Raw genomic sequence first — 72,089 nt, forward strand, 5'->3', positions numbered from 1 at the left:
ACTGGAATTTATTGCAAAGCATTTGGCAACAGAGCTTTGCTTTGCCACCTACCTTTGCTAAACATAGTGACTCAATGGGGTAGATTTTCAACATGTTCCTTGTGCTTTAACACACCCATGTTTTAGCATAGAGGGTGACTAAGAAAATAATACATCATAGCATCCAGCCTGCTTCCTTGCTGACTCTCATGGTCCCACCCTCCAATCCTACTATCACTATCCAGGTCATATTTCTGATTTGAATCTATTGCATACAATCCTTTCAGATGTTTAAACCTTACCCACAACATAAAATGACATAGAATTTTACAGCTCAGAAACAGGCCCTTTGACCCAACAGCTCTGTGCTGGTGTTTATGTGCCACATGAGCCTCCTCCTGCCCACATTTTCCTAGCTGAAGTTTCTCCACAGTGAATAACCCTCTAAGTCTTTCCCCATAACTAAGGAAATGAAATCAGGCAGTTTCTATAACAGGTAGCTGATCCACAGTTTTTATGCCTGGGTGGCAAGTTGAAAATCTGCCCCTATGTCTTTATGTTTGATACTTTGTCCTTCTTCAGTTTTCTCCTTGGTGCTTTGCGAGAAGGGAACGACGCTGAGGTGCTGATCCAAATGGCCAGCCACCGTCCCAAGCTGCCATGTTTGAGTCTTGAATGTCGATGGGCATTTCAATTCTGGTGGGATTTGGCCTGAGTCTGTCTTTATTGATGGGCAAAATTCCTAATTTTTGCAGCAAAAAGATCGCAATGTGAATCCAAAGCAGGAATGTGCTGTTTTATACTCGCAGAGACGTTTTCACTGAAATTATCAACAAGAGGAGATTTACCCCACCAATGTCCATATACTTTTCAGCAAGAATCACTGAGTGGCGATTGTCCTTCTTGGCTTGTAAGCTGAGCTTCACACTGGGCAGTGACACAGACTGAATGATTGAGAAGCTATCTCTTCACATTTATTGACCTTTTCCCATTCTTCCAAAGATATACTCCCTTTAAAAATACTATTTTTTTATAAAAGCCCCAGATGTGGTTTATAGAGCTACGTTTTTGTAAAAATTGGACTGGCTTCAACAAAGACAATACGTTAAATTAAGATGTTGCTTTCAAATTAATTTCTGCATTGGCAGATATATAAAAGATCTAAAGGCCTTTCCTCAAGCAATCACCAGAGGGCAATATAGTAATAACCACACAGGGTGGGTCTCAGAGCAAACTCCAGCCAATTATTTTAATGAAAGTCCCAGTTTAAACTGTCCTTTGATGCTGGAGATAAACACAAACTGTGTCAAATTCTGCAAGTTAATTTGAATTGATCTGGTCATGAAGAACCAAAATATAAGTATAATAAAAACAGAAAGTGCAGGAAATACTCAGCAGGTCATGCAGCATTTGTGGCGAGAGACGCAGAGTTAACATTTCACGTCTGTGACCTTTCATCAGAACTGGCAAAGGCTAGAAAAATATTAGGTTTTAAGTGAGTGAGGGGGTGATGGTAGGGAAGAGAACAAAGGGGAAGGTGTGTGATAGGGCAGAGGGCAGGAGAGATTAAATAACAAAGACGTCATGGGACAAAGGCAAAGACCATGTTAATGGTTGTGGTGAAAGACAAAGCACTAGTCCAGAGAGTGTGTTCATGGCCAAATAATGAGCAGCTCTGTCCAAAAACCCAACATGAAAAACAGGCACATGGTTAAAAAATAAAATACTTAAAAAAAAATAAAAAACAAAAATGTTTTAAAAAGGCCAGTCATGCTCTGAAATTGTTGAACTCAATGTTGAGTCTGCAAGGCTGTAGAGTGCCTAATCGAAAGATGAGGTGCTGCTCCTCAAGCTCACATTGATGTTCACTGGAACACTGCAGCAGGCCAAGGACAAAAATGTGGGCATGAGGGCAGGGGGTTGTGTTTAAATGGCCAGCAACCGGAAGCTTGGGATCATGCTTTTGGACTGAGCAGAGGTGTTCCACAAAGTGGTCACCCAATCTGCGTTTGGTCTCCCCAGTACAAAGGTGACTGCGTTGTGAGTAGCAAATACAGTATACTAAATTGAAGGATGTACAAGTAAATCGCTGTTTCACCTGGAAGGAGAGTTTGGGGCCTTGGATGGTGAGGAGAGAGGAGGTAAAAGGGTAAGTATTACACCTCCTGCAATTGCATGGGAAGGTGCTGTGGAAGGGGACGAGGTGTTGGGGGAGATGGAGGAGTGGACCAGGGTGTCACGGAGGGAACGATCCCTTTGGAATACTGACAGGGGAGGGGAGGGGAAGATGTGTTTGGTGGTGGCATCACGCTGGAGGTGGTGGAAATGGCGAAGGCTGGTGGGGTGGAAAGTGAGGACAAGGGGAATCCTGTCTCAGTTCTGGGAGGGAGGGGTAGTGTGAAGGCAGAAGTGTGGGATATGGGCCGGACACGGTTGAGGGCCTTGTCAACCACAGTGGAGGGAATCCTCAGTTGAGGAAACGGGAAGACATGTCGGAAGCACTGTTGTGGAAGGTTGTATCATCAGAACAGATACGTCGGAGATGGAGACGCTGGGAGAATGGCATAGAGTCCTTACAGGAAACAGGGTGTGAGGAAGTGTAATCAAGTTAGCTGTGGGAGTTGGTGGGCTTATAAGCCACAGACCTGAAACATTAACTCTGCTTCTCTCTCCACAGATGCCTGCTGAGTATTTCCAGCACTTCCTGTTTTTATTTCAGATTTCAAGCATCTGCAGTATTTTGCTTTTATACAAATAATTATGTGTCATAGCCTACCACTCAATTTCACTCCTACATTACTATTAATACTACTACGACTACCTGCATTTATATACTGTTATGACTGGGTGAGGAAGGGATCTCAGGCTCCCCTCTTGCCCCATTCCTGGTTTAACCATAATAGGGTTTAACTTTTAAAACAGTGTTTTTAGCTTAACACCTCAGTGACTCCTTGCTCACTGCTCTCTAATTGCAATTGCAAATGAACCAACCAGACAAATTTTCTTAGGTTTAAACAAGACAAATGTAAGTTTATTAGCCTTAACACTCTAACTCGGTTAAAATGACTAAAATATGTGTTGCAACCATGCTAGCATGCATACGATATAAACACACACACAAATAGATACAGAGAGGGAGAAAGAGTTAAGGGGGGGGGGTGGTTTGGAGTGGTAAATGGAATACAGTTACTGTCTTTTGTTTTGCTGTAAAGTCCTTGGTTGAAATTGCAGTCTTGCAGTTCTCACTGGGGCCCAATGCACACTTTCAATCTTGTTTCTCTGGTACCAGAGGTTGAAGAGGTCCTCTGTCTTGAAGCCTAAGCTGCTTCTGTGGGTCCCTGGGACTTTGCTTGAGAGAGAGAGACAGAGAGCTTCCTTCTCTTTGGTCTTCAAATTGCAGTCTGCTCAAAAAAACCTTTCTGTGAGGCACAGTTCAGACAGTTCCCAATCTACCCAGCAGGTAAGTCATGTTGGCCAGGGGCTGCAAGAAACACAGAATCAGTTACAAACTGCTGGAATTGTTTGACCTGTAGTAACCTGGAGCTCGGACACTGGCCTGTGCTGGTAAAAACCAGTTTGAACTAATTACTTTATGGGACAAGACAAAGAACAGGACACAGGAAAAGGGCCTTATTTGGACACGGTGTGATACCGGGGTCTTTGGGCCTGTGCCAATTAAGAGAAGCTGTGAACGAGGTGATCAAGCTTAAACCAACCGGAAAGACACAGCTCAGATTTGGAGAGATAAGCAACAGGATAAGAATAGAGCTTTTTGGGCATAGAGCCAGCGAAAACTCTGGAGATCAACCATCATGGAAGCGGAAGACCCTGCGTGAGCGACGTGGCGGCGACGTAGAAGAGAGAGAGAGAACAGAACGCCTGGCCAACGTTAACTCTCCCTTTTTCAGGTAATATCCTTTGTATTCTGTGACTAGGACAGGGAAAGGTCAGAAGAACCAAGTGGGTGTGCTTATGAATTCTAGCTAGTTTTGTTATTAACTGTATAACTCAGGGAAGTTGTAGGTTTTTGTCTAACTAAGTGTATAAGCCTTATTCTTACATTGTACAACAACATGAATAAAGTAAATTGATAGTTAAAAAAAGGACTGAGTTCCCCTCTTTGTACTAAGCCAGTAACTGTAGCTGTGGACAAGGGGGAGTTGACTCCGCTCCACGGTTAACAGTCATGTGACCAGCTGTTTGTTTGAAATAGCATCTTCTGCGAGGGTTGTTGATTCTCAAAGTTCTCCAGTCAGTGGGTAGGGTGCAGAGCTCTGGCTCTTACACAAACAAAGAAGGTTGATTATTATGATTGCCCAGACCAATCTTGTTAATTGAATCAGTGAGCACTGCCATTGTCTCGCTATTCAACTGTCTCTCAGAATGCAAACGTACCCCCATGTTTCAGCTGTCCAACTCTGTCGTCTTTTCAAAACAAGTTTTGTGCAATGTCCAGTCAAAAAAAAAGTTCAAGTAGTGTTCCATATGACAAAATTAATATGTTTCCATTTGGCAGGTATGGTTTCCATCACAATCCATTATCATCATTAATGTAAGAATTGTAACAAGGTGCTTCATAAACCCAATCTGAATGAGAGATTAGGAGAGGAGACCAAAAACATAACGTCAACTAAAGAGTGTAACAAAATGTGGCTGCTGCAGTCTTCTCCAGTGTTTTTTGTCCTCCTCTTCTCCAGGACATCAGTTGGCCTCTGCTTTCTCACCAAAGGGACCACCTCCTGTGATCACAGTGAGTGTCGGCAGCCTATTCCATCATATGAGAATCACAGATAGGGCGAATACTCCCCTCCCTCACTGCACACGCCTTCCAGCAGGGGCTGCTGGACAGTGCTCAGGAGCAGCAGCCTTGGCCAATCTTCCCTTCTTTAATCAACAACAATTTATGTTGTGCAGTGACGTGAATGTAGAAAAACATCTCATTGTGCTTCACAGAGTCTCTGTGGAAAAGTAAGAGAGTTGACACCTGGACTTGTCTATTTCAATGCAATCCTGGTCGGTCTCCCACATTCTACCTTATGTAAACTTGAGGTCATCCAAAACTCTGGTGCCTGCATCCTAACTCGCACCAAGTCCTGTTTACCTATCACGTAATAGCAGCAAAATGTCAGAAATATTGAACAACAACAAATTGCATTTATATAGCACCTATAACATCGCAAAACATCTCAAGGTGCTTTAAAGGAGCATTATCAAACAAAATTTAACACCAATCCACATAAGGAGATATTAGGACAGATGACCAAAAATGTCGTCGAAGAGTTACTTTTTAAGGAGAGTCTTAAAGGATGAATGAGAGGTAGTGAGGCTGAGAGGTTTAGGGAGGAAATACCAGAGCTTAAGCCCTTGGTAGCTGAAGGTGCCAATGGTGGAGCAATTAAAATGGGGAATGCGCAGAGATCTCAAAGGGTTGTAGGGCTAGAGGAGGTTACAGAGGCCCTGGAGGGATTTTAAAATAATGACGAGAATTTTAAAATCGAGACATTGCTTAATCGGGAGCCAATGTAGGTCAGCGAGCACAGGGGTGATGGGTGAATGGGATTTGGTGCGAGTTAGGAAATAGGCAGCAGAGTTTTGGATGACCTCAATTTTATGAAGTGTAGAAAATGGGAGGCCAGCCAGGGGTGCATTTTTTAAAAATTCATTCATGGGATCTGGGCGTCGCTGGCTAGGCCAGCATTTATTGCCCATCCCTAATATGGGCATTAAATGCCGGCCTAGCCAGTGATGCCCACATCCCATGAACAAATGAAAAAAAAATGATCGTCCAGAGGTAACAAAGGCATAGATGAAAGTTTTAGCAGCTGATCAGCTGAAGCAGAAGAGGATTCAAGTAATGATACAGAGGTAGAAGTAGACAGTCTTAGTGCTGGTGCAGATGTGCGATCGGAAATTCATCTCGGGATCAAATGTGACACCAATGTTGCGAAGAGTCTGTTTCAGCCTCAGACGGTTGCCAGGGAGACGGCTGGAATCAGTGGTGAGGGAACGGAGTTTGTGATGGAGATTGAAAATGTACATGTGGAATCTCATAGGAGGCGGCAAAGGATAAATCCTTGGGGGACTCTAGTGGGTGGGCAGGAAGTGAAACATTTGGAGGTGATTTTTTGACTGCAATTGGACAGTTAAGAATGGAAGGTTATCAATCCGAAATGCTAACTCTGTTTTTTCTCTCCACAGATGCTGCCAGACCTGCTGAGTATTTCCAGCACTTTCTGTTTTTATTTTAGATAAGAATGGAAGTAAAAATGAGTCAAGTACGACCCAGCAGGATGACAGAGGAAAGGTGAAGTCAACCATGTAAAAGGCTGCAGATAGATTGAGAAGGATGAGGAGGGATAGTTCCATCAGATAGGATGTCATTTGTGATTTTGATAAGAGCAGTTATGTGTCATGGCAGGGGTGGAAACATAATTAGAGAGATTCAAACATGTAATTGTGGGAAAGATGGGCAAAGATTTAGGAGGCAACAACACTTTCAAGGACTTTGGAGAGGAATGAGAGTTTAGAGATGGAGTGGTAGTTTGCAAACTCAGAAGATCAAGGGTGTTTTTGTTTGAGGAGAGGGGTGATGACAGCAGATTTGATGGGGAGGGGGGACAGTACCTGAGGAGAGAGAACCACTGACATCAGCTAATATGGGGGTCAATAAAAGAAGTCGGCTGGTCAGCAATTTGGTGGGAATAGGGTCAAGGGAGCAGGAGGTGGGTCCCATGGACAAGATTTATTTATTTATTTTTTTATTTATTTACAGATACAGCACTGAAACAGGCCCTTTGGCCCACCGAGTCTGTGCCGACCATCAACCACCCATTTATACTAATGCTACACTAATTCCATATTTCTACCACATCCCCACCTGTCCCTATATTTCCCTACCACCTACCTATACTAGGGGCAATTTATAATGGCCAATTTACCTATCAACCTGCAAGTCTTTGGCATGTGGGAGGAAACCGGAGTACCCGGAGGAAGCCCACGCAGACACAGGGAGAACTTGCAAACTCCGCACAGGCAGTACCCAGAATGAACCCAGGTCGCTGGAGCTGTGAGGCTGCGGTGCTAACCACTGCGCCACTGTGCACCCTATGTGCTCAGAGAGGGCATGAGGGGAGTTAGAAGAGAAACTAGAGCGAGATGAGATTTCAGGGCCAAGATACATGGGACTCTTAGAGGAAGTTTGACCCAATGACTAAGGGCGGAGAAAGATATGGCAGAGGCAGCTGATTGGATGGTCTCAGTCTTGGTGACAATGCAGTCCATGAGCTGTTCACACTTGTTGTTGGGAATGAGGGTGAATGAGACAGGGAGAGGGGTTTAAGAAGATGGTTTCTAATGGAAGAAAGAAGCCAGGCATTATCTTTGCATCCCAAGATGATCCTGGAATAGTGAGCAGTTTTGACAGATGAGAGCAAGACACAATAGTGCTTTATGTGGTTCAGCCAGATCTTTTAATGAATAACTAAATCAGCCATCTGCCATAGACATACAAGTCTGTGTCCCTTGGAGTTAAGGAAGCAGAAATGAGGATCTTATTGGGGTGTGATTGAGGAGATCGGTGGCTGCAGAAATGTCATTTAGAATGGAGGGCCAAAGGCTAGACAATTGGGACTTTGAAAGTGTAGTTGTAAGTCACTTGGGGGAGAGTTTTTTTCCCCCAGAGGGAAGTGGCATTGGGAGGGGAAAGGAGGATGTGGATGGAAAGCTGCACAAGGAAGTGATCAGAGATGGCCTTGAGTTTGATTGGTGCAATGGGAATAGAGAGGCCGTGTGAGATAGCAAAGTTGAGGGGGTAGATGTGAATATAGGTAGGGGAGTTTACACAGAGGGAAGATAGGAGGGGAATGAACTCAGGAGAGAAAACTTGATGAAATGCCTGAGGACAATAAGTTGCTCGGTGTAGAGGCTGAGGGAGGGAAGCAGTGAAGATATCTTGATGAGAAACTTGGTCTGGTACTTGGGTGGGTGGATTTTAAATGAGAGCTGAGAGGGATGGAAAAATGTAAGATGCTCAAGAGAGGAGAAGGTGCCAAAGGAGCAGAGGGACAGACCAAGGTGTGATTTAGTGATAAGAGCCACTTTGCCACCATAGCGGTTTGGGCAGGCAGGTGGTGGAAGGTACAGCCAGGGGTATGGTGGTGGTGGGAGAGGGAAGGTGTCACCACCTGTCATCCAAGTTACTGTCAAGGCCGTGACATCCACAATAAGCTCATTGTCGGCAAGGACCTTGTTCACAAGTGAATGGACATTCTGGAGGGTTACTGACGGCTGATCCACTGACAGAGTCCACGCAATTAGTACTGGGAAGGGGTGAGCTGGACAGGGAGGAGATTGTCAGGATTAGCCCTCCCAGCAGGCATGAATGGTGGCAAGGTCGGTGAGGGAGTAGGATGTGGCAGTTGGGGTTGCTGCTCTTAAGGAGGCGGCAACAAGTACCTCGGTGGGCCCTTCGGAGGATGCCAAGAGAGACACAGATGGGAGCTGCAGGCTTATCTTGGAGGGAGTCAACCCTAGTACGGCAGCAGGACAATAGGAAGGCCAAGGACTGTTGAACGGTTGGGGTAGGGATTTATAACAGCAGCATACCTGAAAGGAGAGAAATGAAAAGAGACTTGACATCAGGAGAGAGGGGCCTAGGAGAGATAGATAGATAGAAAAGAAGGGGAAAAAAAGGAGAGATTAAAAAGGTGATGGGCTCAAATCCAGAGCAGCAGCCAAAATGCCAAACTGAAAATGTACATGTGGGATTTTATAGGAGGCGGTTAAGGATAAATCCTTGAGGGACTCCAGAGGTAATGGTGAGGAAGCATGAAGAGAAACCATTGCAGGAGATTTTTTTTTATTTAGAGATCCAGCACTGAAACGGGCCCTTCAGCCCACTGAGTCTGTGCCGACCATCAACCACCCATTTATACTAATCCTACATTAATCCCATATTCCTACCACATCCCCACCTTCCCCTACCACCTACCTATACTATAATGGCCAATTTACCTATCAACCTGCAAGTCTTTAGCTGTGGGAGGAAACCGGAGCACCTGGCGAAAACCCACGCGGTCACAGGGAGAACTTGCAAACTCCACACAGGCAGTACCCAGAATTGAACCCAGGTCACTGGAGCTGTGAGGCTGCGGTGCTAACCACTGCGCCACTGTGCTGCCCAAAGGCTGCAGTGGAAAGATTCTGCTTCAGCGCGGGAGAAATGGATTCACCCACAGAAGAGCGGAGCTTAAAGACACCCAATGTGGAGCTTGAACCCACGACCCTGAGATTAAGAGTCTCATGCTCTGCCAACTGAGCTAGCTGGGCATCAATTCTCTGATTCATCATCAATCAGATTCTCTGGCTACAACTGGACAGGTAGGAATGGAAGGTCATCAGCCCGAAGCATTAACTTTGTTTTTCTCTCCACAGATGCTGCCAGATCTGCTGAGTATTTCCAGCATTTTCTATTTTTACTTTAGATAAGAATGGAACCAGATGAGTGATGTTCCACCCAGATGGATGACAGAAGAAGGCATTGGAGGAGGTTGGTGTGGTCAACCATGTTGAAGGCTGCAGAGAGATCGAGAAAGAGGAGGAGAGATAATTCCATCATATAGGATGTCCTTTGTGACTTTGATAAGGGAAGTTATGTGTTATAGCAGGGGTAGAAAGGATATAATGGTAAGATTAGATGAAGAGGCTTGGGAGGAGGCACATGAAGACCAGTTGGGCTGAATAGCCTGTTCCTGTGCTTTAGACCAGTGGTTCTTAAACTGGGGTCTTTGAACCACTTAGGGTCCACAGACACCTTTCAGGGGGTCCATGATGCAGGGCCAGCATGCAGGTGGGTGACCGTCCAGGCTACTTTGGTCCAGAGTAAGCAAGAGAGAGGTGGCTGGAGACATGCTCTGCTGCCCCCATGCTCCTGTTGTCTTTGAGCTCCTGCTGTGCCCCTGTCCCCCAAGTGCTTTCTCCATGCTCTTCTCTTTTGTGCTCTTGCTCTCTCCATGCTATGCTTTCCCAATGCTCTTGCTCTCCCTTTGCTCCCCTAATGCTTTTTCTGTTCTCTGCCTGTTTGGGCTCCTGCTCTCTCTGTGCTCCTGCCAAGGATAGTCAGACTCTGCAGTGAGAAGCAAGCACACCTATCTCACTGACATCTGTAGGTAAATACATGTTTTCTTAAAAACATTATTAAAACACTCTTGACCTGCAGCACATTCAGAATATGTGTATTAAATAGTATAATTTAGATGGGTGGACGTCTCCGTGATTACTAATCCATTTGAAAAGGGTCCTTCAACCAAAAAGAATTTGAGAGCCACTGCTGTAAACACTGTGTAATTCTACTCTGCTAAACTACACCCTAAAAAGATCCCATGGGCCTCTAAAGGCCTGCTCGGGTATGCAATTGAAACCCAACCAGAGCCCGACTGGACCACATCCAACCCGAACCCGACCCGGCCTGAGTCCTTTGATTTTTTTCCTGCGCCCGACCCGACCCGATGACCGGAATTAAGTTGACTATATCAAAGAGGTTGTGCTCTACCTTGGATGGAATCGCTCAGTGCAGACTAGTGCGGAGGCCAAATGCACGTTTCCCACCTTGACATCCTGACTGTTCAAATTTTGAAGCTTTTCCCTCCATGACCAAAAGGCAGCACAGTATCCGACCTGGCCCGAGCCCGAATGCTGGACCCGGAAGAGAGACCCGACTCGATCCGAACCAGACACATGTCATCGGGCCTGGTTGGGTTCAGGATGGAGAGCCATGCTCATCAGGTCCTCATCAGGTGAGTGTGCCTGAGCCTATACAAATAGGCAATTAGGCAATGCTGGCTCAGTGATAGCACTCTTGTCTCTGAGTCAAAAGGTTGCAGGTTCAAGTACCACTTCAGAGACTTGATCACATAATATAGGCTGGCACTTCAGTGCAGCACTGATGGACTGTCGCACTGTTGAAAGTGCTGCCTTTCAGGCGAGAGATTAAACTGAGGCCCTAGCTGCCTTTTCAGGTGAATGTAAAAGATCCCCTTGCACTATTTGAAGAAGGGAAGTATCATTCATAGCTAGAATATACAAAAATTTTGTGAAACACCTTTTGGTTTGTTCAAGCACATTTGCTGCCTTTTCACGAATAAGATGAATCTTGGTATATATGTTCCTATTTTTGATCGTATTTAGCCCGCATTTAAAAGCAGGGTTAATCTTGCTGTGGAACAAAGTAGGTGGAAGATCAAGCTTGATCTCAATTGTTCTGACAGAGTGTTTAGCTTGCTGAGGTTTTTTTTTCTTCTTTATGAACAACACTGATTAGTCATCTGGAGACAATTCCGGTGATGCATTCAATTACACATCCTGTTTAAATCAATTCAGATCGACTTGCAACGGAAAGATAGTCAATCAGAGAAGCTAAAGTAAATCATTGTAACTGTACTAAATCTTAATGTCTAACAGGTCAGAAATCTAGTAAATTTGTGAATATTAGTGTCTGCTGATCAAAGTGAAGGACAATTATTGTGGGAAATTGAAAACTTTAAAAAAAATTTGTTTCATGGGATGTGAGCGTTACTGGCAAGGCCAGCATTTGTTGCCCATCCCTAATTCCCCTTGAGAGGGTGATGATTGTTATATGTTGGTTTGTTACGCTAACAGCTTATTTAATCAATCCAGAGAGATTCTTAGTCTGTAGTAGTTAAACATTAATCTTTATTGCATTATAACTATTTTACACTTCACCTAGCCTGTGTGACTCCTCCGAAAGCCCTTCTCACGATTGACCATCACATGTGATCTATTACATCATCATGGTACGAGGTATTCTTTACACTCTCTCAAGATTAACCCTTTCACACCCTTATACTATAGTGATGAGCTGCCGCCTTGAACCACTGCAGTCCATATGGTGTATGTATAACTTCAATGCTGTTAGGGAGGGATTTTCAGGATTTTAACCCAGTGACACTGAAGGAATGGTGATATACCAGGATGGTGTGTGACTCGGAGGGGAATTTGCCACTGGTCGTGTTCCCATGTGTCTGTTGCCCTTGTCCTTCTAGCTGGTAGAAAGTCATGCGTTTGGAAGATGCTGTCGAAGGAGCCTTGGCGAGTTGCTGCAGTGCATCTTGTAGATGGTACACACTGCTGCCACTGTTCACCAGTGGTAGAGGGAGAGAATGTTTAAGGTGGTGGATCAGGAGCCGATCAAGCAGGTTGCTTTGTCCTGGATACTGTTGAGTTTTTTGAGTATTGTTGGAGTGGTTAGCACTGCAGCCTCACAGCTCCAGCGACCCAGGTTCGGTTCTGGGTACTGCCTGTGCGGAGTTTGCAAGTTCTTCCTGTGACCGCATGGGTTTCTGCTGGGTGTTCCGGTTTCTTTCCACAGCTAAAGACTTGCAGTTTGATAGGTAAATTGGCCATTGTAAATTGCCCCTAGTGTAGGTAGGTGGTAGGAGAATGTTGGAGATGTGGTAGGGGATATGGGGTTAATGTAGGATTAGTATAAATGGGTGGTTGATGTTTGGCACAGACTCGGTGGGCCAAAGGGCCTGTTTCAGTGCTGTATCCAGTGCTGATGTGGGCATCACTGGTTAGGCCAGCATTTATTGCCCATCCCTAATTGCCCTTGAGAAAGTGGTGGGGAGCTGCCTTCTTGAACCGCTGCAGTCCATGTGAGGTAGGTACACCCACAGTGCTGTTAGGAAGGGAGTTCCAGGATTTTGACCCAGCAACAGTGAAGGAACGGCAATTATAGTTCCAAGTCAGGATGGTGTGTGACTTGGAGGGGAACTTGTAGGTGGTGGTGTTCCCATGCATTTGCTGCCCTTGTCCTTCTAGATGGTAGAGGTCGCGAGTTTGGAAGGTGCTGTCTAAGGAACCTCGGTGCATTGCTGCAGGTCATTTTGTAGATGGTACCCACTGCTGCCACTCTGGAGGGAGTGAATGTTTGTGTTTGGGGTGCCAATCGAGTGGGCTGCTTTGCCCTGGATGGTGTCGAGCTTTTTGAGTATTGTTGGAGCTGCACCCATCCAGGCAAGTGGAGAGTATTACATCACACTCCTGACTTGTGCCTTGTAGATGGTGGATAGGCTTTGGGGAGTCAGGAGGTGAGTTACTCACTGCAGGATTCCTAGCCTCTGACCTGCTCTTGTAGCCACGGTATTTATATGGCTACTGTAGTTCAGTTTCTGGTCAATGGTAATCCCCAGGATGTTGATAGTGGGGGATTCAGCGATCGTAATGCCATTGAATGTCAAGAGAAGATGGTTTGATTCTCTCTTGTTGGAGATGGTCATCCCCTGTCACTTGTGTGGCGCGAATGTTACTTGCCACTTAGTAGCCCAAGCCTGGATATTGTCCAGGTCTTGCTGCAAATGGACACGGACTGCTTCAGTATCTGAGGAGTCACGAATGGTGCTGAACATTGTGCAATCATCAGCGAACATCCCAACTCCTGACCTTATGTCTGAAGGAAGGTCATTGATGAAGCAGCTGATGAATGTTGGGCCCAGGACACTACCTTGAGTAAGTCCTGCACTGATGTCCTGGAGCTGAGATGATTGACCTCCAGCAACCACAACCATTTTCCTTTGCACTAGGTATGACTCCAACCTCCATTGGTTGCTGTTTTGCTAGGGATCCTTGTTGCCATACTCTTATCAAATGCTGGGCAATCACTCTCACCTCATCTCTTGAGTTCAGCTCTTTTGTCCATGTTTGAACCAAGGCTGTAATGAGGTCAGGAATTGAGTGGCCCTGGCGAAACCCAAACTGAACATCACTGAGCAGGTTATTGCTAAGCAAGTGCCACTTGATAGCACTGTCGACGACATTTTCCATCACTTTACTGATGATCGAGAGTAGACTGATGGGGCGGTAATTGGCCGGCTTGGATTTGTCCTGCTTTTTGTGTACAGGACATACCCGGGCAATTTTCTACATTGCCAGGTAGATGCCAGTGTTGTAGCTATACTGCAACAGCTTGGCTAGGGGCACAGGTCTTCAGTACTATTGCCGGAATATTGTTAGGGCCCATTGCCTTGCAGTATCCAGTGCCTTCAGTCTTTTCTTGATATCACGCAGAGTGAATCGAATTGGCTGAAGTCTGACATCTGTGATGCTGGGGACTTCAGGAGGAGGCCGAGATGGATCATCAACTCGGCACTTCTGGCTGAAGATTGTTGCAAATGCTTCAGCCTTATCTTTTGCACTGATGTGCTGGGCTCCCCCATCATTGAGGATGGGGATATTTGTGGAGCCACCTCCTCCAGTTAGTTGTTTAATTGTCCACCACCATTCACAGCTGGATGTGGCAGGACTGCAGAGCTTAGATCTGATCCATTGGTTATGGGATCGCTTTGCTCTGTCTATCGCATGCTGCTTACGCAGTTTGGCACACAGATAGTCCTGTGTTGCAGCTTCACCAGGTTGACATCTCATTTTGAGGTATGCCTGGTGCTGCTCCTGGCATGCTCTCCTGCACTCTTCATTGAACCAGGGTTGGTTTCCTGGCTTGATGGTAATGGTAGAGTGGGGAATATGCCAGGCCATGAGGTTACAGATTGTGGTTGAGTACAATTCTGCTGCTGCTGATGGACCACAGCGCCTCATGGATGCCCAATTTTGCATTGCTAGATCTGTTTGAAATCTATCCCATTTAGCATGGTGGTAGTGCCACACAACATGATGGAGGGTATCCTCAATGTGAAGGTGGGACTTCGTCTCCACAAGGACTGTGCGGTGGTTACTCCTACCAATAGACAGATGCATCTGCGGCAGGCAGATTGGTGAGGATGAGGTCAAGTGTTTTTCCCCTCTTGTTGGTTCCTTCACCACCTACTGCATACCCAGTCTAGCAGATATGTCCTTTAGGACTCGGCCAGCTCGGTCAGTAGTGGTGCTAGAAAGCCACTCTTGGTGATGGAATTGAAGTCCCCCACCCAGAGTACATTCTGTACCCTCGCCACCCTCAGTGCTTCCTCCAAGTGCTGTTCAACCTGACTCATCAGCTGAGGGAGTGGGGTAGGTGGTAATCAGCAGGAGGTTTCCTTGTCCATGTTTGGTCTGATGCCATGAGACTTCATGGGGTCCAGAGTCGATGTTGAGGATGCTCATTAAAATCTACCTCTCTGACCAAGCTTCTAATTATCTACCCAAAGTCTCCTTATGTGGCACTGTGCCAAATTTTGTTTGATAATGCTCCTGTGAAGCACCTTGGGATGTTTTACTACATTAAAGGTGCTATATAAATGTAATTTGTTGCTTCATTTGTTTGTCTGACCTCTATCTGCTGTTTTAATAGAGGAGTTAATCCATATATAGAATTAACATTTGTCTGTTATTATCATCACCAGTAATTTCTTGTCTATTTTTCTCCTTGAATCCTTTCAAAAAGGTTTTTTTTTTACATTGGAACTAATCCTCACACATTGCAGCCATCAAATTGTAGATTTTGGTTTCCGTTTCTTGACTGGCCTTTGCAATCTGTTATATTCTTGTTGATTATTAATATCACTCTTCATACATCTCCATGCATGTTGTCCACTCTAATCTGGGCATTGTGGGCTTTCGCCCCAGTTACTGCATGGTAACAAAGGAACCTCCTCCATTCACAAACTGAAAACAGCTTTCAAAGTGACAGGACACCACTGGATGCTACAATTTACCCACAAACAAAGCAATCCTTCACATCAGAACACTGCACTGTAGTAAAATCCTAAACATAGAAATGTCATCTAAAACTTCAAAAGAACTCATCACTAGTTCAGTTCCGCTTGCTATTTTATTTCCAGGCTCTGGTAATTTCACATCTGCAGTAATGTGAATACTCAAATAAAAACAGTTGTGCATTCTCCTCAAGTAAGTGGCTGCAACTAAAGGAATAAAATCTTCACATAAGACAACAGCCATGCATATTCCAGAAAGTTCCTTTGAGGAAAATAAAGTGGGTTTAAAACCTGCATTTTAGCAACTTAATTCTTATAAGTAACTTCTTTGAGGTCACATATGGAATAATCACAATTTGGCTGTGACATGCAAGTCATTAGCTCATCTTAAAACTTTCTGCCCCAAGTTCAGATGCAACCAATAGTAGAAGATCGGTTCTCATAGGTTCCAATCCTGCTCTACAACCAATCTGATTCTTGCAGTCGTCAGCCCTGTTCTCTAACTGATTTCATTGGTTGATAATGACCAACTTATAAATTGAGCAAAATGTTAGCAAGCTGACATATGATTTAAAACATAGGCTGGAATTTTACCCCCACCACCGCCCCCCACCCCCGCACCCCCCACCCAAAGAGCGGGAAGATGATGGGGGCGGGGGGGAACGTAAAATGGAGCGGGAGGCTCGGGGACCCTTCCCAACCCGCTCCCACCTCCGCTGTCACTTTACACAGGACAGTGGCGGCAAAAACCAGCCCTCCCGCCCAAGTGGCCACTTAAGGGCCTCCGCCTGCCATCACGGGGATTTTACCCGTGGCTGGTCGGGTGGCCCAGGCCCAAGAGAAGCTTTCTGGTGGCTTGGGGGTCCTCATGATTAGGCACTCTGTGCCCGACGGAGGCTGCCCCAGCTGCCCCAACCCCCCAACCATCCCCAGCACGCCCCACCCCGTCCCCCCAAACGACCACCCTTGCCTCGCCGGGGCCCGACCGATCACCCCCGGCGAGGCACCAAAAATTTATATTTGTTCCAAGGCTCCCCCAACATCTTCTTTCCAATAGCTGGGTTGCAATCCCAGCAGTGGCCACCCCTCCCAGTGGCACTGCTGGGACTAAGAGCTGCTGACCTGATTGGCTGGCAGCTCCATTAGGCGGGACTTCCTGCCTCAATGAGGTGGAAGTCCCACCTCAGATAAATTAAAGGCCTGTGGACTGCCCCAGGCCAGGCAGAGGCGGGTTCGCCACCAACCTTTCAGTCGATAGACAGCTCCCGTCTGCTGAGGAAAAAATTTCGGCCATAGGCTGCATGTATGACCATTACTTGGAACAATGGACCTGAAGCTCTTCTGAGACAGTTAATAAAGTATATGCATTCCTGAGTTTTATAATGAAAGCTATGGAGTACAAAAGTCAGGAAGTTATGCTAAACCTATATGGAATGGGTCTGGCTGAAGTATTGTGTCCAATTTTGGCCACCACTTTCCAGGAAGGATGTGAAGGCTTTGAAGAAAGTACAGAAGAGATTTAGTGGAATGGTGAGGGGCTGAGGGATTACGTGGAGAGATTGGAGAAGCTGGGGTTGTTCTCCTTAGAACAGAGAAGGGTCAGAGCAGATTTGAGGAGTTTAAAATTATGAAGGGTTTAGATAGAGTAAATAACGAGAAACTCTTTCCAATGGCTGAAGGATTGATAATGACAGTGCACAGATTTAAGGTGGATTAGCAAAAGAACCAGAGGTGACATGAGGAAAAACATTTTAATACAATGAGTGGTTTGGATTTGGAATGCACTGCCTGATAGGGTGGTGAAAATAGATTCTAGAGTGGCCTTCAAATGGGAATTGGATAAATACTTGAAGGAGAAAAATTGTAGGGATTTGAGAAAGAGTGGATTTGATGGGTCAAAAGGCCTCCTTCCAGGCTGTATTTTTCTATTATTCTAAGGGGGATCGTTTTCAACTTGCCACCCAGGTGTAACACTGGTGCTCCAAATCAGCCACCCATTATAGAAAATGGCTGAGATTTAATCTCTTTGGAAATGAAAATCAGGAGGTTTCTATCATGGCTCAATGATCTGTAATGCCACTGTTACATTCAAGCCACAAGTTGACTACTACCCCCAAGGTTTCAAAGTAGCATCTTGGAAATGATTGCTCAAAATTTCCAATGATAATTTTGCTCCCATTATAAGTAATCTCTAGCCTGAACTAAGGACTGCTGGTGTTCCAAGAGCTATTATAAACTACACCATAGTTACAACAAAAGGTATCCGTTCTAGTACACATGCTTTACTAAAATAGACCTTGGTTCAAAGGGTACACAAGAGGCACAAATAAGGAGAGTTTCTAATGTTAAGTTGTTTCAATTGCAAACGTTAAACTTTAAATGTAACGTCATTTTTTATTCATTTGCGTATATGGGTGTACTGAATGTCCCAGCATCTAAATTTACTCTGTCAATAATGATATAGTTAAATAATTGATTTGTTTATTTAGTACACCTCCCCCTGTTCTGAAATGGTATCTTTGTTCAGCTTTTGAATTCCTGAGTCTTAGGAATATGAGAGGGGTGAGATCACTGCTTTAGCAGTTGCACAATGGCAGATGGGGTGAGCTAATGTCAACTTGATTGGCCACCAGTTCCTACGTGATTAACAATCTTCACTTAAAAGGAAAGGTTTGCGACATTCTTCAAACAACTCCTCAGCGGTTGCACCGTAGCCAAGGATTAGTGCAGCAACTACAATAACTTGTGTTAGTTCATCTGAGAGCTGAATACTGCAATTTGAGGAAAAGATGGCCACGTTTATTCAAGTAAGTACAAACCTTAGTAAGGAGACAGTGTTTCAATTTCAGTGTATCTTTGTTTTTCTTTTTAAGACCTATGCACCTAATGCTTTAGTCAGCAATTTATTGCGCTAATAAAAAAGGTGCTGTAAAATTTATTCCAGATGAGCTGCCAAAAACATGTTACCTGCATTTGTGCAATTTAAAAAGTTCATTCCAAACATGATGTCATCGAATTAACGAGACTCTTGTGTCCAATATTTTTCCTCTTTTCCCTACAAATTTTCTCCTCTTTGTCTTCTGAAAGCATTGACTTCTGGTTCTACAGCTCACAGCTTTCCTCTGGTACCTTGACCAAATGGCCATTCTTCATGTGTGAGTTGAGATGGTGAATGTTGATAGGCTGTTGATTGTGGTAGCACTGAGAGGGATCACAGCCAAGCCTGTGCCTGTTCTCACGCGATGTCCACACGTGCTGCTTCTTGCAGAGGTCAATGGAAATCCTGCCTCATTTACCTCTCCCGAACCCCAGGGACATTGCACCTAATTGTCGTGTACCCACCACTGCCCAGCACCATGAAACTAAGGAAACACAATCTGTGGATCGAGCCTGGGATCTTCTAGGCCAACTGCTCAATTGGTGAGTCACTGAGGAAGGAATCTGAATTTTGCTTAATTATATTTTTAAATTACTTAAAACAGCTAATTTTAGCTGAACCAAGCTTACCTTTTCTGATCCAATGCGTTGCAGAAATTAGACAGGAAGTTGGGTGAGTTAAAAACACAGTAACTTCCAAGAAGTTACCCGAGCCATCTTCCGCTTTATCTGGGGATCGAAAATGGACCGTGTCCACAGGGACACGATGTTCAAAGCTCTAGATAAAGGGGAAAAAAACGTACCCAATGTCGCCCTCATCCTGATGGCCACATTCGTGTGCGGCTGCATCAAGCTGTGTGTGGAAACCCAGTATGCAAACACCAAGTGTCACTATGTGATGAGGTTCTATCTGTCCCCGGTGTTTCGAAGGATGGGTCTCGTCACAATGGCGCAGAACACTCCATTCAGTTGGACTGTGCCTTACCACCTATCCTTCATGGAAAAGTTTGTGCAGAAAAACACCTTTGACCACAAATCCATCAGGCAGTGGTCTGCATGGAATGACCTCAAGGCCCTATGGGAAAAGGAGATGGTGGATCCTGTCGGATATTTCCCCGAGCAGACTGTCAAAGTCATTTGGTAGAATGCCTCATCACTAGAACTTTCAAACAAGCACCAAGACGTAGCTTGACTGGTGGTGAGAAGGGCCCTCCCTGTCAGATCCTTCCTATATGCCCGGAATCTCTCTGCCTCTGCGCGGTGCCCTCGAGGTGGCTGTGGTGGGGAAGAGACTGTTGCCCACCTCCTTCTGGAATGTGCCTTTGCAAAGCAGGTGTTCCTAGAGATGCAGTGGTTTTTGTCGAGTTTCATCCAGAGCAGTTCTGTAACACAGGACTCTGTGCTCTACGGCTTGTTCCTAGGGATGCACACTGAGATAAACATCAGCTGTTGCTGGAGGACATTCAACTCAGTGAAGGATGCACTTTGGTCTGCCCGAAACTAGCTGGTCTTCCAGAGCAAAGAGTTGTCCACAACCGAGTTTTACAGATTGGCACATTCCAAGGTCCAGGATTACGTGCTGAGGGGCGCACTAAAGCTTGGGGTAGCCACCGCAAAGGTTCAATGGGGAAAGGCCATTGTGTAAGGTCCTCCCGCCATGGTATACTGAAGGCATGGAACCCGTGTAAAACCCCTCGGGCTGTACGCACGAAGCTGTTTTTTGCTATGTCACGCCAATGTACATTGCATTTAAAATGGAATGGCAAGAATTGTGAGGCACTTCATGTTTTCTGTATAGAAGGAATCTGATCGCTATTGTACTTTCCAAAATGTGTAATTTGAACTGTTTTGAACTGTTTTGGAATGTATTTTTGCAAATTTTTATGAATAAAGTACATTTTTGGGAAAAGAAGTTTTGGGGCGAAGGGCAAATAGTTATTGTCATTGTTATTAGGGGAGTGGGAAAGGGGCGTTAGAAATTTATTTATTTAATTTTGGCAGGTATGTCTTTAAAAATTTAAATCAGGCAGCAGGGCTGGCTGCCCTCTAAAAATGGCACCAGCGCCTCGGCACAGGCAGCTGATGCCATTGCCGGGGACAAACAGCCTGCCCCCTCTACAAGATTTGGGGGGTGGCCACCCCAGCTATTTAAATTAGATTGCAGCGGCTCTTTGGCGTGCGGCTCACGTATATGGGAGACCATTTTTTGAGCTCAACGTCGAGATCAGTGGCGGACTCTTAAAATCCATCCCTAAGGGATTTTAAGAGACTGCCGCCGATCTTGATGGTGAGCTCAGAAAATGGTGTCCCGAATGCATGAGCCGCACGCCAAAGAGCCGCCTATTCCCAGGCCAAAGGCTGTGCCAGGAATGGGAAGTCTTGGCAATAAATTGGTGAGGATTCGCTTCCCAATTTTAATTTTACCCTTTGTGAGTAGCTTTTGCCTCCACTCAGCCTGTGTAGTGCACCTCAGATCAGCAACCGAACTACTGAGTGGGAGATACAAATGGCCAATTCCACTGTTCATATTTTACAAACTTGACTAGTGACGCCTAGGTTAGAACTTTTTACACTTTTGTTCAACTGTGTAGGATATTGAAATATATATTTGCCAGGAATTACAGGTCCCCCGGCTTCCTCAATAGTATTAAAACCTCGCAGCTATTATCTCACCAAACGTTTCTTCATTTTAGCTCTTCATGTGCTGTTAATAAATGGCTTGAGTATAGTATTGTTTAGTTAGTGAAACATCTCTCAGTAACTTTGCTGCAAGTGATGCCTGTGTTAATGTGCTTACTCTGCAGTATGCTTCATGCTACAGTAATAACAGAGCCCTCCAGCTGTTGGGAATAGGGAGGAACAGCTGCCTCTCCATCTTCTCCTACCCTCCATACATCACAGGCCCTCGTCAACCACTGACTTATAAAGGACCAGATTTAACGATGCGCCACATCAGTCAGGTGATTCGTTGCCTACGACAGTTGAGGGCTCGGGACGGGAGAGAGGTGCAGATCTCCAACGCTACTAGGTAATTGCTGTCCGACTTAGTAACAGTGAAAGCTCAACCTATGTATAGTGGCTGCTGGTAAAACAGAAATATGGGTGGATCTTATTGATGACATTGCAGTATGTGAATGACATCAAATACCAAGAATGACAGAATATGACAAGTGACTGAGCAACAACTGCAACTTTCATTTATATAGCACCTTTAATGAAGGAAAATGTCCCAAGGTGCTTCACAAGAGCATTATCAGACACTGAGGAGACATTAGGAAAGGTGAATAAAAGCGTGGTTGAAGGAGTAGGTTTTAACGAGTGTCTTAAAGGAGGAGAGAACGGTGCAGAGGCAGAGGAGATGAAGGACATAATTACAGAGCTTAGGGTCTAGACAGCTGAAAGGATGGTTACCATGGTGGAGCAAAGGAAATTAGGGATTCATAAGAGTCTAGAGTTGGAAGAATGCCGAGTTCTTGAAGAGTTGGTGGGCTGTAGGACATTACAGAGAGAGGGAGGGACAAGATCATGGAGGGATTTGAACACCGGGATGAGAATTTTAAATTTGAGGTGTTGGTGGATGGGGTTCCAGTGTATATTAAAAACATATATTTAAAACAGGAAGAGAAGAGAAGGGGAGAAGGCATAATATTGCAGAAGGTACTGGAATATTGTTACAATGGACTCATCTAGATATTGGAAAACCACAGATTGGAATAATAGTGCAGTACCAGTCCATGCCATAGTTCACTGGAGTGAAGAAGTGTGGAATTGATCTATGGCTCGTTCGGAATCATGTCCCTCTGTTTGCTATGGAGGTGCTCCAGGATTCAGTTTTGTATGGATTTTACCATTGGAGTTATATTAAAATTGACAGTAACCCTTACTGACAGTGTTAAAATAACAATCTGAAAATTCAACTTAGGCACAGCAGGCAGTAATAAAATTAGTATCTGTTAAAAAGGTCAGATTTCCTTTGATAAAAAGCAGAGGTGCGGGAAATATGTTGAACTACCTGTCCCCCCTTCTTTAAATACAAGTGGTATGGTTAGTTCTCCAATGGCTCAGTGAAATTATCGAATGAGCAGGAAGATGCCAGATTCAATCTCTGGCCTGTGCTGAGTTGGCAGTGGTGGTTGAGTGCTACAATTGGCCTCAGTGCTTAAATATCAATCAGGATTTCTGCTTCTGACCTCGGTCAGGAGATGTGGGACGTCTACGGTTCAGTTCTGAAGCTCCTGCCACCCCTTCGTTAAATAGCTTTGCAGTACTCTGGCAAAGCTCCCACACGTATAAGGATCAATTTGGTGATGTACTAGAATGTACCCAGTACCCCCAGAACTACCTTAATAATACTTTCAGAAGAGATAGGGGCAAAAAGTCAGAAGAGAAAATAAATTACCTTTGATGTAAGAGGATATTAATTAAAGTTGCTGTTGGAATGAAGCTGCTAAATTGATCTGCTGGCAGGTCATAAAGACTTTAACTTCAGTTCAATTTTTATTGAACATAGCTGAGTTTATTTTGAGCTATGCTCTCAGGGATGTACAGGAGCTTGCCCAGGTTCCCCTGAAAGGGTGCAGGAGTCTCAGAGAAAGCAAGGCACCGAATGGAACCATTCAAGGGAGCATTCAGGAGATCTCACGACCTCCCGTACAACCAAATTCACCTCTGAGTTTGCTCATTAACTATTGTTCGCCTAATGAGACATAGAAGAATTACAATGTATGGTGTGGGGTTTGTTCTTCCCATGTTTAATGGAAAATGAGGCAGCTAGCAGGATAAAACAGACCAAGTTGAGAGCACTGTACCACTTGTAGTTAGTGCATAGTTAACCTTGTCTCAGGGTGTTCTGTCTTCATTACAAAGTTAGAATGGCATAAAAAAGGCCTATTACATTTTTTTTTAAATGGAAGAAAGCTGTACATCTAATGTGATGCAATCAGCGATATGTTGTTCACTCGGGTTTGATGTGAAAGCCAGCGATGAATATTCACTTCCATAGTTATTACTGGGGAGTGTAGACCCCGACCCAGGAGAATCCTGATGTCAGTGTTAAAAAGATGGACTTCATAACTGAGGACTCCTTCACAAACCTATCCTCCCTTATTATCACCCACAACAGTATTCTGCTTATTAAATGTGAGAAATAAATGTCCAAGAATAAACAATCTTTTTCTAAAATTTCTTTCAGACCATCCATTGAGGTTTTGCCAGCTGCCCCTCGCCATTCTGTCCGAAATAAGGACAAAAGATGCATCTCTTGCTTCAGAAAACGTCGCAACATCAAACATGTTGGATGAAACATGGGGATAAGAATCCCTCCAGTTAGACTCCCAAGTAAGGAGGAACCATTGGGAGTTGTGCTGTGCTCTTCATGCTTGCTGCCAATACCCAGCAGCCGTATCGAGACAAGTAGTTTGCTTTCTTGGAAGAGGTAGCAGATGAACTTTTAGAGCTGATCTCCGTGTGACGGACTTTCTGGTGTGTTTCTGTGTTGATGTGCTGTGAATTCTCATTGTAGGTAGCGAAATATAAAACCTCATCCAAGACAGGCAGGCATTCCTGACTGTCACTGAAATGAGATGGATGACTGTGACATTGAAAACAAAACTTTAATTTGGAATAAAGAAGTCAATGCCAGACTGGAGTTATATTGTGCTCCTTGCAAACACAGGGGTTTCACATCTCAAGGCTTTAGTTAGCTTGGTAGTCTCCTTAATTGTATTGACACTTTTGTGTTCACCTCAAACCATCTTACATCAATATAAAAACAGCAGTACAACTGTGGCCTTAATAATCTTGCAGATTTCTACCTGACAATAGTTATATCGCACCATTCAGTGCTAAGTATGATGAAAAGCATCTGTCTCAGTTTTACATTCTCCCTGATGGAGACATACAGCAGCTCCATTCAGAAATGCTTTACTTTAACTGTAAATGCCTTTCCTGTCTTGATGGGCTTTAAGTAAATTTTACCTAGTGTGTTTGCTTCTTGTTAATCATATTACTACACTTGTGAATTGTTAGGAGACTGCTGGTTGAATGTTACAGATAATTTAAGGATATCATAAACTAATCTTCCACAGTTTAATGATAATTGATATGCAATTCTAGTGTTGTAACAGAGCATGTTTACTAGCTGTGAATGTGATAATAAAGGGCTGTCCTCAAAGTGGCTGAAATGTTATATATTTTTGTACCTTATATAGAGACATTTTACATTGCAGTAAAAAAATCATTGTATTTAAGGGACCATGCTTTTAATGACATACATTAGAAGCTGGGGAATGTTTTGATGACTCCTCATAATCTACTCATTAAAGATTTTTAGCTCCAATAAATTGGCTGTTGACATGATTTCTCACTGTGGTGTACTATCAGATTAAGTATAATTTCAGTTTATTTATTAATATTCATGGGAAAGGAGTCTTGATAGAGTACACTTTATCAAGAAAGAAGGGCTTGTTTTTATAAAGTGCCTTTCCTGACCTCAGAATGTTTCTAAGCACTTTCTAGCCAGCAATGTATTTTTTTAAGTAGTCACTGTTACAATAGGAACTGCAATGGCCAATTTGACACAAGGAAGAACTTCCCTGCTCTTTTTCAAGTACTGTTGTGGGATCTTTTACATCCATTTGAGAGAGCAGACAGGGCCTTGCTTTAACATCTCATTTGAAAGACATCACCTCTGAAGTGCATTAGAGGTACCCACAATACCACACTAGAGTGTCAGCCTGGATTATATGCTCATGTTTCTAGAATGGGATTTGAACCCACAGCCCATCTGGCTTAGAGGCAAGAGTGCTACTACTGAGCTATGGCTGACACCAGGTCTAAAATGCAGATACCTGAGTCATTGGCATCATTACTTGCATTTTCTGTTTATTCCCTTTTCCTTACTGCTGTTATAAAGACAGTGATTCATGGGGAGAATTTTGTGTTGGTGGCAGGGGTCTCGATGTCAAGGAAACCGAGGCCAAGATCCCCATGTTGCCTCTTTTCCTGAAGGCCCGCTGAATTTAGTGCCAATCAGGCATTTAACTGGACAGCAGTGGGCTTTCCATAGGATTTAGGACCCTGTCGCTGGAAGACCCAGCTTTGCTGAGCTGCTGGCCAATCAGAGGCCAGCAGCTTGCAGTGCCACCGTGGAGGCGGTGGCTGCTGCTGTAGTTGCAGCGACCAGACACTGAGGAGCGGTGCTTGAACCAGACTTAAGGTAGGTCAGGGTGGGAGAGGTCTCGCAGGGTGGGGGTCGCGGGTGGGGAGTGGGGTCAGCAACAAGGGCCCCCTCACTTCCCAATGCCAGGTCCCTTGTTTGGACAATAAGTGCCTTTGAGTGAGGGACCTGGCAACTGGAGCTGGGAAGCAGCCCACATGGTTTTTTTTGGGTAATTGCAGCTGCGGCAGGAAAAGGTCCTTAATTGGGGATTAATTACCGAGTAAGGGCCTCAATAGGAACCTTCCCGCTCTGGACTAAATTTCGTTGGAGGCAGGTTGGTGGTAGGGCCTCCCTCTCCCCTCCCCCCACCAACCCACTCGATTTTATGCTCTCCCTGCCTCCAAACCCATTGCAGGGAGAGCAAAGAGTCCACCCATGATGAAGAATGATATTAAAAGCAAAATACTGCGGATGCTGGAAATCTGAAATAAAAACAAGAAATGTTGGAAGCACTCAGCAGGTCTGGCAGCATCTGTGGAGAGAGAAGCAGAGTTTCTCTCTCCACAGATGCTGCCAGACCTGCTGAGTGTTTCCAGCATTTCTTGTTTTTATGAAGAATGAGATTATGGGCTGCTTCAGACACCATCTGTGAACTTGTATGAATAGACTATCAGAGCTGAGCCTCAGCTTACCGTTACCTACAAACACTACATTCACACTTCAGTGTTTACTGGACAATGATGAAAAGTGAAGGCAGTAACCCTTTAGTAAAACAGGGCCACCAAGATTAAGGAAATGTTAGAAACTATTATTAAAGACACTGTAGCAGGGTACTTAGAAAAGTTCAAGGTAATCAGGCAAAGTCAACATAGTCTTTGTGAAAGGGAAATCATGTTTAACCAACTTATTGGAGTTCTTTGAAGAAGGAACAGGTGCTGTGGATAAAGGAGAACCGGTGGATGTACTGTGCTTGGATATCCAGAAGGCATTTGATAAGGTTATTGCGGAAAATAAAAGCTCATGATGTAGGGGGTAACATATTGGCATTGATAGAAGATTGGCTAGCTAACAGGAAACAGAGAATAGGCATAAATGGGTCATTTTCTGGTTGGCAAGATGTAACAAGTGGTGTGCCACAGGGATCAGTGCTGGGGCCTCAACTTTTTTTACAATTTATATAAATGACTTGGATGAAGGGACCAAATGTATGGTCGCTAAATTTGCAGATAACACAAAGATAGGTAGGAAAGTAAGTTGTGAAGAGGACATAAGGAGGCTACAGAGGGATATAGATAGGTTAAGTGAGTGGGCAAAGATCTGGCAAATGCAGTATAATGTGGGAAAATGTGAAATTGTCCATTTTGGCAGGAAGAATAAAAAAGAAGCATATTATCTAAATGGTGAGAGATTGCAGAGCTCTAAGACACAGAGGGATCTGGGTGTCCTAGTGCATGAATCACAAAAGGTTAGTATGAAGGTTCAGCAAGTAATTAAGAAAGCTAATAGAATGTTATAATTTATTGCAAGGGGAATTGAATACAAAAGTAGAGAGGTTATGCTTCTGTTATACAGGGCATTGGTGAGACCACATCTGGAGTACAGTGTACAGTATTGGTCTCCTTATTTAAGGAAGGATGTAAATGCATTGGAAGCAGTTCCAAGAAGGTTTACTAGGCTAATACCAGGAATGGGTGGGTTGTCTTATGAGGAAAGGTTGGACAGGCTAGGCTTGACTCCACTGGAGTTTAGGAAAGTAAGAGGCAACTTGATTGAAACACATAAGATCCTGTGGGGTTTTGACAGGGGAGATGTGGAAAGAATGTTTCCCCTTGTGGGAGAATCTAGAACTAGGGATCACTATTTAAAAATAAGGGGTCGTCCATTTAAGACAGAGATGAGGAGACATTTTTTCTCTCAGAGAGTCGCAAGTCTTTAGAACTCTCTTCTTCAAAAGGCAGTGGAAGCAGAGTCTTTAAATATTTTTAATGCAGAGGTAGATAGATTCTTGCTAAGCAAAGGGGTGAAAGGTTATCGGGGGTAAGCGGGAGTGTGGAATCAAGGTTACAATCAGATCAGCCATGATCTTATTTAATGGCGGAGCAGGCAAGAGGGGCCAAGTGGCCTACTCCTGCTCCTAATTTGTATGTACCTCTATTAGTACCCTAACTGAGATTGGATAAGTTAGAATCATAGAATTACAGAATGACACAGCACAGAGGAGGCCATTCTACCACCATACCCATGCCATCTCTTTGGTACAGCTATCCAATTAATCCCACTGCTTGCTTTTTTTCCGTAACCCTGTAAATGATTTCCCTTAGAATGTTATTACTGAAACTGCTTCCACAACCCTTCAGGCTTATGATCTCAGATAAACAACTTGCTGTGTAAAAAAGAAAGTTTCCTCATGTTGGCTCTGGTTCTTTTACTAATCACCTTGAATCTGTGCCCTCTCATTACTGACCTTTCTGACACTGAAAACAGTTTCTCCTTATTTATCAAAACTCTTCATGATTTTGAACACCTCTATCAAATCTCCTCTTAGTCTTCTCTGCTCTGAGGAGAACAACCTCCACAGAAGTTGCCACAGCAAAGGATCAAACCTGGAACTTTCATGGTCTGTTTGACTCAGGACCACACTGTATGTTGCACAATCTCTTCCGTGTTTTTCAATGGAATAATTAAAACTTTGTTCTTTCAATTCTTTAAGATATAGGCTTTTTCATGACTCTCATAAGTTGAACCACCCGCTACCACTGTCCTTGATACTTCTCCTCCTGACACTCATCTTCACTGGCTCCTCTACTTCATGCCATTGCTTCAGTTGGGAGGGACTTGAGCTGGGAACTGTTCCTTAACTGATTGCCAATGCAGTCCACAAACTGGTTTCTCTTCTTTCCTTTTCCCCTACCCCAGGTTGGAGCACTGCACTGCCAGTGAGTCCTCCCCTTCAACACTAACCTGAATCTCACTTGCAGGAAGTGCTAAATGAATTCAAATGACAGCCCAGCTTGGAAGTTGAAACTGAGGCAGAAACGAGTGGGAATCCATAGCATCACACCTACAAAGAACTAAGCTGAGTTTCAAGTAGTTTCTAAACCTGTAATGTCAGGAGCAATGCTATGATTCTAGAAACCCTGGAGTGAATTCTCACCTTCACTGTCTGGGTAGTAATTTGATGGAGAGTTTGCCTGACCATTGACTTCAATGGAATGAAAATTGGGCAGGTTTTACAAAGGGTGGGCCTGCACTCCATTCCACAATATTACTGCCAGGTTGGTGAAAATGAAAATGTACCCCTCTCCCTCCTTAGCAAAAGCTCATCTCAGCCACCCTGGTGATTGGGAGATGTGCACTGGTGGATACTTCCTTACGGCTGACTGATTAGACAACAACCTCTCAAGAAGCCTCGATAGCCAGTCTCTTCGGTATTCTTTCACCAAGAAGTATCAAAAGACCTGGCAGTTCCTAATGAAATACAAAATGGCAATGGTTCAAGGAACATTCTCTCTCTAAGCAGTGTCCTTGTTGTCTGAGGGATGTTAATCATGCCTTATGCCATGATATCAGTAAGGGGCAAGGTGAGGAGGCAGGCCCCAAGAACTACCTCAGCTGGTATGGGGATTGAACTCACACTATTGGCATTCTTCTTCACCACATCCAGGTAACCGACCCCCTTTCAAAGAACATTATCGGAAATTTACTTTGGGGTTGCTAATCTTAATAGCAAATGATAGAAAGGGTACTTCAGTTTGTCTGAATGGATCTAGACTAGCTCAATTGGCTTTTTCCATCTCCTATTTGTCTATGATCATCAAGGTCAGAGGTCATCATTGCTAGTCAAGGATGATGGTGGAAAAGGCCTGAGATCTGTTCTCAGCAAGAAAATCAAACAGAAACAGAAACACACATTAATTTGTTACTTTCTGTATGTATCTCAGAGATTTCCCAACATGCCTCACATATTGATTAGTTTTGAAGTGTCACTCGTTATTTGGAAATCTTGCAAGGAAACCACAAAACAAAAAATAACAATTTTACACTTCAAATTAATTCTGAAAATGTAATAGCACCTGGTGGGTCCCACACCCTAACAACAATAAAAATGGATAAACTTCACAATGTATATTTTTGTGGCCTGCTACTGATGGAACAAAAAAACTCCACTAGCAGTCAGATAAAGAAGGTCACAGAGAAATGACTGGTCACAAATGAAAGAAATTATAATGCAAAACATTTAAGGCACACATAAATTACATTTTGTTTAAAGCAAGGTTAGCAAACTACTTGAACATTACTGATGTAAATGTAGATGCCTTTATGGGGAAGCTGGATAAGTACATGAGGCAGAAAGGAATACAATGCTCTCCTAGCTGGCCTACCATCTTCCACACTCCATAATCTTGAACTCATCCAAAACTAGGCAGTCCATATCCTAACTCGCACCAGATCCCGTTCACCCATCACCCTTGTGCTCGCTGATCTACATTGGTTTCCAGTCCAGTAATGTTAAAATTTTCATCCTTGTTTTTAAATCCCTCCATGGCCTCACCCCTCCCTATCTCTGTAATCTCCTTCAGCCCTAAAAACTCTGAGATCTCTGCACTCCTTCAGTTCTGGCCTTTTGTGCCTCCCTATTTTGGCAGCCATGCTTTCAGCTGCCTGGGCCCTAAAACTCTGGAATTTCCTCCCAAAATCTCTTCACCTCTCTCTCTCTCTCTTTCCTAAGATGCTCCTTAAAACCTACCTCTTTGGCCAAGCTTTTGGCCATTTGTCCCAATATCTCCTTATGTGGTTTGGTGTCAAATTTTGTTTAATAACACTCCTGTGAAGCACATTGGGACATTTTACTACATTAAAGGCAATTTATCAATGCAAGCTGTTGTTACTGTAGATATGCAAATAGGGATGGATGAAATAGGGTGGAAGGAGACTTGTGTGGAGCATTAATACTGGCACAGATTAGTTGGGCCAAATGGGCTGTTTTTGTGTTGTAAATTCTATGCAAAGGAATGGATATATTCATGACAGTAACAACAGTCTGAATAAATATATTGCTTAACGTTCTTGTTTGGCAAATTTGTCTATCTCAACCTTTTACCCTTTAACTGAATTGACAGGCCTGTTTTACACACAGTGATGCACTTTTTTAATGAAAAGCAAATTAGTTTTTTGAGGACAAGATGACAAGAGCTCGTCCCAAAGAGACAGGCAGGTAAAGAAATATATCCCTTTCAAAAATCAACTTTCTGAGAGGAAAACTTCCAACATGCAGTTTAACATGTGTAAACTGGATTGTGACTGATTCAAAATGGGTAGATTGTTCAGATGGATGACACGCTCACAGAGAACTTGCTCATTAGCTGCTCTAGTTGAAGATCGAATATCATGGAAATCATAGATAACTTTTACACTTGAAGTATAAGACATTTTCTTTGTGCAATGGATGGAGAAAACATTTAATATGTGCCTGTTGTACAATACTGCGCATTCTTGCCCTGCATACAGAGCAGTGATTCAATTCCATCTCCATTCATTACATGACAGTTAATGTACACTCAAATGCCTGTGAAAGATACAAACATAACTAAACATTCTACTTCATTCTAATTAAGCAATATAGACAACATTGAATGCAGACTAGAGTATATGCAGAATAAAGTAATCATCCAATTTGAGGCTGTAGTATACTGAATAGTCTAAGAGGAAACAAGGACAAATCTTCATGGCTAGCTGCCTCTTCAAATCCCTGTCTTCTGTCCATCTATTTTTGTCTCCACTTCCAAATGTGAGGGACTCAAGGTTTTCTTTGTCTCAAAGATTGAGACCACCATGCAGCTTTCCTTTCCCTCCCCCACACCCCAATTACACAACTACTCCTCAACCACCCCAGCGCTGAACCATCATTTTGCAGTTTCTCCCCTATCTGCCTCCTCTTTTCCAAACTCATTTTTTCCATGAGCTCCACATCTTGCTCCCTTGATCTCTTCACCACTCCCCTCCTGGTCACACAACTACCTCTCTGACTGCTAACAATCTAAATGGTACCATCTCTTCAGGCAGCAGCCCTCCCCTACTAAATAAAACCCACCTTCAATCCTTCTGGCCGATTACCCTAACTCTAACACCCCTTTCCTCGCCTGAAGTTCTTGAGTGTATGCCACTTCTCAGTCATGTGCCTATCTCTGCCTCAACACCCCATTCGGATTTCTTCAAACTAGTTATGCCCATCTCACAGTACTGAAATAGCCCGAGCCAAAGCGACAAATTACATTCTCTGTGTTGTCCCTTATTGCCTTCTATGGCATTGTATAAAGTTGATCATGCCATCATCCTCCCTTGGTTCTCTGCCACTGTCCAGCTCTTGGGACTGACTACTCCATTCCTACCTCTCCAGTAAGGTTAGCACATCTTCAGTAATGGCTTCTCCTCTCTCTGCAGCACTGCCACCTCTAGCCTTGACACTAACATCAATGGCTAGTCAGGCTCGGTTTCCATATTTATAGTAATAACACCCAGCTTCTCCACCACTTGTCTTGATGGCAGACTACATGTTTGACATCAAGGGCTGTATTTTACAAGCCCTCCGATGTTGAGGGTCGTGGTGGGGGACCTGGAAACTCCTTCCGGGAGAGGCTCGCCATGGGCCTCGACGCCGGGAAGGCTCCACTGCATTTTACTGGCGGCGGCAAGGCCTCGGGGCGGCCCCCCACCGCTCGGCAGTGGAGCCTTAATCTACATATGCTAATGAAATTAAAATGAATGAATAAACACTTACTTGGTAGTGATGGCTGTCCCACACCGATATTCCGGCTGGTTGCTGGAAATCCCGTGCCATTGGATCTCCGTTTGGAGATCCGAGGCGTGACACTGGTGGGGAGGGGGGCGAGGAGTGAAATTCTCAGGGTGGGAACGGGAAGCAGGGAGAACTACTCCTATTGGTTGTGGGGATGATGGGAAGAGGTTGAGAGTCAAAGGTGCTGAAGTTGCCGGGTGCAGTGGGGGGAGGGGGGGTGGGGTGGGGTGGGTGCGACTGTTCAGAATATCAAAAGGTGTTTTTGTGGGGGGGTTGTGTCAAATTATTAAATGAGGATTTAATGGGGGGGGGCAGTGGGAGAGGGGATTCAAAGTTAAATTATAATATTTCTGCAGTTTTAATTAAACTGGGACCTTTAAAAATGGAAATGAAACTGAAGGGCCTGAAGCCCTTTAAAAGTGGCACCAGCGCCTGTGCGGTGGTGCCGGATGCTGTTGCTGGGGACAGAACGCCCGCCCCCTTTATGTCACTGGGGGTGGGTGCTCCTCCCCCTCCATGCCAATGAGCCGCTGCGAGCGCTGGTTCTGCGAGGCACGCCTTGTGGGGCGCCATGCACTTTTTCAAGCTCAACACCAAGAATGGCAGTGAGCCATTAAAATTCAGCCCAGGTCTTGGATGAGTTAGAACTTTCTTCAGCTGTCATGGGAAAGATTGAAGTAATTGAATTAGATTCTCTGCTTGGTTGCGCTGTTTTCTTTGGCACAATTGGCCAGAAATCTGCATACCCCGCGCAGAAAGTTGTGGAATTTTAAATACAAATTGAATTCAATGGAGATTGAGTTTCACGATCTGTTGCAGTGGTTTAAAAATCATTTTGCTGGAAGCCAGCCTCACCCACAAAACGTGCCCAGGATTAATTAACCAGTTTGGTGAGTTTCCTCTAATTGTACACGTTTCAGGGCTTCAAGGAGGCTCCAAAAATTCAGCAAATACTTTTCCATGCAAGGACATTACTAAGCACATTTTAAACGCTTTTGAATGAATTTTTTTAATTTAAAAAACTTACTACTATACCCCAATATAACTAGAAAATGGTTCTGTATATTTATTAAAATGCATTTTAGTAATTTAAATTCGGATTGCTCACTGAAATTGATGTGATTAAAATGCTTATTTTTTGTGATTAATCCATTTTCACTCAAACTGTACTAAGATACCACTCTTAAATATTTCAAGGAATATTTTTTCAAGCAATACTTTGTAAGTAAAAATTTTAAAGAAGTTACATTTTAAATTGCTGCCCAATTATGTTGGCTCATGGCGGATTTTGCGTTCAGTGATATGCAGTTTGCATCTGGATCGCCAATTGTGCCGAAAGTGGAAACTCTTGGCCATTGTTTCAGTGCCCACCACAAACTTCTCTTGTGCACAGCTCCCTGCCCACCCCTGCCTCCAACCCATCTGCTCCACTACTGGCCAAAGAGCTTTCAGTTGCCTCAGCACTGCACTGGAACACCATTCCTAAATCTTATTGCAGACAAGTGTAGAGAGAAAAAACACTGAGGATGGGGACTAGAATAAGGTCTGGAATAGAGTGGGGTAAAATAAGCTGATCGCGCTGCCATGGGATGATCAAAATAATATTTTGTTTAGGAGGTGGGATAAGAACATAAGAAATGGGAGCAGGAGTAGGCCATGTGGCCCCTTGAGCCTGCTCCTCCATTCAATAAGAACATGGCTGATCTGATCTTGGCCTCAACTCCACTTTCCTGCCTTTTACCCACAATCTTTGACTCGCCTATAGTTCAAAAATCTGTCTATCTCAGCCTTGAATCTATTCAATGACCCAGCCTCCACAGCTCTCTGAGGTAGAGAATTCCAAAGAATCACAACCCTCAGAGAAGAAATTCCTCTTCATCTCCATCTTAAATGGGCGACCCCTTATTCTGAAATTGTGCTCCCTAGTTCTAGATTCCCCCATGAGGGAATCATCCTTTTAAGCATCTACCCTGTTGAGCCCCTCAGAATCTTACGTTTCAAAAAGATTATCTCTCATTCTTTTAAACTCCATTGAGTATAGGCCCAACCTTTCCTCATGAGACAACCCCTTCATCCCAGGAATCAACCTAATGAACCTTCTCTGAACTGTCTCCAATGCAAGAACATCCCTCCTTAAATAAGGAGACCAAAACTTATCGTAGTACCCTAGGTGCGGTCTCACCAACGCCCTGTACAATTGTAGCAAGACTTCCGTACTTTTATACTCCATCTCCCTTTCAATAAAGGCCAACATTTTATTTGCCTTCCTAATTACTTGCTGTACCTGCATGCTAACCTTTTGTATTTCATGTACGAGGACACCCAGATCCTTCTGTTTTCTGTAGTCTCTCTCCATTTAAATAGTAATCTGCTTTTCTATTCGTCCTACCAAAGTGGACAATCTCACACTTTCCCACATTATACTCAATCTGCCAAATTTTTATTCAGTCACTTAACCTATCAATATCCCTTTGCAGACTTTTTGGACTGAATATAATGAGATATAATGAGCCCCCGGGAGACGGGGGAGGGGGGGCCCATAGAATTGCGATGGAAGGCGGAGAGGGGGGGGGGGTGCAGTGGAGGGCCCGTCGCCTTGCTGCTGCACCACAATGAAGTTTGGCCTTCCCACCCAGAGGCCAACTGAAACCCTTAAGTGGCCAATTAATAGTCACTTAAGGGCCTCTTCCCACCACCGCTGGAATTAAACTAGCAGCCCCCGCCATGCGGGGAGGTCATCCAGTAAAACAAGGCAGCCTCCCTAAAGGCTTGCTGGCGGAGCCTCCTCCGTGGGCAATATGTAGCCCACGGAGGGCCCCTGGCGGCAAAGGCCGCTGCCACGTTAACATACCCCCTGCCCTCAATGCCCACCCTCCCCAACCGCACCCCCATCACCTGGGCCTGCTGGACTGGGCCTGGCGACCTTGCTTCACTCACCTTTGGTCTGGGGCTCCAGCACTGGCCTAGACCCAGGCTTCCTGTAGTACCAGCAGTTGCCACTGCTTCCAGTGGCACTGCTGAGATTACTGAGCTGCCAGTCCTCTGATCAGCCGGCAGCTCTTAGAGGCTTGGCACTGGGCCGTTGAATTGCACCGGGAGGGCTCCAAAGGGCCAAGGCGGAATTCCCCTCTCCTTTACAGTCTGGTGCCAGGAGCCCTGCCAGTTCGACTAAATTCAGCCCTTTGTGTCCTGCTCATAACTTGCTTTCCCACCTATCTATGTATTGTCAGCAAATATGGCTACAATATACTCCATCCCTTCATCCAAGTCATGAAAATAGATTGTAAATAGTTGAGGCCCCAGCACCGCTCCCTGTGGCACTCCACCTAGTTACAGTTTACTGACCTGAAAATGACCCATTTATCCTGGCTCTGTTTTTTGTTAGTTAGCCAATTCTATAGCCATGGTAATATATTAGCCCTAATACCTTTATAGCTCTTTATCTTGTGCAGCAACCGTTTATAATGGCACCTTATCAAACGCCTTTTGGAAATCCAAATACATTACATCTACTGGTTTCCCTTTATCCACTCTGCTTGTTACATCCTCAAAGGCAATCAGTTGTGTAGATGACCATAGTTATTGCAGTTATGGTGTAAGAACACAACAAACTTCTATTTCCTGGAAATTTGAAAACTGTTAAAATATATTTTTGAGGCAATTCTGAGGTCAGTATGTTCGGCTTTAAAAAAAAAGCCATTACTCATGAGCTAACAGAATGTGGGTGAGAAAAAAGGCTGCAAAAGTTAGTGGGTGTAAGACAGGGAGGCAGACATGAAGAATGACCATGGATAAGGTTTTGGAGGGCTGCCAGCAATTGGTTCTACTTCAGCAAAAGTCACCACCCTTAGGGAAAGAACCAGTAGAAATCATTTTGATTTGTTTGTAACCTATAACTTAAGCAACATTTGAAAATTGGTTAGGTTTTGAAAGATCTGCTACCCAAAATTTGCTTTCTATTGATCACATTTGGATACAACTGAGCATGCAAACAAATACCAGAGTCTGTTGAAAATAGTTTCCAATGGTTTTACATGTAGCTATAAATATCTGACATGGAAATAGAACAGGAACATTGTTTATTTTAGCACTGTCATATGATAGAATCAAATGCCAGTTCCATTTCTTGAACTGCAATAGGCAATAAATCACTTATTCCGAATCACATTTAGGCTTAGAAACATTTAATGAGAACACTAGGCCTAGTCCTTACTTAATACATTTAGTAATTGTGTGCAGTTTTGAAAAAGGATATCATGAGAGGACAAAGTGTTCCAAGCTATAAACTCATACACTTAGTGTCTAATTTTTTAGAGAGATCGGAATCTAAATTCGATTTCTTTAAGGTAAAGTGGATGGGGAGAGGAACATGAAGATAGGTGCCGTACTAAGGGAGATGCTATCTTTCGGATGAGGAATTAAATCAAGGCCTCATCTGGTGTCTCAAGTGGACATAAAAGATGCTGTTGAAGAGGAGCAGAGTCATAGAGTTTTACAGCACAGAAACAGGCCCTTTGGCCCAATGCGCCTGCGCCGACCATCAAGCACCCGTCCAAAACTAATCCCACTTCCCCACACTTGGCACGTAGCCTTGTATGTAATGGCGTTTCAAGTGCTCATCTAAATACCTTAAATGTTATGAGTGTTCCTGCCTCTACCACCCCTTCAGGCAGTGTGTTCCAGATTCCAACCACCCTCTGGGTGAAAAATCTTTTCCTCAAATCCCCTCTAACCTCCTGCCCCTTACCTTAAATCTATGCCCTCTAGTTATTGACCTCTCCGCTAAGGGAAAAAGTTTCTTCCTATCTAACCTATCTATGCCCCTCATAATTTTGTATACCTCAATCAGGACCCCCCCTCAGCCTTCTCCGCTCTAAGGAAAACAACCCTAGCTGATCTAGTCTGTCTTCATAACTGAAATGCTCCAGCCCAGGCAACATCCTGGTGAATCTGCTCTGCACCCTCTCCATTGTAATCACATCCTTTCTATAGTGTGGTGACCAGAACTGTGCACAGTACTCCAGCTGCAGGCTAACCAGCGTTTTATACAGCTCCATCATAACCTCCCTGCTCTTACATTCTATGCCTTGGCTAATAAAGGCAAGTATCCCATATACCTTCCTAACCACCTTTTCGACCTGTGCTGCTGCCTTCAGTGATCTATGGACAGGCACCCCAAGGTCCCTCTGACCCTCTGTACTCCCCAGTGTCCTACCATCCATTGTATATTCTCTTGCCTTGTTAGTCCTCCAAAAATGTATCACCTCACACTTCTCAGGATTAAATTCCATTTGCCACTGCTCCGCCCATTTTACCAACACATCTATATCATCCTGTAATCTAAGGTCTTCCTCCTTAGGGGAGTTATCTGACGTCCACACACTGTCCAGTTATCCCCAGTGTCGTGCCCTATATTTATCTTCAATCAACATCACTAAAACAGATTATCTGGTCATCAACACATTGCTGTATTGTGGGATCTTGCTGTGTGCAAATTAGCTGCTGTGTTTCCTACATTACAACAGTGACTTCACTTCAAAAATACTTCTTGGTTGCAAAGCGCTTTGACATCCTGAGGTCATGAAATACTCTATATAAATGCAAATCTTTCTTTTTTCTTTCTTTAAATAACTTCTGAAAATATATATAAAGTCGGCAGTTTTACTTGGATTCTGAACACAGTGCAAAGAGACAAAGGAACAAAATGAATAACCAGACTGGAGATCAGAAATTTTTCCTGAGTGGTGGGAAACAGACACCCTTAAAAGCTGCGAATGCTGCATCACCTTCAAAGCAGCCTAGTTGGCTAGATTGAGCTTTATAGGTATACTATTACATAAATGATTTTTCTTTTTGGTAATTTTATTCCTTCTTACCTGAAAGCGTTGATTCCTTTTGGGGCACAATTGCTTTGGCATCTTCTAGAACCTTGACCAAGTGGTCTTCCCTTTAAATGCAAGCCTGGGCAGGGAGTGTTGAAAGTGATATCACAGTCCTTATCTGACGTCCACACACTGTCCAGTAATGCATTACGACCAGGGACAGGTACGCTGACTGATTTTATCCTCGAGCTTAGTGCCGATGGCAGCTGTAGCATTTTCCCTACTGTCCAGACTCTGGTGGAACCTGGGCCATTCTGCGACTTGTTACCCTTACTAACTGAGCCATGAGGACAATTGTCAATGCATATTTGTGCAGATATTCCTTCAGTAGATGAAATAAGTTCGAAAGTCCAAGACCAATCAGTCTGTGAAAAAGCATGCTGGGTTGTCTGAATAGCCTTGTCCTAAACCAAGCTTTTTTATCCTATATGATAAAGTACAAGTACATCTCCTGCAGCACTAATCCCAGTAAGTTAGATGATGTGCTGTTTTGTAAGGTCAGATAATTTACACCACTTCAAAATAGAATGTAGCTGTGTCCCTTGAAGGCCAAAAGGTGCAATGGTTTGGCATTCTGGAAATGAATTCTGCCTCAACTCCTCTATAGACAGTGCTTTTAACTTAAACCAAGTTACTTCACCCTGGCTTGGAGAGCTACTAGTTCAGCTGCAGACATGTTAGTATTCAATCACACACAACCACAATAAAACCTGTATTGATCTTACTCTTTTTGATTGGGAACAATTTGGTTTCCCACTTCCAATTTCTCTCATTTGTCTGTGGGTCAATTCCAGACGCTAGCACCCAAATTTCTGTTATGACCAGGTGAGAAAAAGGTCTAAGGTTCCCTTTCAGCCTCCACCTAGTCTTACTGTAACAGGGTTTAAATTTTAAACACACCGTGTTTTTAGCTCCCCCCACTGCTTTCCAATTATAAGGCAAAGAAACCAGCACAAGTTTTCTCAGGTTTAAAGAAGAAAAGTGAACTTTTATGAAATTTAAACTTAAACTGTAATTCAGTTAACGCCCACGGATACATGATGCACCTATGCCAGCATGCATACGTGATACACCCATGCAAAGAGAGACAGAGGAGAAAAAATAAAGTGGAAAAGTTTGAGGCAATATGTGAAGAGTTTTTGTTACGGGTCTCCAAGCTCACTGTAGCGTCTTTGATTGTTGTTAGATCTTGCTGTTCATTGGGGCCCAGTATTCTTTCTAAACCTTGTTTGCTGTTGGAGACTTTTCTCTCTTGGGGGTCATGTGTCTTCAGTGGATTCAGAGGCTTGTGAGAAAGAGATGGGAGCAGACAGACGGACAGGAGGTCTTCTTCAGTCTGTGAAAAAGCATTCTGCTTTCTGCAGGTACTCAGTTCAAAACTCTGCAACAGCCAATTAGTCATGTGACTAACTGGTCTGACCACGTCTGTTTGGATTGAATTGGAGCAGGGAATAGCTCCTTTGTCTACAGGCATTGTCTGTTAATATGCAAAAATGTCTTTCTAGCCAGGGGCCTGGCAACCCCTTGTCACAGGCCTTCTCTTTTTCCCAGCAACAATTTGAAATTTAATGTCCATGTGGCGAAATTAATGTGCCTTCTTCTTGGCAGGTGAGGGCCTGCATGACACTGTTTATTGGCCAGGGATCAACACTGACATTGAAAGGTTAGTGAGGATGTGCGAGGCATGCCAGAGCCACCAGCCACAGCAACGCAAAGGACCTCTACACCCTTACGAGATTCCATCAATCACTTGGTCTAACATCGCCACTGATATATTTTCCATTAATGGAGATGACTTTATCTTAGTCACTGATTATTTCTCCAAATTTCCGATTGTCAGAAAGGTAAAAGACACTTCGAGCACAGTCGTCGCAGACACATTGAGCGCCATATTCAAATCTATTCGGTGCACCTGAAGAAATCATTTCTGACAATGGGCCACAGTTTACGGGGAAACCTTTCAAGGATATGTGTGCCAAATGCTGCATAAACCATGCGACATCCTTACCACATTACCCTAGATCTAATGGTCTTGCCGAGCGAATGGTTCGCACAGTCAAAGCATTTATCCTGTAGTGTAGGACAACAAAACAAGATTTTTGTGTTGCCATGCTCCACCTCAGATCTACAGCTATGGATATAGGCTTACCATCATCAGCAGAGATCATTTTGGCAGACAAATGCAAACAATTCTGAAAAGCCATCATCTGTCCAAATTCTCCGAGATGCAGGAGACACTGCTCAAAAAAAAAAGGGAGAATGCAGATGGTGCATGACCGACATGCAGGGGTGGAAATACCTCAGCTACATGTAGGACAAAAGGTCAAGGTCATAAAACCCACAATGAGAACATGGTTACCTGCAGAGGTATCCAAAGTATGCAGTGAGCCTAGGTCCTATCAGATTACAACATCTAATGGAGCAGTGTTGAGAAGGAACGGAAGACAACTAATGAACTCCAATTGCGCACAGGGTACTCGAAAGAACACACTCCGATGATGAGGGTGTGATAGAACAATAGGACAACAACCAACACACTGATAACATGCCTGCATACCAAAAACAGCCACGGGTGAAATCCACATCCCCAGAAGGTTATACCATAACCAGATCTGGAAGAGTTGTCAAACCACCAAAATAATATACGGACTTTTAAGCCTCTGCAATTGTAAATTTCACAATCCCTATCCTTCTCCCTGTAAATTTTATCATCTCTATCCCATATAACTGATTTTGATGTTATCTAATTTTATGTGTTTTTTACTTGTAGCATTTGAGACTTATCTTTGCAAAGAAAGGGGATGCCCTTTATGATCTCAGTATGCTAATGAGCTAAGTGCTAGGATGTAGTCATGTGACTCGAAGCTACAGTCACTCCGCAACTGTAACACCCAGATGAAGGTTCTGTAAATAGTTTGCTCTGCATCTAATAGTTTAGCTGTTAATAAACCTGTAAGAGATCTTCAGCATAAGTGGACTCCACACATCTCATTTATGTTGCATCAGACAACATAACGAACGCATGACAGAAACAATATCATTTGTTAATGAATAGCCCAAACAAAATCTTTAGTCATCAAACTGCATGAAAAATTAAACAAGCAAGAATGTAAATGTATTGTTCGGCATATTGCGAGTGAGTATATTGGTGGAGTAATGCAGTAAGCTGAGAAGAATGGGTAGAGTTTCAATACTCGAAAGGCAGTTTGGAGTCACCTGGTTCATTTGGAGAGTGCCAGGTTTCCAACCCGCACAGTGATACTTTGTAAAACACATCAGCTCAGTAATCATGGAACAGAAGGTCAACAGTCCTGGCTGCTTTCAATTCCACTCTGGTTTTCAAGTGTGAATAACTTCTCTGATAAAATGTAAAAGCAGCTCTAAAACTAATCTCACCCGATTCTTAGCTTTATCTTTCTATATACTGTAAAATTAATTCCCAATGTTTACTATTTTGATGGCTCTGATTTTTCAACTTCCTTTCCTCTCAACATTTTAAACAAGTTTCTCTGCATACTGAGGCTGATAAATGGAATTGTTTTCCATTGTTTGTTCACAGCAGATATTTTATGAAGTTTAATAATTTGTTACATGTGATTTTCTTTGGCCTCCTTATCTCGAGAGACAATGGGTAAGCGCCTGGAGGTGGTCAGTGGTTTGTGGAGCAGCGCCTGGAGTGGCTATAAAGGCCAATTCTAGAGTGACAGACTCTTCCACAGGTGCTGCAGAAAAATGTGTTTGTCGGGGCTGTTACACAGTTGGCTCTCCCCTTGCGCTTCTGTCTTTTTTCCTGCCAACTGCTAAGTCTCTTTGACTCGCCACACTTTAGCCCCGCCTTTATGGCTGCCCGCCATGAAGACACGTGATACATATACGGAAAACACATGTAAACAAATAGCAAAGTTGTTCAGTGCTAGTGTATTCAACACTCTTCAGGAAATTGGTCAACTTGGATCATGTAAATCCAGTACAGATGAATCCAGTCCACCATATCATATGAATTACTGACAGCCGATTTGGAAAATAACATCATCCTCAGATCAAGCTTTAGAAAATAAGGGGACTTTAGATAAATACATATGGAAGAAAGAGTGGAGGATACACCGATAAGACAGCTGCACAGGAGGGGCAAAAAAAGAGCAGGAGAGCTATAGTGAAAGGGATTCTATCGTAAGGGGTACAGATAGGCATTTCTGTGGCCGCAAATGTGACTCCAGGATGGAATGTTGTCTTCCCGGTGCTAGAGTCAAGGATGTCTGGAATGACTACAGGACATTCTGAAGGGGGAGGGTGAACAATCAGAGGTTGTGGTTCACACTGGTACCAATGACATAGGTAGAAAGAGGGATGAGGTCCTGCAATAAGAATTTAGGGAGCTAGGTAGCAGATTAAAAAGCAGGACCTCAAAGGCTGTAATCTCTGGATTACTCCTGGTGCCAGGTGCTGGTGAGTATAGGAATAGGAGGATAGAGCAGTTGAATGCGTGGCTGAAGAGATGGTGCAGGAAGGAGGGCTTTAGTTTCCTGGATCACTGAGTCTGTTTCTGGTGAAGGTGGGACCTGCACAAGTCGGACAGGTTTGCACCTGAAGCTGGGCAGGACCAATGTCCTTGCAGGGAGGTTTGCTAGTGCTGTTGGGGGTGGGGTTTAAACTAATTTGGCAAGGGGATAGGATACAGAATGGAGATACAGTAGGGGGTGATGCACAGCCAAATATAGAAGAAAAACTAAGTCAGTCTGGAAGGCAGAGCAAATATAGACCTGTTAAGGCACAAGCGAATAATGCAAGGCTGGATTGCATCTATTTTAATGCAAGGAGTCTTACAAGTAAGGTGGATGAATTGAGGGCATTAGATTAACACATGGGAATATGATATTATTGCTATCAGAGAGACATAGTTGAGGGAAGGGCAGGACTTGCAGCTCAATATTCCAGGGTATAGAATCTTCGGGTGTGACAAGGGGCGGGGGGTGGGGAGTGGAGGGGTGTAAAAGAGGAGGTGGCATTGCACAATTGATCAAGAAGTCAATTACTGCAGTAAGGAGGGATGATATCTTAGAAGGTTCCTCAAATGAGGCCATATGGGTAGAACTTAAAAACAAAAAGGGGGCAATCACTTTGCTGGGAGTGTACTACAGGCCTCCAAACAGTCAGGGAGAGATAGAGGAGCAGATACGTAGGCAAATCTCAGAGACGTGTAAAAATAATAGGGTAATAATAGTAGGGCATTTCAACTTCCCCAATATTAACTGGGATAGTCTTAGTGCAAAAGGCTTAAAGGGGGCAGAATTCTTCTAGTGCATCCAGGAGAGCTTTTTGAGCGAACATGTAGAAAGTCCTACCAGAGAAGGGGCAGTACTGGACCTAATCTTAGGGAATGAAGCCAGACAAGTGGTAGAAATGTCAGTGGGGGAGCATTTCGGGGATAGTGACCATAACTCTAAGATGATGTTAAAGGACAAAGATGGGCCGGAAATAAAGGTACTGAATTGGGGGAAGGCCGATGAAAGCCTGGATGTCAAGGGATATAGAGGACTGGATAAGGAAAAAAAGGAGGCTTATGGCAGATTCAGATGGCTGAAAACAGCAGAGGCCCTAGAGGAGTATTGAAAGTGTAGGGGGGGTACTTAAAAAAGTAATTAGGAGAGCGAAGAGGGGGGCATGAAAAAACACTGGCGGGCAAGGTAAAGAAAAGTCCCAAGGCGTTTTATAAGTATATTAAGGGCAAGCGGATAACCAGGGAAAGAGTAGGACCATTAGGGAACAAAGTGACAATCCAAAGTGTGGTGCCGGAGGACGGAGGTGAGGTTTTAAATGATTACTTTCCACTTGTGTTCACTATGGAGAAGGACGATGTCGGTGTAGAGATCAGGGAGGGGGATTGTGATATACTTGAACAAATTAGCATTGAAAGGGAGGAGGTATTGGTGTTTAGCAGGCTTAAAAGTGGATAAATCCCCAGGCCCGGATGAGACGTATCCAAGGGTGCTATGTGAGGCAAGGGAGGAGATTGCAGGGGCTCTGACACAAATTTTCAAATACTCCCTGGCCACAGGAGAGGTGCCAGAGGACTGGAGGACAACGAATGTGGTACCATTATTCAAGGAGGGTAGTAGGGATAAACCAGGTAATTACAGGCCAGTGAGTCTAACATCAGTGGTAGGGAAACTATTGGAAAAAATACTGAGAGACAGAATTAATCTCTACTTGGATAGGCAGGGATTAATCAGGGATAGTCAGCATGGGTTTGTCAGGGGGAGATCATGCAGACCAAATTTGATTGAATTTTTCGAGGAGGTGAGTAAGTGTGTAGATGAGGGTAAAGCAGTTGATGTAGTCTACATGGACTTCAGTAGGGCTTTTGAAAAGGTCCCGCCTTATTGGTCAAGAAGGTAAGAGCCCATGGGATCCAGGGCAATTTGGGAAATTGGATCCCAAATTGGCTTAGAGGCAGGAGGTTGAGGGTGATGGTCGAGGGTTGTTTTTGCGAGTGGAGGCACGTGACCAGTGGTGTACCGCAGGGATCGGTGCTGGGACACTTGCTATTTGTAGTGTACATTATTGATTTATACGTGAATATAGGAGGTATGATCAGTAAGTTCGCAGATGACACGAAAATTGGTGGTGTTGTAAATAGTGAGGAGGAAAGACTTAGATTACAGGACGATATAGTGCTGGAAAGATGGGCGGAGCAGTGGCAAATGGAATTTAATCCTGAGAAGTGTGAGGTGATGCATTTTGGGAGGACTAACAAGGCAAGGGAATATACAATAGATGGTAGGACCCTAGGAAATACAGAGGGTCAGAGGGACCTTGGTGTACTTGTCCATAGATCACTGAAGGCAGCAGCACAGGTAGATAAGGTTGTTAGGAAGGCATACGGGATACTTGCCTTTATTAGCCGAGGCACAGAATATAAGAGCAGGGATGGAGCAGTTTATGATGGAGCTGTGTTAAATGCTAGTTAGGCCACAGCTGGAGTACTGTGTGCAGTTCTGGTCGCCACACTATAGGAAGGATGTGATTGCACTGGGGAGGGTGCAGAGGAGATTCACCAGGATGTTGCCTGGGCTGGAGCATTTCAGCTATGAAGAGAGACTGGATAGGCTAGTGTTGTTTTCCTCAGAGGACAGAAGGCTGAGGGGGGACATAATTCAGGTATACAAAATTATGAGGGGCATTGATAGGATAGATAGGATGGAACTTTTTCCCTTAGCGGAGGAGAAGCGGCAGCGGCGAAAGTGGGAACAGGGGAGAGGAGCCGGGATATCAAGAGCGGAGACCCGAGGCCCGAGACCAGAAGTGGCGGTGGTGAGAACTGGAACAGTGGACCTGCTTGAAAAATAAAATCGAAGTGTGACGTCACAAGAGAGCTGGTGAGTGATTGGTGGGTATTTCTTCCATGTCTCTTTTTTGTTTGGCCAAGTTATTTAAATCAGGAGACGCCATTACAGGTTAACAGTGCACTTAAATAATTCATTTTTAAAAAAATACTGAGATCCAAATTAATTAATTAAATAGAATAGAGATGATTGGGCAGGCGATGTGTTGCAGCTGTAGTATGTGGGAGCTGGTGGACGCCTGTGTGATCCACGGTGACCACATCTGCAGCAAGTGTTGGTGTTCGAGGAACTTCGGCTCAGAGTTGATGAGCTGGAGTCCGAGCTGTGGACACTGTGACACATCAGGGAGGGGGAGAGTTACTGGACACTGTTTCAGGAGACAGTCACACCCCTTAGATTAATTACATCCAATCTGGACCGTGGTCAGGGACAGGAGGGTGTGACTGCAAGTGAGGCAGGTATGGGGATCCAGAATTTAGCTTTGGAGGAGCCTCAGCCAGTGCCCTTATCCGATTGGTACGAGGTTCTTGCTCCCGGTGTGGACGAGGTCACAGATTGCAGGGGGGATGAGCAAACTGACCACAGCACCATGGGTCAGAGTGCCATTCAAGTGGAGTGAGAAAAGAGAAATGTAGTAGTAATAGGGGATAGCATAGTTAGGGGAATAGATATTGTTCTCTGCAGCAAAGCTAGAGAGTCCCGAAGGCTGTGTTGCCTACCTTGAGCCAAGGTTAAGGGCATTGCCTCTGGGCTGGAGAGTAACTTGGAGTGGGAGGGGAAGGATCCAGTTGTCGTGGTCCATGTAGGTACCAACGACATAGGTAGGACTAGGAAAGAGGTTCTGCTGAGGGACTATGACCAGCTCAGGGCTAAATTAAAAAGCAGAATCCCAAGATAATAATCTTCGGATTACCACCTGAGCCACGTGCAAATTGGTATAGGGTAAATAAGACTAGAGAGGTAAATGCGTGGCTCAAAGATTGGTGTGGGACAAATGGGTTCTGATTCCTGGGACGCTAGCACCAATATTGGAGAAAGAGAGAGCTGTTCCATTGGGATGGGCTTCACTTGAACCATGCTGGGGCCAGTGTCCTGGTGAATCGTATAACTAGGGTTATAGATAATCTTTAAACTAAACAGTGGGGGGCGAGGGTTCAATTGAAGGGAAGTTTAAAAAGTCGAAAAGTAACAAGAGAGCAGAGGTGCAGGGTAGTGAAGGAGCATACATTAATCAGAGTGTGACAGGAAGGGACAGAGAATACAAGCACAAGAGTACAGCAGAAATTAGAACCAGAGTAGGTAAAAATGGTAAAAATTCAAAGCTTAAGGCCCTTTAATCTGAATGCACATAGCATTTGTAACAAGGTAGATGGGCTGACGGCACAGATAGAAATAAATGAATATGATTTGATAGCTATCACTGAGACGTGGTTGCAGGATGACCAGGGCTGGAAACTCAATGTTCAAGGATATTTGATGTTCCAGAAGAATAGGCAGAAAGGAAAAGGAGGTGGGGTAGCTTTGTTATTAAAGGAAGAGATCAGTGTAATTGTGAGTAATGATATAGGTGTAATAGATCGTGATGTAGAATCAGTTTGGGTGGAAATAAGGAATAGCCAGGGAAAGAAATCACGGGTGGGGGTGGTCTATAGGCCCCGAGGAGTTGCCTTTCTGTAGGACAAAATATTAATCAGGATATAACGGAGGCGTGTAAGAAGGGCACTGCAATTATCATGGGTGATTTTAATCTGCATATAGACTGGACAAATCAAATTGACAAGGGTAACATGGAGGGCGAATTTGTAGAGTGCCTCAGGGATTGTTTCTTAGAACAATATATTGCAGAACCTACCTGGGAACAGGCTATTCTAGATTTGGTAATGTGTAATGAGTAGGATTAATAAGAGATATCGTAGTTAAGGATCCTCTAGGGGCAAGCAATCATAACACGGTAAAATTTCAAATTCAGTTTGAGGGTGAGCAACTCAGGTCTCAAACCAGTGCGTTCAACTTAAACAAGAGCAATTACAGAGGTATGAAGAAAAAGTTGTCTAAAGCGGGCTGGGAAAATAGACTAAAGGGAAAGTCAGTAGATGAGCAGATATTTCATAACACTCAGCAAACATTTATTCCAGTCAGAAGGAAGGAAAGCGAGGAGAACGATGAACCACCCATGGATAACAAAGGAAGTTAAGGAGAGTATCAAATCAAAAACAAAGGTGTACAAAGCGGCGAAAGCCAGTGGTAGGCCAGAGGATTGGGAATCTTTTAGGAACCAGCAACGGATGACTAAAAAGCTAATAAAGAGGGAGAAAATTGATTATGAGAGTACATTGACAAGAAATATAAAAACAAACAGTAAGAGCTTCTACGGGTATATAAAAAAGGAAGAGAGTAACTAAAGTAAGTGTGTGACTTTCAGAGGATGAGACTGGAGAATTAATAACAGGGAACAGGGAAATGGCAGATAATTTAAACCAATATTTTGCATCGACTTCACGGTGGAGGACAGTATAAACATCCCAACAATAATAGATGAGCAAGGTGTAAATGGGAGGGAGGAACTTGTAACAATATCACCAGGGAATAGATGCTTGACAAACTGATGGGACTAAAGGCAAACAAGTTGCCAGGACCTAATGGCCTGAATCCAAGGGTTTTAAAAGAAGTGGCTGCAGAGATAGTAGAGGCTTTGGTCGTAATATACCAAAACTCACTGGATTCCGGTAGGGTACCAGCAGTTTGAAAAACCGCTAACGTGACACCTCTATTCAAGAAAGGAGAGAGACAGAAAGTAGGAAACTATAGACCAATTAGCTTAACATCAGTCATTGGGAAAATGCTAGAGTCCATTATTAAGGAAGAAATAGCAGGCCATTTAGAAAAACATAATGCAATCAAACAGAGTCAACATGGGTTTATGAAAGGGAAATCATGTTTGACAAATTTGATAGAGTTCTTTGAGGATATAACAAGCAGAGTGGATAAAGGGGAACCGGTAGATGTGTATTGGGATTTTCAGAAGGCGTTCGATAAGGTGCCATATAAAAGGTTATTGCACAAAATAAGAGCTCAGGGCATTGGGGATAATGTGTTGGCATGGATTGAGGATTGGCTAACACATAGAAGGCAGAGAGTCAGGATTAATGGGTCTTTTTCAGGTTGGAAAGTCGTAACTAGTGGGGTGCCACAAGGATCGGCCTCAACTATTTACTATCTATATTAATGACTTGGAGGAAGGGACAGAGTGTAGTGTATTCAGATTTGCTGATGATACAAAAATAGATGGGAAGGCATGTTGTGATGAGGAAACAAAGAATCTGCAAAGGGATATAGATAGGTTAAGTGAGTAGGCAAAAACTTAACAGATGGAGTTCAATGTGGGAAAATGTAAGGTTATCCACTTTGGTAGAAAGAATAAAAAGGCAGATTATTATTTAGATGGAAAAAGACTACAAAATACTGCAGTAAAGAGGGATCTGGGTGTTCTTGTACATGAAACGCAATAAGTTAGCATGCAGGTGCGGCAAGTAATTAGGAAGGCAAATGGAATTTTGGCCTTTATTACTAGGGAGTTAGAGTTTAAAAATAGGGAAGTCTTGTTACAACTGTACAGGGTGTTGGTGAGGCCACCCCTGGAGTACTGTGTACAGTTTTGGTCCCCATATTTAAGGAAGGATATATTAGCATTGGAGGCAGTTCAGAAAAGGTTCACTAGGCTGATTCCTGGGATGAAGGGGTTGTCTTATCAAGAACGGCGAAACAGGTTAGGCCTTTATTCTTGGAGTTTAGCAGAATGAGAGTTGATTTTATTGAAACATATAAGATTCTAATGGGGCTTGACAGGGTAGATGTTAAGAATATATTTTCACTGGTGGGGGAATCTCAAACTACGGGACATAGTCACAGAATAAGGGGTCACACATTTAAAACTGAGATGTGAAGGAATTTCTTCTCTCAAAGGGTGGTGAATCTCTGCAATTCTCTATCTCAGAGAATTGTGGAGGCTGGGTCACTAAATGTATTTAAGGAGGAGGTAGATAGATTTTTGAAGTCTTGGGGAGTCAAGGATTATGCGGAGCAGGCCTGAAAGAGGGGTTGAAGACTGGGACAGATCAGCCATGATCTTATTGAATGGCGGGGCAGGCTTGAGGGGCTGCATTGTCTATTCCTGCTCCTATTCCTTATGTTCTTATGAGGTGTCAATAACCAGGGGGCATAGATTTAAAGGGGATTTGAGGAAACATTTTTTCACCCAAAGGGTGGTTGGAATCTGGAACACACTGCCTGAAGAGGTGGTAGATGCAGGTACCCTCACAACATTTAAGAAGCATTTAGATGAGCACTTGAAACACCATGGCATACAAGGCTATGGGCCAAGTGCTGGAAAATGGGATTAGAATAGATAGGTGCTTGATGGCTGGCACGGACACGATGGGCCGAAGGGTCTGTTTCTGTGCTGTATAACTCTATCACTTGATAAAGAGGGGTGGCAGGAGACACACACTATCATAGAGCAGATGGGCTGAGTGACTTGTTTCTGTGCTATAGACTCCTTGAAGCATCCTAGTTGCAACAAAAATCCAACACATGGAATATGGTCCACTGTAAAATTATTTTCTTTTTGCAGTGTGTGCATTGCCAATCTGAAGTACTTGCTGCAGGCAAAGAAATGTATTCTTGCACCAGATTTCCACCTGTCCTCAACAGGTAGCTGTTTAACTTATGATCATCATTAACAGTATTTCTGGTACAATGAACACATGTTGCATTCATGCAAAGTCAAGGTTTCATTAAAAGGAATACTATAAGGATGAGCAGTGAAAAAACCTACACCATCATTCCTTCATGTAAAATTAAAACTTCTTACAAGTTTTAAATATTTTACCAACTGGTCCAGACATTATGAGGACAGGCCATTTTCAAAACATCATTATGCGAGTTTGCTGGATGCGTAGTTCATGACTCCTCAGTTTCACCGCTCACTTAATTTTGTTAGATTAGTGTCCTCCAGTCAGTGGTATTTCTAATCTCAACAAGTCTGTAAAAATACTGGCCCACATCAAGGGCAATGACACTGCTCAAATATATTATTGCTGAACTGTGTTTTATGTAGTTCCTCATTCAATATAGTATTGAGTGGGTGGGAGTAAGGTCATTTCTGTGTCAATCCCAATATGAGAGACGGTAAGGAGAATATTTAAAATTGAAATAGCCAATACAACTTTAAATACAGCAGGGCTACAAAAGCAGACTGTGGAGAAGAGATTGCTTGGAAGAGGATGATGTGAACCTTGAGGAAGAGACAAACTGGAACTCAATTACAACGGGGGTCACTTGTGACTCTTGCCAGCTAAAAGTAGAGAGTTTGAACAAGGTATTATCCACATCTACATATGTGGGGTAGTCCCTGGTGTTTTCAAAATTAACCTATGCAAAAGAAAAGTTTAAAAAAATCAAAATACAGGAAGGCCTTGAATAGGAAGGACTTTCTCAGGAATAATTGTTTCCTTTATAGTTTATGTACCTCGTTGGCTTTCTTGGGTGATGAACCCACTGTGGCTAGGAGAACAACCAGTTTCCAGCTGCCCGTGAAGTACCACTCTGAGCTGGCCCATGAGGTAAATGAAAGGGGTCAAAGGGTAAGTATCCGTCAGATTTCTCCCTCCACAAGAATTTAAAGTTCAATAGAGTGGTTTATTAAACATGCATCCCATTATTCATTGACATCATAAATTGGCTTTTTAACCAGAAGATATTGAATCAAGGCAAGAGTAAAGATATTTATGCAGCTCGTCCATCCAGAGTTCAATTTTCACTACAGAACTCAACTTTAACCTAATTGAGCATCAGCCTTGAATTTTGTTGTTCCAAACTAAGGAAAACTAAAAACTCAGGCATCAATGGCATTTTAACTATACTTACCAAGAATATTCAAAGCCAGGGTTTGAAACCTTTTTTATCTCTCAAGCAGTACAATAATTATCTTATCACACAACAAATTTCAAACCTGAAAACTAAACATGTATGGCAAAACTGCCACACATGCCCTATTAAGTGCACAGTAGTGGGCAGCCTTTGAATCCTAGGATTTTATTCAGTGGGGAAGGGGGGGAAATGAATGGACAACGTTACATTTTTAGCTCCAACTCCTGTCTGCTCCATGGTCTGAACTGCTCTACTTTCCTCAATTGAAAATGTTTGCAGATTTCTTTGTCCCAGCACTGGCCTCCAGGATATTTCCTCCTCATGTCTCTCTCCATAAATAGCCAAAGAGGTTTTAGCTGGTTCATGTCGTTTGGTTTCACTCAGCCCTTCATCCCCATCCAGTTGGCAGAACAAGCCTAGACTTTTATGCTCCTCCCATTGCTCATCCATTACCCAAATGGTTCATTTCTAGTGTGATGCCTATCCTTCCTCATGCTCAGTGTCAAATACCAGTCCTGTAAATGAGCCCTTGCTCTCTACCATCCAGTGTGTGCTATTATATCCAAACAACAGAGTAAACCCAGGATAGCATAGAGACCCTTGTAATTGCATTAGTGGATAAGTTACAAAGTTTTGTGTGATTATTTAGTCTTCAGACTTTGTCAGAACTATCAAATCATGGTTTAGGCTACAAACTACAGAAATGGTTTATAAATAGAATATGAGCTATAAAGATAATGTTGATTTACAATAGTATATTAAACCTCTTTATTCCTCCTCAAATATAGAAAATGACACACTATTCTATGCGAAGGAAAGTAAGGACCCACATAGGGGTAATAACTTCATGTTGGCTTAGTTAATTTTCTATAGAGTCTTCTGCCTTCCTCCCGATGTCCTAAGAACTGGTGATCTGCATGCAAACTCTGGAACTTTTTGAAGTTTGTTCAAAAGCAATAGAAAATCAAAGTATGTGCCTTATAATTGCATCAGACCACAAAGCTTCCCCTGGTAAGTAACAAATTCAAAATGAATAGCTTGGCTCTTTCTCGGGATTAATTTAAACCGTTTATAACACTTTGGATGGAGTTAGAGCTGTTCCCTTCTTTGCTAAAAAATTATGTTCATGACCATAAAATGCTGTGACCATTAAAAACACATTAACCCGTTGTTTGCTGGACGGCAATTCTAAGCGCGCACTAAGAAAGCATAATTTCCCTCACTTCTTGAGAAATCAAAATATAAAATGACTGCTAGGTTCCTATGCATGGATATTAAAATGTACTTTTAAATTATGGATGAGAAGTGCCTATTCATCATCAGAACTGCAACAACAGGGAATGAATTGTATGTGGCCTAGGCATTTGAATTTCTGCAGAAAATCTAAGAAACACTCAGAAGGTCAGGCAGCATCTGCGGAGAGAGAATCTCTTTCCACAGCCGCTGCCTTACCTGTTGAGTGTTTCCAGTATTTTCTATTTTTATTTCAGATCTCCAGTATCTGCAATATTTTGCTTTTGCTTTGTTTGAATTTTGGCGTTCTGGTTGGAAACAGGATATACAGCAAAACTATTTTAAATTCAGCCAGTTTAAGCTCTTCCACTGCTTAATCATAACACAGACATGGGTGCCAATGACGTCTATGTACCAATTTGTTAAATCATTTCTGTCCGTGCTGTCTAATGTACTAGCAACCCTACAGGTGCTTCAGGGAACCAGTAAATGATTAGAAGCAGACAAATTAAGTGTCAGTCACCATGGTACAAATGGAATACATCCTTGTAGCATATAAGTGAAATGAATCAGCCATTTAGAGGCTCCTTACTAATTTGTCAATTGCACTTTTATTTTTGGGAGGGTTTTTTTTTCTTTAATTTATGCCATTTTCTTTCCAGTCTTTGGCTTCATTGGGCCTTGTACTCAGTGATCACAATAGGGATGATATTCTCCCAGAATATAATTGCTAAGACCTATGCAAGCTCCTTCCTTTGCAATACTCTCATCCTGTGAAGTGGTGTCTAGCTTTTTCGTCAATGGATAAGTCCCTTAATACTCAACAACACCTCTCAATCTCATGGCCCCTAACTCTAGAAGGACAAGGGCAGCAGACGTATGGGCATATCACCACTTCCAAGTTCTCCTCCAAGTCATACACCATTCTGACTTGCTAATATCTTTCTCCATTGCCGCTGGGTCAAAATCCTGGAACTCCCTACCTGTCAGCACTGTCGGATTGCCTTCACCGCATGGATTGCTCACCACCACCTTCTTGAGGTCAGTAGGGATGGGCAACAAATGCTGGCCTTGCTAGCATCACCCATATCCTGAGAATGAATAAATCAAAACTCGAGCGCATCTGAGTTAGAAGTGTTTGTCCTGAAAGGCTGTCTACGAAATCACAGGATGATCTCAAATGTTAAAGATCCTGTCATGTGCTTTGAAATGAAAGATCCAATCAGGAGGCTACAAATTGTTCTGGTCAGCTCATGGACTAGTATTTCCGCAAGACTGGGAGATGTTGAGCTGCAAAAGGTGTGATGCTTTTTCCAACACCAGCAACAGTTTCTTCACACAGGAAGCAACAAGGAGTTTTTCTCCATTGGTTGAGAAAAAGGTCATGCTCCAGTACCTCAACATCCCTAAAAACAGAAAACAACCAACATCAGGCTTGCCAAAACTCAAGTAATTTTAAGGCCGGAAATCATAGAGTCTTACCAAACAAAAGGCTATTCAGCCCATCCGGCCTGTGCCAGCTGATTGAATGAGCTCTCCCATTAGTTGCAAGGCCCTGCAAATTTTTCCAAAGAAGGTATATGTCCAATATTGGAAAAAATGAGTCAATTATAACATTACAATAACTTCAGGGTCAGACAATAAACATTGTAAAGCCTTAATTCAAGAATATTTCTTTAAATTATGAATAGTGGGAATAAAAGAATGGTAATGAATGTAGAATAAATAAAAGGAATCATTGATAGGTAAAGTCATGCCAATCTCCTTCCGACCTCTTACTTTATTTTATGAAAGCTACTTAGCACCCAAACAAAAATGCATGTAACAGTACTCCTGAATACCTGATACCTTAAGAGATCCTAATACCTTCCAGCTTGCTAGAATTTCAGTATACTGGAGTCTTGCCTCATCTGCCTTTATTAAATTGTACAAACTGACTTGATCTATGGACGTGCCCTCCCTGTAAACATATATCAGTTTGCACTACAACCCTCATAAATTAGCTGCACAATGTGCTGGGTAGTCACAACTCCTAAAAACAATAAATTGACAACACTAGAATCACTCACCCAGCACAGCAAGTTTGCATCTGTAAAACAGCCCGTCACATAGCACATAGTGGGATGCAAGGTATGTAGCTTTTGGGGACAGAACTATTAAAAAATCTGTTAGAGCTTGCAGTGGTATAGTTTTAAATGGTTTTTTTCTGTTTGTTTTCTTCCCCTTTCCTCTCCCATGCCCCATTTCACCTTGCCTAAGCCACTGCTCATTGTAATGCGTTGAGGTTGCCATTCTTTGTATGCACATTTAGACATGGCACATGGCACGTTAGTAATAAAATTACGCTCACCTTATCAGACTATACTGAAAGAAGTTGCTAAAGTCCAAGTTATTGTAGACAACTGTAGCATCGAGTGCTGTTGTACTGCTACTGGCTAAAATATTTGTGTTCTGCTGCAGACACTTCTTTAAAGTGTTAGAAGTTAACACTTTAAGGTACACAGTAAAGAAATATGGTAGTGATTAGAAGGGATTTGCATTTTGGCACCAGAAGTAACAACTCAAAGTGAGTGACTCCACTCCAAAAAATAAAAATGCAAGCCTATTTATTTGACCGTGTGATTGTTTGTGTATCTTACGCAAATATAGCAGCAGAAAGCATCCTCAACAAATGTGGGTAATAGCCCCTTTCCCCTCTCCTAAATGCACAGAGGTAGTTTGATAAGCACCAACAGCCTTCCAGTATCTTGTCCAAGTGGCGACACTTCACGTTTGAGCCTAGACAGAAGGTCAGCAGACCGTGGGGGGCATCACTGTTGAACTGGAGTCCTCCTCTGAGCAGACCAGAAATCCATCCTAGAACGCACGTGCGTTTGGCTCCATTACCAAACCGTCCGAAGTCTCGCCCCCTCCACGCAATGCCCCCGCAGTGGCTGTGGTGGGGTAGAGACGGTTGCCCACCTCCTCCTGGAATGTGTCTTTGCAAAGCAGGTGTGGAAAGAGATGTAGTGGTTTTTGTCGAGGTTCATCCCAAGCAGCTCTGTAACACAGGAGTCTGTGCTCTACGGGCTGTTCCCAAGGACGCACACCAAGACAAACATCAACTGCTGCTGGAGGACTATCAATTCGGTGAAAGACGCCCTTTGGTCTGCCCGAAACTTGCTGGTCTTCCAGCGCAAAGAGTTGTCCATGACCGAATGTTGCAGACTGGCACATTCCAAGGTCCAGGACTACGTGCTGAGGGACGCACTAAAGCTTGGGGCAGCCGCAGCAAAGGCTCAATGGGGAAAGACCACAGTGTAAGGTCCCCCCACCAAGCTGAACTGAGGGGCTGGATCCATGGAAAACCCCTCGAACTGTAACGGGAAAATTTTCATTTGCTGTAAAATGTAAAAATGTAATTGGCATGACAAATGTGAAATGGAAGGGTTGTGAGGCAACTCATGATTGTAATGAAGCAAACGGACCTCCTTTGCACAGTTTGTATTTTTTGACTTGCTGTTGTTTGAAACTGGTAATGTAATTTTTACAGATTTTTATGAATAAAGTATATTTTGGAAAAAAAAACTCTACATTACATTGATGCACCAAGTCAGCAGGAGACCATTCTAAAGACAAACAGCAAAAATACTGGTCAACTTTACAGAAACGTTAAGGAATCGTGGTGAATTAATAACTCACTGTCCCAAGCGCCACTCAATTACATAATCATGGACTGTTACATTGACCTCATTACAACTGCCATTTGGGAATTACATGCTCAATCACTCCAAGTCAGGTGATCATGGTCATGGTCCTGTAGTTTTTTTCCGGGAATATGCAGTTTGCTTTTAAGGCTTGCAAGGGATCAGCATTGTTTTAAGAACCAGCAAGGCTCAGGAGTTATAGGAAGGTGCATTTTTGGTGCCTTAGAAACAGCCATTTGGAGACTGCGATTCAAAGGGTGCATTCTTGATACCATGGAAACAGCCACTGGGAGTGAGCCTGATGTGATACATTTGTTTCAATTCAGTTTGAACTGGCTTTTAGTGAGACAGTTTGTTCTAACAGTACACAGACACAGAGGACACAGCTGTGATGAGCACACCTGAAAAAGAGCTCTCAACCATTTAAACTGAAGGATGGTACAATTTGGCTGGGTCTTTCTTTAATTTGGAAAGTTTTAAATGATATGTTAGCCGATCTGTGGAGTGACAGGATTGAATTAACAGTGCGTTGGTCCCACCACAGTCAGAATTATATATTTTGATTGGGGGGCTTTGACAGGAGCGGTCGGTCATAACAAACCTCAAAACCCCACCAAAATAATGAAAGATTTTTCCAGGGAGTGTAACACTGATGTGCACCTGATTACTGAGTGCAGTCGACACAATGGGGTAGTTTCTCAACTTGCTGCCCAGCTATAAAGTGTTGTTAATTGGTCACCCATTATAGAAACCACCAAATTTTCATTGAAATCATCAGAGATGAAATGGGAAACTGATTTGCAGACCAGTTTTACACCGTGGCTGCAAGCTGAAAATCAGCTCCATGATGTCTTACATTACAACAGTGACGACACTTCAAAAGTACCTCATTGGCTGTACATGTGCTTTGAGATGTCCTGAGGTGGTGAAAGGTGCTACATAAATGCAACTATTAACTTTTTCTTTGGTTTACCTCTATATTTTACCTACAGCATTAACTTTCATGGATAAAGCCTAACCAGTATAAATAATGTTACTTGCCATTTATTATTTTCAAGATCAGGGACACACTGCTCATCAGAGGGTTGGCAAAAGTTCATCCAGGTGGAAAAACCAATATACAAGACAGTTACGGCCATGTGGTATCATGTGGGTAGTTCCCTACTGTTCAACTCCCCACATGACTGTATTTGTATTAAATGATTCACCCCTTGGTGTTTTATTTTTCAAATAAACAGACAGCGACAGGTTTTCTTGTGGGTTTTAAAAACAGAAAGTCAATTGTTTATTGATCAATACACCTTCTCCTGAAATTGCCGCAACCTCATTCACTCACGCATTCACTTGCACACACGCACGCACGCTCACACACACAAACACAAGAAGAAACAGACAGAGAAACGAAAAAGATAGGTGGGTTTTAGTGGGGGGAAAGGATTAGGACAAACCTGTGGAATTCTCTTGAGATTCAAGTTATAGATAGTTGCAGGCATGATATGATTGTAGATTTTTGTCTTGATTGAAGGTTCTGTTAAGGATGGTGAGTCACTTTCAGCTCTCTCTGTTGTATAATGTAGATGTCTGATTTTTTCAGCAGGGCAAGTGCTTTCTCTTTTGCTGGAATGCCAGCTGTTACAAGTAGCTTCACCTTCTGGTTCAATCTCTCTCTCTCTCTCTCTCTCTCTGTGGCTGTTTTTGTTTTCTGGTAAAACTATGTAATCTCTTGCCTCCTCTTAGGAGACACTCTGGTTTCTTGCCCATGGTGATCACACAATGGCCCAGGATGTGGTTTCTTCACACCTCCTTTGTTTTAGAAGAAGACATTCAATTCTGGAATGCTTTTAGGATAGGTGTGAGGTCGGTTTCATTGACACTTTTTGGCTTTGAAGATGTGTTCTTTGTCTTTCTCAGACTGTTTGGATACACAAAAGGCTAATCCCCTTTTCTCCGGTGGCCATTTTGGACCACAGTTCACTTTTTAAAATAAAGCTTCATTTTTTAAAGACAAAGTCCATTTTCTCATAACTCTTCAGAGTTAGTCCATGAATGTTATATCATCACACTTCCAATGTATGTGACATGACCAAAATAAAATGCACCGACTGATTAAAGCATGCTGCTTTGTGACTGAGATTATTGGAAGATAAAATGGTGCAATCTTAATTCAAGCACCATTTTCTAATTAATTTAATAAAAATAGATACGTATTTGAGAATTGAGCTTTGTGCAACATGAACTACCGTGCTACATAAAGATTATTTAAAGTATGCTATCTAGCAGGTCACGGTGCACACTGCACCCGACTTGAGGGGATTTGTTGTGGAAAATTTACATCAGAATTATTTTTTGAAAAGGCAGCATTGAATTGAATGAAAAAATACACTTCAATAGATCTTGCCCAGTAAAGGAATCCAATGGAGATTTGCATATTGAACTTTTAACATAAGCAATAAACTAAAAGACAGAACAAGCTTGACTAATCTGATTGAAATTTTTGATGAAGTAACAGCGAAGGCTGATGAAGGGAAAACAATGGATGTTGCCTGTATGGATTTTAAGGATGTGTTTGATAAAGTACCACATAAAAGACTGGTGAACAAAATTGAGGCTCATGGAATAGGAGGGTCAGTGTCTAATTGGATATATAAATTTGGCTTAAAGACAGAAAACAGCAAGCCATGGTAAATGGTTGTTTTTCAGACTGAGGATGGTAGACAGTGGTGTTCCCCAAGGGTTAGTGCAAGGACCACCATCCCTGGAACCATTCTGGTAAATCTCCTCTACACCTTCTCCAAGGCCCTCATGTCTTTCCTAAAGTGTGGTGAACATAACCGGTCGCAATCCTCTAGTTGGGGATTAACCAGAGTTTTATAAAGGTTCAGCATAACTTCCCTGCTTTTGTACTCTATGCTTCTATTTATGAAGCCCAAGATCACATATTGTTTGCTAACCGCTCTCTCAATACGGACTGCCGCCTTCAAAAATCGATGTACATGTACCCCAGGTCCCTTCAGAACTGTGTCATTAAGTCTACATTGCTTTATTCTATCTCTTCTGCCAAAAAGCATCAGCTCACACATGTCTGTAGCAATGTCCCAATGCCTCAGAAATCTGATGCCCTCCCTCCCACACCGATTCTCCAGCCATGTGTTCAATCGATCAATTCTCCTATTCCTATGCTCACTAGCATGTGGCACTGGGAGAATTCCTGAGATTACTGCGCTTGAGGTCCTGCTTTTTAATTTCCTTCCTAACTCCCTAAAATCTTCTTTCAGGACCTCATCCCTCTTCATACCTATGTAATTGATCCTAATGTGGACCACGACCTCTGGCTGTTCACCCTCCACAGAAGGATGTCCTTCAGCCACTCCATGACCTCCTTGACCCTGGCACCAGGGAGGCAACACACCATCCTAAATTCACGTTTACTGCTGCAGAAACACCTGTCTGATCCCCTGACTATCGAATTCCCTGTCATTATTGCTCTTCCACTCTTTTTGCTCCCCTCATGTGCAGCTGAGCCACCTGTGATGTCATGGACTTTGCTCTGACTGCACTTCCTTGAGGAACCATCGCCCTCACCAGTATCCAAAATGGAAAACCGATTAGCAAGTAAGATAGACTCAGGGGACTCCTGCACTACCTGTCTGGTTCTCTTAGATTGCCTGGTGGTCACCCATTCCTTCTCTGCCTGCAGTGTGACCACCTCCCTAAACGTGTTATTCACATAGTCCTCTGTCTCGTGGATGCACAACAGTGACTCCAGCCGCCACTCAAATTCCAAAACCTGGAACTCAAGCTTCTGCAGCCGGTGACACTTCCTGCACATTAACCTAAGGGGACTAGAGGGACCACAGGTCGAATGCAGTCCAAGTATTCTGGTTAGTAACTGTTTAGTAACCTAATACTCTTCCATATCTGAACTCTATGATACAATGATCACGCTTACCCAAGAATGGCCCACCTCATTCCCTAGCACCAGGTCCAGCAATGCCTCCTTCCAAGTTGGAACAAGAACATGCTAGTCAAGGAAATTCTCTTGAACACAGTTCAGAAATTCCACCCCCTGCTTACCCATTACTCTAACATTAACCCAATTGATATTTGGATAATTAAAGTCCCCCAACAACACCACTCTGTAGGTCTTGCACATATCTGTGATTTCGCTGCAGATTTTTTGCTTTATCTCTCTCTCATTATTGGTGGCCTATAAAATACCCACAGTAGCATGAACATCCCTTTTTGCTTCTCAACTGTCATCAAGGTGCTTTGGTTATTAATATTTTTTGAGGACTCATGTTGAAAAGATTGTGAAAATTGGTTCATTTGAAAGACTGAGGAGATGCCTGGATTTTTAAAGGGTTACTGGAAAGACCCTTTGTATTAAAAAAAAACACTTACTGGAAGAGATAATGAAGAGCTAAATAAACATAAGGAGCCTTGCTGGCTATTGGAGTTGTTTACAGAGAAGTCACATGTCTAGGTTCATGGTTGTCAAGAGTTTTTGGCTTTCTGATTTGGGAGTGGACTGTTTTGAATGCTCAGTTGGTGTGTATCCTAAGAGAGAAGCCAGCCAACTCATCCTTTGCCACTTGTTTTGAAAAATCTTCTGAGAAACCACTGATGCACAAATTCTCCCAAAAAGCCTACAAGAATACTCTTCGACATCTCCTGAACAGAACTGCTCCAGAAAGATCTCAGTGACAGCTGTCTACGTGTACCCAGATGCCAGACCAAAGGCCATCTGGAATATTCCATATCTTATGATTTTGTCTTCAAGAATTGACAATAACTTTGCCAAAGTATTTTTTTAATAAGTTGATCTCTGTAGAGCCAGTTTTTTTCATTTAAAAAAAAAGTCCTTTAACCGGTGTGTGTGTGTGTGTTAGGTTATTTTAGAAGGGTAGATATTTATACTTTCATATTTCAAACTGTGTGTTAATAGACTTTGCATCTTTATTGAATAAGTCTTGTTTTATAATAAATCAACAATTTTGTTGTTTATTAAAGAAAACCTGGTTGGCGGATTTTTATTTTGAAACTCCTATAAAGTGTATAATTGGCCGTATTGGGTAAAACATTTAAATATATATTGTGACCAATGGAGCAGTGGAACTAGAGAGACAGTGCATTCCTCCAACCTCAGTTGTAACAACTCTAACCAAATGGATTCTGCCTTTGCCCCCTCAAGGACATTCTCTCTTTCCAACACTACAATGTCTTCCCTAATTATGACTGCCACCCCACCTCCTTTTTTCCCTTCTCTATCTTTTCTGAATACTTTGTATCCTTGAATATTGACGCCTAGTCCTCACCATTTTAAAGCTGCGTTTCTGTTATTCGCACTACATGATATTCCCACGTGGCTATTTGCACTTGTAGCTCACCAACCTCATTCACCACACTTTGTGCATTTACATACATGCATTGTAAACCTATCTTTGTACTCTTCGCCATCCTTCTTCGTCTTCTCCTACCTAATAGAGTACTACTTCCTTCTCTAGTACTGTCCAACACACTCACTCCTTTATGCACCTTATTCCTCTTTTCTACTTCTATATGCTGGTGGCCACCCCCTTTCAATTTATTTTAAACCCTCCCCAAATGCACCAGTGAACCTTTCCTAGATAGCCTAAATCAATTCATCCCGAATCCCATTGGCAGGACACATTAACTGAAGGGGACTAGCAGGGACCACAGCTCGAATGCAATCTAAGTTGCAAGTCTTCCTTTTCTCCCAGCTGCAAGGTGCAACCAACAGAATGTTGTGCTGCTATGCTTGCACACATAGACTTTTTAAAAAACTGTTGTAGTTAGCTGTTACAATGGATCTTGTTCTCTGATTTTAAATGCAGCAGACTTAAAGCTGGTTGCTAGAGTTGAAAAATTTGCTTTGAAATGAGGAGGATTATTCAACATTAGATGCCTTAAACGAATTCAGAAGCCGACAGCTTCCCAAGACAGAATTATGGTTTGCAACAAAAACAGAAAATGCTGGAAATATAAAATGTCATTAAAGAGAAAAGGTGAGTAAATGGAGGAAGGCTGTCTCCCTACACCCATAGTATGAGCTTGCCTTTTCCTTTTACAGAAACTGACTGACCTAAGTATTTCTAGTATTTTCTGATCTGATATTTCATATTTCCAGCAGTCTCTTCCTCATTAAAATTCTGCTATACAGCTGTTGGGACATGTGAAATAGCTTACAAGACATAAACTGTTGCTTGAATGATTGATTGACATCAATATGATTACATTTTGGCTTATTACTGGTATATAATCAGGAACTTAATTAAAGCTGGCAGCTAAAACAATACACAAGAAAATATGATAGGTAAGCTGCAAATTTCTGAAAGCTGTTGCCCAGCTCCCTGTGGAAATAGGTCACTATAAAAGCACTGACAACAAATAGAAATTGGAGATGTGCTTTTCCATGCATTCTGAGCACTTCAAACAATAAAGATCCAATTTACACATTTTCAGTTAACACAGTCTTCCAAGGTACTTTTGAAAAAAATATACATTGGGAAGGATAATCCTTCATTGAACATCAGCCAGTCGTAGAACCAAAGAACCATAGAAAAAGTACAGCACAGAAGGGGACCATTCAGCCCATCATGTCTGCACCATCCGAATAAACTATTTGCCCAAACTAATCCCACCTTCCAGCTGGTCCATAGCCCCGCAGGTTACAGCACCTCAGGTACATGTCAGGTACCTTTTAAAAGAATTGAGGGTCTCTGCCTCCACCACCATTCCTGGCAGAGAATTCCAGACACCCACCACCCTCTAGGTGAAAACGTTTCCCCTCATGTCCTCTCTAATCCTTCTACCAATCACCCTAAATCTTTGCCCCCTGGTAACTGACCACCCCGCCAGCGGAAACAGGTCCTTCCTGTCTACTCTATCTAGGTCCCTTATAATTTTGTACACCTCAATCAAGTCACCCGTCAGCCTCCTCAGTTCCAGGGAAAACAACCCTAGCCTATCCAATCTTTCCTCATAGCTGCAGTCTTCAAGCCCTGGCAACATTCTTGTAAATATCCTCTGTACTCTCTCCAGAGCAATTATGTCCTTCCTGTAATGTGGTGACCAGAACTGGACGCAATACTCCAGCTGTGGTCTACCCAAAGCTGTATACAGTTCCAGCATCACCTCCCTGCTTTTGTATTCTATACATCGGCCAATAAAGGAAAGCATTCCATATGCCTTCTTCACCACTCTATCCACATGTCCTGCCACCTTCAGGGACCTGTGGACATGCACTCCAAGGTCTCTCACTTCTTCTACCCCTCTCAATATCCTCCTGTTTATTGTATATTCCCTTGCTTTATTTGCCCTCCCCAAATGCAATACTTCACACTTCTCTGGATTGAATTCCACTTGCCACTTTTCCACCCACTCAACCAAACCATTGATATAATTCTGGAGTCCATGGCTTTCCTCTTCACTATTAACTACATGGCTAATTTTTGTGTCATCAGCAAATTTCCCCATCATGCCTCCCACATTTAAGTCCAAATCATTAATATATACCACAAACAGCAAGGGACCTAACACTGAGCCCTGTGGAACGCCACTGGAAACCACTTTCCATTCACAAAAACATCCGTCCGACTATTACCCTTTGTTTTCTGTCACTGAGCCAATTCTGGATCCAGCCTGCCACCTTTGCCTGTATCCCATTGGCTTTAATTTTACTGACCAGTCTGCCATACAGGACCTTGTCAAGTGCCTTACTAAAATCCATGTAAACCACATCCACTGCACTACCCTCATCAATCCTCCTTGTCACTTCCTCAAAAAACTCAATTAAGTTAGTAAGACATGACCTTCCCCTAACAAATCCATGTTGACTATCCCTGATTAATCCATGCCGTTCTAAGTGATAGTCTTCTGTGTATGAATGACAATCTCTCATTCAGGTGGTTTACTCTGAACATTAGGCTCATTCTTCTTGATATTCCTGGACAACAACTTGTTATTTGCTGATTTAAATACAAGTAAACCTGATTACTAATTTAAACCTGTACACTCAGGGTTCTAAGTACAATATTTCCACATTCAACAACTTGTATTTTCTATAGCACCTCCAAAGTAGAAAAACACCCTAAGTCACAAGAGGGAAAAATAAAGAGAGAACAAGTGTCAACTCATGGTGAGGCTGTGCGGCCGAAGGCTTTGCTACCATGGTGAGCATACACAGCTGGAGTCAGCGGACCCAAGAAGACTGGAGGAGGTAGGGTGATGTTAGGCCACGAATAGATACGAAGAGTGTGAAGATTTTAAATTTGTTGTGTTGGGGCCGGAGGGATCAGGCAATCAGTGTACATCAGTGAGGATGAGAGTGATGAGCTGGGACAGGGTACAGCCACCTCAATTTTGAATGAGTTGCAGTGTAGCGAGAAGGGTGATAGGAAGCACATTGGTGACAGCTGAGTCTGGATGCAATGGAAACTTGATTAAGAGTTTTTTGTAGGTGAGATTGGGGCAGAGATGGAAACAAACAATCTTCTGGATCAAACAGAATGTTAAGGTTTTGCCCCACCTGATTCAGCCTCAGCAATTACCTGGAAAAAATAATGTAATCAGTGGTAAGGAGTGGGGTTTATGGCAGATGCTTCAGCCTTTCCAAAGTTAAACTAAAAGAAATGTTCTCTCACCCAGTCAACTGTCGGATAATAAAGGCCAGAGAACTGGAGGAGAGGCAGTCCTGAGTATCATCATTATACAATTGGAAGCTGAGACCATATCTACGAAGGATGTCACTGACACAGCACATAGATGCAGTTGGGGTAGGGGCAGGGGGAGGCAAAGATCAATCCTTTCTTAACTGCAGAAGTGACTGCAAGGACCTGGAGAGAAGCCAATGTCGAAAGAGTACTTGCTGCATGAATATAGGTAAGAGTGGGACCATTTAAGGGTAGTCTCACAGAGCTGGGCAAGTGGAGGAGAGTAGAGCAGGATGGCACAGTAGGACTGTGTCAAAGGAGAACAAGGGGGAATAATACATGGCAGTTGCAGTCACAAAGGATGTCATTTATAACTTTGAGTTCTCTGTGCTTTGGGCAGGACAGAAGCTTGACTGAAGGGATTGAAACTTTATTTTGGGTGAGAGGTGAGGAGTTAAAAGGAAAGGGATATCATAGCTGGTGTGGTGGGTGGATGGATTAACGAGCTTTTTGAAGAGGAGAATGAGAACAATAAGTCTGAAAAGAGAGGGACAGTGCCCGAAATTGTCAGTCTAACATGCTTGGTAAGAACAGAGGTCAGTAAATTGTGGTAGCTGTTAGGAATTGGCTGGGGACTTGATCAAAGTAAGTAGGTCTCATAGGATAGGTGGATTTGAAAAGCATGATGGAGTGTGTAGGGAGGGGGCGATGGTGGGGGAGAAGAGTGAAGGGAGAATTGGAGGTAGGGTGGGTGAAGAAAGAGAAAGGGTATGTGGAAGTGGCAAGTGGCAGCTGCAGATGGTTTCAGTTTATGAAGACACCATGAGCTTTAATACTTGAGGATGAAGGGATGTAAAGAGAGACCTATATAAATAAATAATGGTAACTCTGCACTATGCAACCCAAGATCGAAACTCTTAGATCATGAGGGGTGAGGCTTGCTTGTACGGAGGTTGGTACAATCATCTATTGAAAGGGAAACCATTTCTACACACCCAAACACAAGCTCCTACACGATGTAAGTCTGGGCAGTCTCAGTTTAGAACCCAGTGGGTATTCGTCCAGGCAAGTGGAGAGTATTCCATCACACTCCTGACTTTTGCCTTATAGATAGTGGACAGGCGTTGGGGAGTCAGGAGGTGAGTTACTCGCTGCAGAATTCCCAGCCTCTGATCTGCTCCTGTAGCCACAGTAATATGTGGCTGGTCCAGTTCAGTTTCTGGTCAATGGTGACTCCCCGGGATGTTGATAGTGGGGGATTCAGCGATGGTAATTTTTTTTTTATAGATACAGCACTGAAACAGGCCCTTCGGCCCACCGAGTCTGTGCCGACCATCAACCACCCATTTATACTAATGCTACACTAATTCCATATTCCTACCACATCCCCACCCGTCCCTATATTCCCCTACCACCTACCTATACTAGGGGAAATTTATAATGACCAATTAGCCTATCAACCTGCAAGTCTTTTGGCATGTGGGAGGAAACCGGAGCACCCGGAGGAAACCCACGCAGACACAGGGAGAACTTGCAAACTCCACACAGGCAGTACCCAGAATTGAATCCGGGTCGCTGGAGCTGTGAGGCTGCGGTGCTAACCACTGCGCCACTGTGCCGCCCATAATGCCATTGAACGGGAGATGGTTAGATTCTCTCTTGTTTGAGATGGTAGTTGCCTGGCACATGTGTGGCATGAATGTTACTTGCCACTTATCAGCCCAAGCCTGGATGTTGTCCAGGTCTGGCTGAATATGAACATGGGCTGCTTCAGTATCTGAGGAGTTGCGAATGGTGCTGAACATTGTGCAATCATCAGCGAACATCCCCACTTTTGACCTTATGACTGAAGGAAGGTCATTGATGAAGCAGCTGAAGATGGTTGGGCCTAGGACACTACCCTGAGGAATTCCTGCAGTAATGTCCTGGGACTAAGATGATTGACCTCCAACAACCACAACCATCTTCCTTTGTGCTAGGTATGACTCCAACCAGTGGAGAGATTTCCCCCTGATTCCCATTGACTCCAGTTTTGCTAGGGCTCCCTTGATGCCACACTCGGTCAAATGCTGCCTTGCTGTCAAGGGCAGTCACTCTCACCTCACCTCTGGAGATCAGCTCTTTTGTCCATGTTTGGACCAAGGCTGTAATGAGGTCAGGCGCTGAGTGGCCCTGGGGGAAATCTAAACTGAGTTTCAGTGAGAAAGTGTACAGGACATACCTGGGCAATTTTCCACATTACCGGATAGATGCCAGTGTTGTTGCTGTACTGGAACAACTTGGCTAGGGGCGTGGCTAGTTCTGGAGCACAAGTCTTCAGTACTGTTGCCACATTGTTGTCAGGGCCCATAGCCTTTGCAGTATCCAGTGCCTTCAGCCATTTCTTGATATCACGCGGAGTGAATCGTATTGGCTGAAGGCTGGCATCTATGTTGCTGGGACCTCAGGAGGAGGCCGAGGTGGATCATCCACTCAGCACTTCTGGCTGAAGATGGATGCAAATGCTTCCCCCTTTTCTTTTGCACTGATGTGCTGGGCTCCTCTATCATTGAGGTTGGGGATATTTGTGGAGCTCCTCCTCCACTGAATTGTTTAATTGTCCACCACCATTCACGTCTGGATGTGGCAGGACTGCAGAGCTTAGATTTAATCTGTTGGTTATGGGATTGCTTAGCTCTGTCTATTGCATGCTGCTTCTGCTGTTTGGCATGCAAGTAGTCCTGGGTTGTAGCTTCACCAGGTTGACACCTCATTTTGAGGTATGCTTGGTGCTGCTCCTGGCATACCCTCCTGCACTCTTCACTGAACCAGGGTTGGTCCATTGGCTTTATGGTAATGGTAGAATGGGGGATATGTGGGCCATGAGGTTACAGACTGTGGTTGAATACAGTTCTGCTGCTGCTTATGGCCCACAGCGCCTCATGGATGCCCAGTTTTGAGTTGCTAGATCTGTTCAAAATCTATCCCATTTAGCATGGTGGTAGTGCCACACAACACAAAGGAGGGCATCCTCAATGTGAGGACAGGATTTCCTCTTCACAAGGTCTGTGCTGTGGTCACTTCTACCAATACTGTCATGGACAGATGCATCTGTGACAGGTAGATTGGTGAGGATGAGATCAAGTAGGTTTTTCCCTCTTGTTGGTTCCCTCACCACCTGCCGCAGACCCAGTCTAGCAGTTCTGCCCTTTAAGACTCGGACAGCTCGGTCAGTAGTGGTGCTACTGAGCCACTCTTGGTGATGAACATTGAAGTCCCCCACCCAGAGTACATTTTGTGCCCTTTCTACCCTCAGTGCTTCTTCCAATTGGTGTTCAACATGGCTGATTCATCAGCTGAGGCGGGGCGGTAGGTGGTAATCAGCAGGAGGTTTCCTTGCCCATGTTTGACCTGATGCCATGAGACTTCATGGGGTCTGGAGTCAATGTTGAAGACTCCCAGGGCAACTTCCTCCCAACTATATACAACTATGCTGCTACCTCTGGTAGGTCTGTCCTGCCGATAGGAACCCAGGGATGGTGGTGGTGGTATCTGGGACATTGTCTATAAGGTATGATTCCGTGAGTATGACTATGTCAGGCTGTTGCTTGACTAGTCTGTGGGACAGCTCTCCCAATTTTGGCACAAGCCCCCAGATGTTAGTCAGGAGGACTTTGCAGGGTTAACAGGACTGGGTTTGCTGTTGTTCCCAGTGCCTCTGTCGATGCTGGGTGGTCTGTCCGGGTTCATTCCTTTTCTTAGTCTTTGTAGCAGTTTGATATGACTGAATGGCTTGCTAGGCCATTTCAGAGGGCATTTAAGAGTCATCCACATTGCTGTGGGTCTGGAGTCACATGTAGGCCGGGTCTGGAGTCACATGTAGGCCAGATCAGGTAAGGACAGCAGATTTCCTTCCCTAAAGGACATCCGTGAACCAGATGGATTTTTACAACAATCAACAATGGTTTCATGATCACCACTAAACTAACTTCTTAATTCTAGATTTATTAATTGAGTTCAAATTCCACCATCTGCCGTGGTGGGATTTGAATCCATGTCCCCAGAGTATTAGCCTGGGGCTCTGGTTTACTAGTGTAGTGACATTATCACTACGCCACTGCCTTGCCATGATAAGCCACAAGGATGCCTTGTGATGTTGCAAAGAGATGTCGCACTCTTACAGCTAGGGGGTTAGAGCGGCTGTTAGATTCAGGCACATATTTTGTACAAGCACAAAACAATCTACATCTGACACAGGCAATAGCTGGCCATATTTGATCCTAATATTGGGTGCCAAAGTTGCAAATCTTCAATTCTCCAGCATGGTCATGCATGGCACAGAATCTTTGTCTGCAAGTTTTGGTGGGAAGTAAAATCTGGCAAGATTGCTGCACTGTGAGGAAAGGCAGAATTGGCAATAGATCAGAATTCCAATTGAACTCAACATGGTCTTCCAACCCAATGTAGTTAGTGAACGGTGCATTCGCAGAACACTAGGGCCAGTGTGAATTGATTTGGGGCCACACTGACTCTGCAGTCATTGTAAGTGCTGCTGAAGTCTAACATCAGGATGACACCAGAACCAAGCTAAGCGAGACTCAATAGATGGAGCTGTCTCTCTCCGCCTTCACTTCACAGAGTCTGTTCAGGCTTCATCACAGGATTTAAGCTTCACATTTAGTCTTGGTGTAAACTGCTTTCAGTTTTGCACCAATGCTGAACTGGAGGAGTGTGGACACACACCAAGAGGCTAAAATTTACCAGATTTTCTGAAGGAAGAAAAACACAGCATCTTAAATAAAACATTTCAAATTACATTTGCACGTGGTTGTATTCCTGAACTTAGCAAAGAATCTGTCGCATAATTATCTTTCACTGAATATAATTAGCTTTAAACAAGACCCAATCTCATAAGACACCCAGCAGTGAAACTATAACCCAGCACATGGAACTCCCAGGTAAAAAATTAAATCAACTGTGTCAGAGGGCACAGCTGAAAGCAACCAAATGGTTTGTTTTGGCCAAACAGCACAAGAACATTTGGGATATGCAACAGACTGCTGCTTGTTAAGTAGAACCGAAATTTTTAAGGAATCAGTCATTTTTAATTCCCTTGTCCAACACAAACATACTTTTGCTTCTTCTCTTTTCATAGTTACCCTCGCCCATCTATTAGCTGGGTGGTCAGGTCAATATATTATACCCTCGGCACCTCTGTAAATTATATCTCAGCTGGGCCTGGGAGCTGCATTTGTGATACCCTGTTAAATGGTGTATCCAGCAGCCAGTATTTAGAGTCAAATATAAAATGGGGGGGATGGGACTGGGGGCAGAGGGAAGAAAATAGAAGGGGAAAGGATATCGTTTCAGTGAAGGTGCAAAGCAACAATGGCCAACTGACTGCCAGGTTCTGGTGATATCATGAGAACATTCAGAAACCAGTCTGAATGTGTCAACATTGTTCACACTACTGTGTTTGTTAACAGCCCGTTTCTGATCACCACCTGTGGATTTATTTCCCATAATTTTGATCGTTGCTCGTGTTTTTCTCAATTTGCATTTAAAATATTAAAACCCAGAATTATTACATATTTGTCACCACCGTTGAGAAGGGTTTGTCATCAATGGCAGTGCTGTACTTTTAAATGTTTCCATTTCTCATTGGGACCAACTCCAGTTGCTGGAATTCTACTTTGACCAACCCTATCATTTTCAGGTATAATTTCAGAATGTCTGCAGACTGATTATCAAAAGGAGACTCCTGGGATGTCAAATGCTTGTGTTTTCTCTAGCACTTTTCCCCCTTCCCTCAACCTTCCATTCATAGTGAACAAACATGTCATATTAAACTGAACTATGTAAGTGAATAAAACAGAGGACATTGACCCACTAGGCAGATGTTTTCACTAACTGTCAAATATCTGGTTCACAATATCAAATGTGACATAGACATAATCAACGACTCAAGAAGCACTGTTTTTGTAGCCCTAGTTATTTCTAAGGCACTGTATACATAAAGACCTATTGACACAGAATAATTGGCTTTTCCAGATACATGAAATTCATGAATGGGCTCCAAATTTTGAAAGGTACAAGAGTTTGTTGGGGTATGATTTCATGGACTGCACTTTCCCACTGTTACTTCACCCGAGCAGTTACCCTTCATACAAGCCGAGGAAGTAAACGTCACCGGGCTACAGGAATGTGGGGGCTATCACAGCCAAACTGCATCCTGTTCTCACCAGATATCCACACATGCATTAACAGCAGGTCACTGGACAATGATCAGGAGCATGAGTGGGGACCATGGTTAATATTTCCCCTTCCTAGCTCAGAAATACCAAGGCCAACCTACTGCGACAATCACTACGAGGACTGACAAACTGACTTAGCAGAAGCTGCAGCTGGAATGTGTATTCTTTCTGATCTACAGGGCTCAGAATCATACTGAGTGTCCAAAGACATCACTAGAAGAGATGTTAAACTGAAGCCCCATCTGTCTGCTCAGGTTGACATTCAAAGAGCAGGGAGTTCTCCTGGTATTCTAAAATGCAGTGTTCTATACAAGTGTAACACTTCAAAAAGGAAGTATGTCACTGGATGTTGAATACTTTTAGACATCTTGAGGAAATAAGGTGCTATATTAATGCAATTTCTTTTATGAACTGAGCAAGGTTAATGGCCAGGTACTCTTTTATTGGGAGGATGTGACTAGTGTTGTGGCACAGGGATATGTGTTGGGCTCAACTATTTACCATATTTAGCAACGACTGAGATGATGAGATAGTGAGTCTCATATCCAAGTTTGTCAATGCAAGCAGTGTAGATGGAAGCATAACACTAGAGATATTAATACATTAAGTAAATGGACAAAATTGTGGCAAATGGAT

General features: G+C 43.4%; 1 long non-coding RNA gene and 1 other non-coding gene across 2 annotated transcripts; one reads left to right on the forward strand and one right to left on the reverse strand.

The window, feature by feature from the left end:
* Nucleotides 1-9,233: 9,233 nt before the first annotated feature.
* On the reverse strand, nucleotides 9,234-9,306 carry trnak-cuu (transfer RNA lysine (anticodon CUU)). Its single transcript has one exon. It is a non-coding gene; the product is annotated as a tRNA-Lys (tRNA).
* Nucleotides 9,307-18,318: 9,012 nt separating this feature from the next.
* On the forward strand, nucleotides 18,319-24,847 carry LOC137379224 (uncharacterized). The gene is made up of 3 exons (XR_010976770.1): nucleotides 18,319-18,451; nucleotides 21,326-21,549; nucleotides 23,713-24,847. It is a non-coding gene; the product is annotated as an uncharacterized lncRNA (long non-coding RNA).
* Nucleotides 24,848-72,089: the final 47,242 nt, after the last annotated feature.

The sequence above is a fragment of the Heterodontus francisci genome, chromosome 17 (genome assembly GCF_036365525.1).
Source record: "Heterodontus francisci isolate sHetFra1 chromosome 17, sHetFra1.hap1, whole genome shotgun sequence".
Classification (NCBI taxonomy): Eukaryota; Metazoa; Chordata; class Chondrichthyes; order Heterodontiformes; family Heterodontidae; genus Heterodontus; species Heterodontus francisci.